Source organism: Columba livia, chromosome 2 (genome assembly GCF_036013475.1).
Source record: "Columba livia isolate bColLiv1 breed racing homer chromosome 2, bColLiv1.pat.W.v2, whole genome shotgun sequence".
In the NCBI taxonomy this organism is placed as follows: domain Eukaryota; kingdom Metazoa; phylum Chordata; class Aves; order Columbiformes; family Columbidae; genus Columba; species Columba livia.
Window position 1 is genome coordinate 74,030,430 of NC_088603.1, and position 68,868 is coordinate 74,099,297.

Genomic DNA, 68,868 nt, shown 5'->3' on the forward strand with positions numbered 1-68,868 from the left:
CTGCTACATTTGGCATTTGCTGTGTTGTTAACCTCCAAGATTTCATCTGACAGAGAGAAGAGCAAGAAGGGAGAAAGAAATACCTGCGTCACATTCACATGATTCATTTTACTTTGAAGCACAGTTGCCACACCTGCTTTCATACGAGTCACCTAAAGGCAGTTAAAAAGATACTGGAAAAGGTAATGCATGTTTCTGAAAGAAATCACCTGCCCTCTTTCCTTTGCTAGCAACAATGTAACTGTCTCATATTGGCTTACAGGGGGCGCCTTCCTCTGGGGTAGGGTACCTGAGTTAGCCTCTTCTCATGAACATCAGCTCCTGTACAAGATGGCCACAGGCTGATTTTGCAGATCAGCCACTGAGATGCATCTGTGACAAAGAAAGAAAAAAACCAGATTTCTTAGTTAGTGTCCTCTGATGTCTAAACAGAACCTTTGCTGGAGCTGGCAACAGCTGATCACCCCGAGCAGGGCTTCTTGCACAGTTTTCTCCCAGCCAGCTCTGGGGATGGCTGGATCCCTTCATAACATAACTCACCAAACCTGCATAAAGCAATACCTGCCAAGAGGGAGGGGGGAGGAAAAAAAAAAAAAGCTTTTCTGGCATATGAGAAAGTTAAATTGCCTCAGCAGACTCCAGTGATGCCAGAACTGCCACAGGAAAGGGCAGGGCTCATGACCAAGGGGTATAGGACAAGGAGCAGGGCCTCCCCTTTTTTGCAGTGGGGAGGGGTTGTGCTGGTTTGGCTGCCCCTGAAAAGCACAGCTCAAGCCTCCTGCCAAATGCATGGATTGCCTGGCTGGAGGTAGGGATCCTGCAGTGCTCCCAGGCCCTTCCTGCTGAAGCTGGCACTGAGCTGGGCACTGCAGGGTGTTCTCAGGCAAATGGCACAGCTGACCAGGCAGTGGGGCATGGGGACACTCACCAAATGAGGCAGAGTTCCAGGGATATCCCCTCACCCAGCTGAGAGAGGCAGGTCTACACCCTGCAACATAGCAGCACCCTCGGCTGGGGAGCCCACGTGATGCACTGGACTAGAAAAGCACTCTTGCTTTTTACTTGAAGCACAACCATGAGAGGGGATGTCCTCTCTCTGGCAGAGAGAAGACCTGAAGTTGTGTGTCTTGCCATCATGGAGGGGCATGGAGGGGTTAGACTGAGGTGAAACCACTATTTCTACCAGCTGTGCTACTCTTTTTTTTTTTTTTTTTTTTTTTTTTTTTTTTTTTTTTGTGGTCAGGGGACAACTGGGGCTTCTCAAAGGATGTCTGTCAGAGCTCTTATTCATGGATGCCATCAGGGGTTAAACATGAACTGAGTGTCTACTTACTGAGCTCAGGAAGGAAAGGAGGAAATAAAAAAAGAAGGAAGAAAAACCAGAGGCAGTCCCAGGCATGCCCAGGAGCAGACCTTTGGGCACCTCGAGAATTTTACTGGCAGAAGTGTAGGCACTTTCAGACTTCAGACGCCTCTAGGGTTAGGCAGTAGCCGAACAGGGGTTTTGAGGATCTAAATATTGGCTGCAAATGCCCAAATGCCTACAGAGGCCGTTAGGCAGAGCTTACATACCTAAACCTTTTTTGTGGCCCTAGCCCTAAACTAATATTATGGAAAATACCAGCAATTATTAGGAACTTCTTATCAGATTGGATACATATTCCCTTTGCATAACTTTACCATAGCCTCATTCATGTCGTGCTTAGAGAGGATGAATACCTGTTCTACATGAGTAATTATGCCGAAGGCTCATGTGAGGGAGGTAGTTTATGACCGCTGAATAAGGCCAGCTATGTTTATCTATACAGCTTCATCACTTAAAATAAAAATTGGTCTTACCACTAAATCTCCCTTGCTGCTTCGTTTGCCTGATTGCAAACAGATCCCAGAATATGCAGTTCCACTAAGATGATTGATGCCAAGATGCTGCACTGAAAGGAAATATTCTTTTAAGTGTTATCACGTCTACAAGAATAAGCAAAGCCATATCATGTGACAAAATGTAAATAGAGCATTTCTTAGAAAAGCCATTTATTTGCCTCCATGATTTATTATTCAGTGACACATAGGCTATTTTTTCTTTGTTATTGGCACTCATGTTCGTAATAACAAGGTACTTGACTTGAAGGTATTTGACCAGCCTTTCCAAAGTGCTATGTAAGCAGTAATCAGAGAGAGCTACGTTCGTGAGTCAACAAATTGCTCTCTCATACTGATCAAAGAGTCTTGGCATCTCTGTTAAAAACAACAACCAAAAAAACCCCAACTAAACAAAACAGATTTTGGACTACTCTACCCAGGTCTTTAAAACTATTTATTGCATTTGCATTTGGCAGAGTCCAGGCTTAAAATAACCAAAGTTGCCAGTTATTTTATTGATAATATTTTACATGTGATTTTCATTTATGTTTAGAAGGATAAATGAGCTGGCCAGTTAGCCTTCACAGTTTTCATTGCCATAAATTGGGTTTCATTTGCTCAACTTAGGGACAGATGCTTCTCTCATTTTATACTATACCTCCAGAGCCTGCAGTAGAAAGCAGTGTAATGCTTGGGTCAAAGCTAGTCAGGTCAGCAGAGCTGAGGAAAGTTTTCATTCCAGCCCACACAGGATTGTTATAATTAGAGCAAGTAACAATCAGATACACTGCAAAAGTTGCAGGTTTTAACAGAAGGAACTCAAATCTAAGTTTCTATCATCTATGTCCATCATATGGGCTCACAAATCCAGGTCCTGAATTTGAAACATATATTCCCATGCTTAGTCTTGCTGCTTCACTCTGTAAATTATTGCATTAAAATGAAATCTATGTATTTGTGTATCCTCTCACTGCTACTGTGTGCAAAGTGAGTAGGGATACATGAATAATTGCATTTATTTTTAGCGTAACTGCTGATTGGAAATATTTTGGAAGCTTAGATTAAACTGAGGGAATGCCTCTTCCCCATGCCCCTCTTCTTCCCCCCCCCCCCCCCCCAATTTTGCATTGAAAACCTCCTTCTGACCCCCAAAATGAAACACTTTGGTTTTGGTCACATGAAGTAAAAGCAAAGGAAATGAAAATGCTAGATTTCACAAAGGAAGATGTGGTGTTCTCTCCCTTTTTATCCAATAGCCAAGATGCAAGAGATAAATCCTTCAGCTTCCTGAGGTGTTTGAAGCTGCTGTCTGTCCTCCCTGGGGATGCCACTCAGCATCCCTTAGGTTGAGAAGGACAATCAGACTGTGATTTCCTCATAGCCCTCCAGCTGTGCAGCTTTCCTCCATGCTCTCTGTTTTGTGCTGTGCCAAACATGGAAGCAACACACAGGTAAATGAGGTGAGGTGCCAGAGCCCGAACCAGCTGGCTCCAAAAGAACAGGTTACCCTGCTGTAGGCGAGATGCTCCCCCAAGGTACAGCAGTGGGAGTGGAGGCACTTCCAAGCCTTTTGGTCTTATTTCAGTTAGTCTGTGTAATTAGATGTTCCTTGAACCAGGGGGTTGCTTATTTTGAGGGAGGGAGTCCTTCCCACCAGACTACACAGTTATACTGCATTTTAACTGAAGGGTTACTTCAGTATTTGGTTTCTACCAAAGTGCTGTGAAAATAGTTTCACTTATTGCAGGACCACAAACATCTGTTAATTATGGGTCCAGGGTTTATTTATTTATTTATTTTAATAGCGGGTCTTATTGACCTTCACTTAGACACTTTTGAATATTTTACAGCATATGAAGACTGCTGTGTTGAAAAGTGCTAACAGTTGCCATCATGGGAGTTTTGGATTCAAAGACAGTTTGCAGACCTCATTAAGCCAATGAGCCTGCCAAATCCACTCTTTTCAGTTCAGGGGAAGCAACACTTCGTATAGTAAACCAGCTGCTAGCAACAGAGGCTGCCTGACACGGGCAGAGAAAGCTAATCTTACCCAGGGAGACATATCTGTTTTGGTACCAGAAAACAGTGGCTCACGTTAGAAACAGAGGCAGCTGTGAGAGGAATGCTGAAAAGCAGCAAGGCAGCATGGCTTCTTCAATATGGGGCTGATCAGTGAAACAGAGTCAGGATCTCTGAGCCAGAAAAAAAGTCTCCTTGTTGTCTTGTATCCCAGTAAATATAACTTCTGTATAGTCTCCATCAAGAAGCATGGTTACAGCTGGAAATCTTAGAATCAGAGAAAGATTTGGGTTGAAAGGGACCTTTAAAAGTCATTTAGTCCAACCCCCCTGCAATGAGCAGGGACATCTTCCAGTAGATTAGGTTGCTCAGAGCCCTGTCCAGCCTGGCCTTGAATGTGTCCATCTTGACCAAAGCAAGGCAAGACTGGCAAAGCCTCTAAAGCCCAGTTAGTGCTACAGGGTCTGCACTGAGTCTTTGAGAAGTCCTGTCTTGTGTGTAGAATAAAAGCATGTTTTTGAGAAGTTTCAAGAAAAAGAAGCAGAACCAACTCTTCAAAGGGTGCTAAGATGCTCCAGGCATTCAACAGATCCAAAAGCTGGACTACATATCTGCATTCTAAATATGGAGGTAGGAAAATCCCTTGGACTGGACAACAGTGTTTCTGTGTATAGAATGCTTTTCAGCTGTTTGCATGAAGGATACACTGCAGGCACCCGGCTACATCAATTTGAGAGGAGTAAATCAATCTTACATGATCACAGTAATATGCACAGAGCAAGACTAGTTCAGAAACTTCCAGTCTAAAAAAGTGAGACACATAGATCATAATAGTGTCACTGGTATTTTATTAGGGAAATCAAAACTAAGAAGGCAACACACAGATTCACGAGAGTTCAGGCTACTGTATTCAGTACTATTTAGGCACTTTGTGAGGTAAAGGAAAAGCTGAGAAAATTCATGACGGGTATCCTGATTCCCAGGCCAGTGCTGTCCACAAAGTCTGTCATTCCCCTTGGTTGTATTATCCTCAGCATAAGATGTTTTCAAATAAGAGTATTTTCAAAGGGCAAGACCCCTTTTCACTTTATTTGCAGTGAAGTTCTGAAGACAATCCCTCATGCTAACGCAGCACCATCCCTCAGGATCTGTTTGGCCAAAACCACTCTATTTGATTCAGGATTCTCTCTATATTTGTATTCAACCACACATCCTTGCAAGCACTAATCCAGTGTAAAAAGCAGAAGCTGCCAAAAAAAATTCCCAAGAAGTGCAATATAAGTTAATATGTCTCTGTGGCATGGCCATTAACAAACATTACAGAAAAAAAGAAAACAAACCAAGATTTGCTCTGGAACATAAATGCATAATAAAATCCATAAGTGAACATTTTGAGACACTGTTTTTACATTTAATTTACAGTTTCTAAGTGTTTATTGCTTTAGGTGGGATTTTACATATTGACCATAGGTAGGACACACCCCGTTTTATAATTCACTTATCTTACTTAAATAGAAGACAGATAGTGACTTCTATATGTGCTCACACCTTGCTAATAGAAATCAGTGATGTATTGAAAATTTCCTTATCAACTTCAGTTCCCACACAGGTGTTCTTGGTGATAAACTACTGAATGATATAAACAGTGATTTCAGGTTAAAAGTAACAATTGGCTAATACAGGCAGGGGGGTGGGGGGGCAGGGGGAAAGACCCACACAAATTAAAACACATTTCCTGAGTAGGTTTTAGAATTCTAAATACTCAAATATAGGAGCATAAGTGTGAATTTTCTCACTGTGACCGTGAAGCACAGGGTCTCTAGGACTTCTCTTAAGTAATGCTTACTCTCACCTCTCACAATCCACAGGCATATTCTCCTGCATTTTGAGATATTGATCTTGAAGGTGACTCACAGATATGATAAGGAAATGTATGAAATTCCCTCTGTTTTTAGCCATTGGTATGAAAATTAAAATAAAACAATAATTTGTCCGCTGACAGGTTTATTTCCAAGGGGTGTTATCATAGAACAGCTGCTCTTCAACTGCTCCTGAATAAGAGTGACAGGCGAGTAATTCTGGAAGAAGAAATTTTTGTTTTGAGTTAAGTCTATTCATTTCTAGTTAGGTCTATTGTGATTATTCTCTAAGATGTAACAGAGAGCATCTAAATGTATTTTAACCAGCTTACAGTCTTACCTGTGTTGCTACTACTGTGCAATGCGTATGTCAAATCACCTCAGATAAGCTGAAAATGGTAAGAATGTATGCTCTAAATCAACTTCCAGTATTTTCATTTTTGTATTCTGAGGAAAACTTGTATCCTCTAACCGTTGCTAGTTTCTTCCAAACAGACTGCTAGAGGTCTAAAAAATAAAGCAAATGCATACCTGCTGTTGCATGACCAAGTTTTTGCTCTTGCAAAGGCCTCAGCTTTCTGGCCAGTGTCATTAGGGACAAAAAAGGAAAGCCCAGCATGTGATGATATTTTTGAAAATCTAGCTGCTGGCAAGCCTTCACCATCCGCTTTTGCTATCCAATAATGGGATCAACTGAGATTAGTAATACATGAAATCTTCTGTGAAATGTAGGGGAATAGAGTATAATTTTAACAGAAGAAGAAATTCAAACTTATGTTTAATTTCACAAGAAATATTTCAAGATCATGTCTTGGGCTTTCCCTGGAACAACACAGTCTCGTGTTCCCTGCCAGGACAGGACTCTGGCTTCGTGTTCATTCGTGTGGCACTAACAGCTTCAGTAGCTGCACTCAGCCAGGTAGGCATCAGCATCACTGGACAGGAGTACCAGACTCCTTAGTCTAAAGGACAACATTGCCATTCTCTTATCAATTTCCTGCAAAGTTTCTGCCAACTTATGAGGAATGAAAGGTACTTCCAAAAAGTGGTCATTTTGCTTGAGGAAAAAAGGGATTTTTTATTTTTTTTTTTCTCAGTGGCTTATAGATCTATCTAGGACTAGCTAGTAATAGAGTCCTATTGAGTAAGGAAATCCACCTTGCTTAGATTTTGGAGGTATATTTTTGTATTTAAAAACATTAACAATATCAGACCTATCATTTTTTCTCTTATTTCTCCCCCACATGCTTTCTGGAATTGCTTTATGCCCCAGTCTCTCTCCATGTAGAAAATGTCATGCCAAGTCTTTCCATAATCACCTATATTCCACATCTAAGTGTCTACCCAACTTCTGAAACCTGGAGTTAGACACTTGGTTAATAAGTGAGAGGATACCTAAAGGAAGAGATTCTTTGCCTTCCTTTTATCAAAGCCTAGCTAACAGTTTTTAAAAGTAATCTTGAATATTTTCCATAAACTCAAGTGTTGTCTGAATAGGTTTCTTTTGTCACCTACAAGAGTACCCAAGTTAAAGGCAGAGGATGCCAAACCCAGAGTGTAGGATTTACTAATGGCAGGATGCAGTGGTCAACACTTCTCAAGAAATCTTTTCCTAGGATCAAGACACCATAGGTATAATTAAAACATGCATTAGCTAAAATGGAATAAAGCTCTTGAAGTGTCTTTGCATTCTTGAGACCTATTGCATTCTTTTTATCTGGAGTAGCTACAAGTAGTCACATAGGTATTTTTTTTATTCTTGATTAGTTCTTTTAACATGAATGTTGGCTGTGGATTTAGCTTCATACTCCAGTACCAACGTTACTGTCTCATGTCATTGACTCTGCCTTACTTTGCTCAGTCAGGGTCCAGTTGGATGCCACCATCTGTCAGAGTCCATAAGGAGGCACGGGGTCTGAGAGTGGATTCTCATGAGAAAGGCAACAATGTGAACAGGAAATATCCCACCAGGAATCCCTCGTTGGGACAGGCTCCTGTGGAAAAGAACAAACCCTTATTGTCACTATTGCAGTTTTAACTCTTTATTCTTGTGCTCATCCTTTGATTCATTCTCTCTCCCCCCACTCTATTCCCATACAACGGGTGGGAAACAGGATATTTTGTGAAATTCTTTCCTTCCTGTGTGGGTCTACATGACATCTTTAATTAGCAACTCTCTGCAATGGAAGTGAAGAAATAAAAAGCACAACTGTCCTGCTGAGGAGATCACAACAAAGTTGCTTTTTGAACAGGTATTTAAGGCATCACTTTCTGTCATTTACAAAGAAAATTTACATTAATATGTAAAAATATCGCGCACACACAAAAAATTTGAAACACACTTCCCTACAGAATGAGTGGTCAGGAAGAGCCTTACAAACATTGTCCCTCTTTGTGTGCCACTGGAGAAGCTGGGATACAAAAGAGGTATGGGAGGGGGAACTCTGCCTGCTTCTCTGAGCAGAGCTCTGGCCAACTGGCACTTGCCATTTCATCTGGAATGAGTAGGAACACATGTTTTCTTAATAACTTTACCTTGGGAGCTGATCAGAACAGAGTGGCCTTCTGCAGACAAACACTGTGTTTGCAAGGACTTTTCTGAGAGTGGGATTTGACATTATGGAGGCACAGATAGCAGCGCTGCCTTGCAAGGAGATCAAAGCAGAGACAAGCCTGGCAAATGCAGAGGACCTGGACCTGGTCCTTCCTTGCCTTGCTCTGTAGGATGAAAGGTGTAAAATACTATAAGTCTTATCTGGCAGGATTGTCCTTAAACACAAGCAGTCGACCTGATAGCCTCCAGCTTCTGGATGTCCCACAGGTTTGGTCTATTCCTCTCTCCCAGACCTACCAAGCTGAAATTTCCTTTTCCTGCTGATACAGCTGTACAGCCCCAGGAGACATTAAGATTGTTCTGTTTTCTGTTTTTCTTTTTTTTCCCTCTTATCATATATATTTTTTTTTTAATTGGTTTGATTCTCTGATGTTTTACCTGGCACCTGGGAAAACTGATTTACATCACTACAGAGCAACACATACTCATTTTGCAAAAACAAACAATAACCACGCAAGAAGACAGACTGGGGAAAAACCAGACTCTGTTCACCAGTATGGCATTCCTTCAGCGCTGAAAGGCAGGGGTAGGAACCAAGAAAACTGTGGAACTGCAGAACAAAATACAGGGTTGTACTATTGACAGAATGTCTGTCACACTCCAAATGTGAACATTAGTGTGCAAAAACATGGAGGATCTCACAAGGCTGTACCTCACATCTGAGAAGAGTATCACAGGAAGAAATAAGAGTTGTTTGGTTTTTTTTTCATGCTGAGATTGTGCACTGAATCTGTTGACTGCTGTTGGGCATTGTCACAGTGACATGTTTGTCCACAGCTACTTCACAATATAAAGCAACCAGAGGCACTGCCTCCTGATTTTCATACAGAGTTAATCATGAAACAAGAATGTGCTTGATCATATTCATACTGGGACTACATGTCCATAGTGAAGTTTTCACACCCTGACAAATCAGCTTGCAGCAGAAAATAACAACTGCTATGGGTAATGACAGACCTATAACTCTGAACAAAGATTACTAGTGCACTAATATTGCTAATGGCATTAAGTGTCTTTATCACATCTTGTAAAGTGTTATCAAACTACAGGTGTTAAGCAGGTAAAAGCTATAGCTTGAGGCAATAGATAAGAACTTTTCACTTGGATCTTAAGCACAGTTCCCAAGTAGAGCTTTCCTTAGAGAAAGTGTAACGATATCAAAAGGAAAAAGAAAGATTTTTTTTTTTAAGGCCTTGGGCAGAAGAGGGAGTGGATTCTGTAGATAGGTCTAGAAAAAGCACTATAAACCTCTCAGGGTGACTTCCAATACCAATCTGCTCCCAAATCACAACCAGATGTTGCTCACATTTACAGAAGAATCTGCCATTAAAAAAAAAAAAAAAAGAAAAAAAAAAGAAAAAAAGAGAAAGAGAGAAATTGATGGTATTATTAACAGCTATGGGTTGTGGAATTGTGAAATATATATGGAAACAGAGGCAAGCATATCTGAGCCATGGGAGCTTACCATATACCATAGGCACCCAAAATAAATGCATAGCAAAACTACACTGAGACTTGTTTGCTGTACTGGGACCTAAAACGCATTGCTTGGCTTGCTCCAGTCCTGTACTACAGCAAGTGTTATGTGTATTTAATACCCAAAAGACAAAGAAGTAAATTTCAAGGCTATAATTGAAAGCCACTATAAAATTCCACTATTACTGCTACACTGTAAATTACATGTGTTATTGATTCCTCCAGCCTCTTTTACAAGTGAGGTGACTCAGCCTTTTATCTGCATTCAGACCCAGCCTGAGGTTGGGAGAGAAAATGAATCTGGTGGCTTTACTCTGAGCCTCCATTTGGGTATGTTACAAACCCACCAGCCTGCTCAGGGCTCCTGCAAAAGTGGGCTCTGCAGAAAGGGCGGAGGTAGCTCCAGAGAGCTGCACAAAGCAACTCTCAGAGCTGGGCCCATGCTCTCTTTTAAAATGTATATATTCTTCTCTGTAAGGGCAGAAACAGCTGCATGTATAGCAATGAAAAAGAAAATACCTATGCCTGGCTTAAGTTTTAACCATGAGTTTTTATTTCTGAGAGCTGAAAATCTATAATTCAGAGCAAATTTCTTTTTTTTCCTGAAACAAACATTTTTTTAAAAAAACAACTTTCTTTATATTTTCTTCTTACTCCAAGAAAAAGAGGATATTACCAAAAAGAAAGATTAGCATAAAAGGGACAGGTCCTAAACAGCCTGAAAACAGGGAAAAGTAAAAGCTGTTTTCACTTCTGTAGTCAGTCAAAGACTTCAACTCACTTTTAAGAAACAAAAGCTTTAACAGTCATTTCACAGCCTGCAAGGAGAGGCAGAGACATACCCAGAGACCTTACTTGAGGCAGACATCAGAAAGCAGAGACCAGAAACTTAGCCTCAGATTTCCAGTTCTAAATTCCAGATGCCCAACCTGAACTCTAAATGATGGGCACTGCAAACAAAACCAATCAAGAAAAGGGGAAAAAAAAAAAAGAATAATAATGCTCTGCTAAGTATAAGCTTTGCAAAATTCTGTATGTATAAACCGATATCAGAACTATCAACCTCACAACACCAACCACTGCAGATGAAACAAAACCAACCTCCTCATACACAGGTGCATTTTCAAATGAGATGCTTTTGTCAGGATTTCAGCCAGCAGCTGACTGTACTGTAGGTTTGGTTAAAAAAATGTTAATCCCTACCTCATATAGCAGTGAACATCTCCTAGGGACTTCCAGCTATCACGAAGAGTGTTACAGTATATTTTTATCTAATGGTATAACCATCCACAAAGGACTGTCAGACCCTGACTGTGAGTCCTTCGGAGCTGGAGACAATAGCCTTGGTCATGTGAGCCTGGGTCATAGCTATGCCATGGTGTGGTCCAGATATGGAGGAGCTAGCTTTCCAGATTTGTAGTCACAGCATTAAGTAATATATTAATTTATCCCATTTATCCCCAGTTAATTTATCCCATTTACTACCCTAAAATAACAGTAGTTGTTCAGCCCCTGATCTGAATAGCCCAGTCTCAGTTACTGAGGTTGACTGATGGGAGTAATTGAAGCAATCTTACTTGATGTTTGCCTTAAATGACCCGGCAATCTGATTCAGATAAGATTTCAATCAGTTTCTGTGCTTTTGATCTCAAATTAGCTTCAAGATTAACACAGGCTCTGTTCAGACACCATAAAAAAGAATCCTTCAAGTATATCCTGCACCATAACCATGCTCAAGCCCTCTTCCTGATTCCACCAACTTAATTAAATCTCAACTCAGTTCATCCCCGTTGCAAAGTGGTGCTAGGAATGGTCTGAGCTGCAGGACAGCACTGGGAAGCTGAGGGGAGCAACAAGGCAACACTTTCAGAAACTCCTGTGGCTGAAAAGGAAAGAGACCTTTCTGCCTCTTTCTTTTAAATGCTGTAACTTGACAGATGCTTTCTTGTCTCTCTGGCATAGAAAGAAAAGCACCTGTGAGCAATAAGATCAAGAGCCAACATGCCCTTCCAGCAAAGACGACACTGAATTACTTAATTAATTTATACAAAACACCATTCAAAAAACATTTCTACTAGAGAAAGCTCAAAGTGAGCCTGAGCCTTTAAGTTTTCCTTCTGTGTTCTGTTCACTTTGCAGGGCTGCTTCAGACAGAAAATCTCCTAACATTTTGAAGGCACACTGCTCAAGACATACCATTTATTTTAACATAAAAAGCCTTGGTTTTGTATAAGTATTGGCTTTTTACAGCTCTGTTCCTTTGTGTATTCCTTTACCAGGTAAAGTACAGGTGCTTCAGGGCAACATCTTTTCAACAATGAATTAGGAGCCAAACTACAGAATGTGGAGTGTTTAGCATGCCGGCTTTCTAAACAACCTGCCAGCTAAGCAGACAGACAAATACCTGTTCAGATATTTCAAGTTACTTCTGTAACTAATCTCATACAATAAACTCTCCCAGGCAGCTTATTTACAACCTGAGGTAACAATATATCTCTGAAAATTGTTTTCTAAAGGTATTCTGGCTCACATTTCTCTTTCATGCTTAGGCTTTGTGGTGTAATTTTCCATTTTTAAAAGTGAGTGAGGTATCAGCCCCAGTTTTCAGAAGTACATAGGTGCAAATAGCTGCAGATGTGTACCCAGGTACCACAGGCTTACTGAAATGAGCACCTATAGTGTGTGGGTCTCCTTTTATCATTTACTCTTTGCTACTGTTGAAAGGAGCAATTCATAAACATTTTGAAAAAAACTAGTCCTAAGTAGCAAAATTCCTTTAGAAGGTGTGTTTGAGGTTCTTAATTCCCTTAGAAATGCTTCACTTTTTTACCTCAGGTCTACAAAAGTGTTTGTATATCACCTAAAATCACAAAGCCTGATTTTGATTATGCTGTGGGTACTACGGGCTAGGTTATTATTTTAAGATAGCATCATGGAAAAACTTCAGTTGTAACTTAATTAATTTAAACATTATCATTATTTTTGAATGGAAGCATTTTATCCAAGCAAAGGATCACCCTTGAATTACTATATTTGTACTGCAGAATAACTGTGGCTCTAGAGTTCAGCTAAGGTCTGCGGTTAAAGCTATTGTGTTAACACTTATGTTATACTGCTGCCTACAGGTCCATATTTAAAATCAGGTTGTTATGGTAACTTATGTTTAAACAAGGGCCCTGTCCCAAAGCTTAGAAAACAGTCAAGATAAGAAACGTATGTGAGAAGGTATCTAGTTGAACCCAATTTAAATTTTCATGGTTATGTTTCTGTATATAATTGAATGTAATTCTTCCACTGTCCTGAAGCCACTACAGAGGGGCTGGGTTTTCAGTAGAGCTGCGTATGGGAAAGCAGTTCAAAAGGAAGAAAGGGATTATGGTGGTGCCTCTGTTAGGGGTGCTGTGGAGGAAAGCAGAGCAACACCTTGTATGTCAGCTCTCCACACAACAGACAGGTATCTGCTGTTCTGTGCTATGGTGTTTGTCACAAACTCTGATTTTCACTGGTGGATGACTGCAAATTTTATAAAGCAAAAGAAGATGTATTTTGAAATTCCCACATGTGTGAGTTGTGCACAGAATATATGCACTGTCTTTTCCTAATTTATAGTTTGCAGATCCCTTACAAACAGCCTGTTGATCTCAAGGGCTTCTCGTGTTGCATCTCACCAGAATATTGGAAACAAACAGTAGCACACGGCTACACATTTTATCGAAACAGAAATGTAATACTGGGCGAGGTTGGGGTGTAGACAGGCAGTTTTACTCTCCAGGTTATGTACACGGTTCTTCTTTAGATTACAAGTTACTATAAACATATTTTAGATTTTAATATATTTTCTGGCTTCAGGAAGAAGAGATTCCAATTAGTTCCTTTAGAGCAGGGGTGTCAAACTCATTTTCAAACTACTCCTACATTTAAATGTAACAGCTGCATTTAAATGTAACTATTACTACATGTAAATGTAACTACTCCTACATTTAAATGTAACAGCTGCATTTAAATGTAACTATTACTACATGTAAATGTAACTATTCCTACATTTAAATGTAACTATTCCTACATTTATACAGTCCTAAAATTACATTTGGCCCTTTGAAGGCAACCGCGAGGCTGATGTGACTCCCGGTGAAAATGAGTTTGACACCCCTGCTGTAGAGGAGCCAGGCACTTCTGCAGGCCTCTCCTCCTTTACAGAACTGATTGATTTTGGCAATTCAGGATGCCGCTGATTTCGGCTAAAACTAGCAGCAGCTGAGACGGTGTCCCTCCATGCACCACAAACCAGTTATTTTTTTTTGCAGAAGAGGATTCCTTTATTTGAACAACTACAGAACTGCCATCCCCTAAAATCATGTAAATTAATAGAAATGCTAGCACTTAGGACTCAACATCCTCTGCACCCTGGAGGCTGGATAAGGTATTAGCCACCTCTAATTAAAGTCGCCTGATGCGAGGCAGTCCCCAGTGACTGCCACAATACAGTTTCCTATGTAATAATTGGTCAATTTGTTGCAATATATCAGGATTACTGAATTACTACTTTTAATTACAACTGAGGAGTCAATAGAAGTGTCATAACAAGGGTAAGTAAACACTACAAAATTATGAGGGATGGGAATACCTTTCTAACAGCTACAGCATGTAAGTAGTATAGAGACCACAAACCGTAACAGCTAGAGTAAATGATAAATTCCTGCTTTGAAAAGGTGGAGTTGAATATTTGCCCTTTATTGGACTGCAGTAATCTTGGTGACATACTCACTGGTTTCTGCACACCAGCTGGGAAGCGTATGTGTTACGTCATAGAATGTTCTGAGTTGGAAGGGACCCACAAGGATCATCGAATCCAACTCCTGTCCCTGTGTATGACATTTAAAGTAAGTAAAAACCATACGTTCTGCCAGACTCAGCTTTACAGCCACCACTGTGAAACCATCTGCAGAGGCCATCCCTGAAGATATACCTTCCAAAGATCTACAAAAGGAACCTCCTAAAGGTCTGCATCCCATTTTCCTATGGTGTTTCAGTGATAGCAATTCCCATTTTCAGAAGTGGTCTGAGGAATCATGAGCCTTCCTCCCACATACAGTCACCAATGCTTCATTCTCCAAGGGCCACCTCCACAATGAGTATTTAGACAATTGATTCCTGATATAATTGGCTGGTTATGACTTCTTGGAGAATTCACCCCTTATATACTTCTGAGAATGGCAACGCAAGATCCTCTATGTAAGAAAAGTTCAATAGAAGTGCCTACTGATTTTCATTGCACTTTTCAAAGAAGAACATAGTATTTGCTGTTAATACTTCTATGAACAGGAAAGCCACTTCTCAAAACTATTCATGATTTCAAATAATGTCATAATTTGGAAAAAAAATTAATTAAAAGTTTTTTTTTTTTCTCTCTAGATAATTTCTAGAACTTTCAGGGAACGCCCCCCCCCCCAAAAAAAATGTTTCAGCAAAGATATTTCAGGTTTTAATCTAAGTTTATAGTGTATTGGGAAATGGTCTGAGACTTCAGTAAGTGGAAACATGACCAATAAATTTCAGCATATACTACAAGAACAAAAACCTGGTTAGGGGATTGATCAGGCTTTTTGCTTATCTACCTAACATCCAACCACGGCCTCATAGGTTGAAAGTATGACTCCATCTCTTTAAACCAAGGAACAGGCCATTAAAATTCAGGCTGTACAATCAACATTACACTCAATTAAGAAAACAAGAGTTATGAATAAAAAAAGTTTAACTCCACATCAGAGAGATTTCTAGAAACCACAGACTTAATGACCTATCTTCCCTCCATAGGTTTCAAATGAAACAGAAGCTGAGACTTTATTTGGCACAGCTTATCCCTGTTCAACAGGGTGTGGATTTCAATTAAGTCACCCTTGTGCAGGAATTTGAAGTCAAACATTTATAAACCTTTTTCTTCCCTTTTTTCTTTCTTTTTTTTTTTTTTAATTGTTTTTTTTTGTTGTTGGTCGTGGTGTTTTGGCTTGTTGGTTTTTTTTGTTTGTTTGCTTTTCCCCGAATGGCCACACTACTGAAACTAGCAGGGATGGCTATGACAGCTTCCCAAGCCAACAAGATGAGGCACAGCTCCAGCTACATGCCACTTGTGGTCTGCCCTGAGAGCTCATAGCTGCCTCAGTGGAAAAGAAAAGTATGTTGAAGGTCAAGCTACAATGAAAGTGACAGGTGACTTCTGAAGAACAAAACTATGGCTGTAGCCCCACACCCTTTTCTGGAAATCTGGCACAGTCATTTGTGGGAGAGATCTTGATCAGAGCTGGCTGGGTTACTGTGGAATAACTCCATTCCAAAACTGCAGGTTTTCCAATTTTTTCATATGGTCTTGAAATGAAAACAAAATCTTTTCAAATGGAAGGGTGTGGAATTGTGTTGAAACATCTATTTCTGAGTTAGAGAGATCAAGTTTTCAGTCAGGCTTTCAGATCAGACATAATCAAAGACCTCATCCTGGGATACAGAAAACTCCTCCTTCATCAACACCAGCCCCCCTGCAAAAAGTTTTGGCATCCAAGAAACAGTATATTTTAGTTAAAATACATTTCATCAAACATGTTCTGACCAATTCCAGTCTTCAGATGACATTATGTCACCAGCTTGTGGAAAGATCACTACTAAAACAAAACATAACAAAAAACAAAAACCCCAAAAATCCCCAAAAAACAGAACTCATACAAATAGAAGACTGAAAAAGAAGCTAAAGAACAGTCAGTTACTCAGAATACATTTGTCAGCAAAATTAAATATAAGTTCAGGCATATTCTGTTTCATCACGTACTGTTCCTTTTAGGGGTGAGGCACTTTCTCAATTTTGGAATGAGACTGCAAGACAAATAGTTTAACTTCAGCTTGGCAAAAGAAAGTTACATTAATGTCCATCAAGATGAAAGCAGCCTGAAACGAAGTTTTACAGTTTAAATAATGACTCTGTTCTTCAGCTGTGTGTAAACTGTTCTTCTCACAGGACACAGTCAAATGCCGGTGCCTTGATACAAGAGTTCCCAGTAACCTGGAAAACACAAACCCATGTACTTGACATTTATATATATATATATACACACATACATACTGACATACATATATATAGTATATAGTACATATATATGTGTTTGCATGGACACACACACTCAGACACAAAACACATCTGGAGTTACATTAAAATATTTCTCCTGCCTCCTCACCTCAATAACCACAGTTAATCAGTTTCCCAAGAAGAAACAGAGCGAGGCTAAAGTCAGCAGTCTCTGACGACCAGTGTTTGTATGAAGCGATTTTATGTTATGTTTCATTTGCTCTGGAGGTGAATATCAAGTTAGAACTTTTCCTCATAAGAATTTTTACAGAAGAAAAAATGTTTGGAAGGTTGAAAGATTTTCCCAAAGGAAGGTTCAGGGAAAGAAAATGGGAGCTTATTTACCTTTTTCAAAATTTTGCAAGTTGAAAAACAGAGAATATTAAACTCGCTTCTCATATCATTGTGTTATTTGGTACAAAAGAGAGTCTGTATTGTATTCTTTCTGCTGAAGTTAAAATAAATTACAAAAAAAAAAAATCAGAGAAAACGTAGTGCATAAAAGTCAATCCCCCCAACCAGGGAAAACATTATCATTTTTCATTTGAAGTGTCTTATCTTTTTATCAGGAAGATGAATTGAAATGTGATGTACATTTTTCCATTGACTCATGAACCAACATTTAAAAAACACCTTTCTTTCATGGAGATTTCATAGTTTGTTTTCTTATTTATTTTTTCACAAAATGTTTTTATTGAAACAAATTTCAACCTATTCTAGTTTGCATTTTGGATTCTATTGAAATCCAAATTCAAAACTTCAAAGCAAACCATCTCCACAAACATTACTTTCGTAAGGTTTTGATCAAAGCCATGGAAATTCCTGGTTCCACCCCGGAATAATGAATTGGTTTGGGTTTCATTTGAAATCCAGCTCTGAGGAGCTGACTTACCTACCTGGTTTGCAAGAATCACGCTGTCTTCACCTGACCTGAGAGCATCCCCTCATAGCAAAGCTCTCCTCCAACTGGAATGCTTCCACACAGCACTGTCCCCATCCCATCTATGTGGGGGGCCACCAACATTTCGTTGTCAACCTCCAGTTTACCAACCTCCTTCAAGTTCAGAAAGCTCCTTCTTTCTGTGTCTGGAAGATCAAGGTATCTTAGCAATTCACCAGCTCACTGTGTTTGCCTGAAGAGACCCTCCCACTGCTCTTTTATCCTCTGAAGGCAGGCCAATTTTCAGCTGCAATCTGCCAGTTGCCTGGGTTAACCTCTGCCTCATTTCATGAGGCATAGAGACTGTAATACACCTTTCAAATAGTGTGTCTGATCACACTCCTCTGGCAGATAGGCAGAAAATTAGGATGAGATTCTCCAGGTAAGTGCCAGTGTGAAGCTATTGTCATATTCCAGGGGGGGACACCCAGTAGGCAGGCAGGAGAGTGAGGAGATCAGTCATGATGGGAACAGAGAAAAGGTAGCCCTGTAATAGCACAGTGACAACAGTGTCGTGATGCCTCTGCAAGGCAAAGCTGTGGCATTGCATAAATGCAGCCTTTACACTCACAGTGACTTCAAGACAAGAATCTTAATGAGCATTTTTTAGCCCTTAAATATTGTGTGTATGACACTTAGGTGTGTGTTCAAAATGAAAACTGCTCCTACCTTTTTCTGCAGAGTTTCTATTCAAGTATTCTAGATTTGAATCTTCATATTTCAGTTCAAGGCATGTTGTCCAATTTTTTGTAGGATAGTTTTGCATAGAGCTGGTAGCCTCCTGGTCTTCTCTCACCAACTCTGACCACATGCCAAAGCCCTATGTAATAACACAGGCAACAAAACTTGATTTACTTCAATTTATTTTCTAGTTTCCATCCTTCCTGTTTGTCCAGATCCAAATGCGCACTTCATTGTGAAGGAAAATTTGAGTCTTGTATTTGGTCTAGATTGCAGTCAACACTAAATTTGGGGGCTGGTAGTTCAGAGAAGCCTGGGGGTACTGACTCCGGGGATCTAATCAGTCCTATAGACAACCAGAAGTCCTGGGGCTTGAGTTATCAAGTGGAATTAAACAAACAAACAAATGAAAACACCAAAAAAACCCACCACAACAACAAAACACACAAATACCCAACAAACAAAACAAAAACCAAAACCCCCACAAAACCCCCAATCTCCAGTGATTTAAGTGTTGTTTTTTTTTTTTTTTTTAATTAGAAAAACACAGAAGTTCAGAACTTGCCACCAAATCACCACTCCTTAGGACGCCATCCTTCCTATGCATTTCACTGCTTTCTTGCAAATCCCAAACATATATTTAACCATCTTCTGCTGAGCTCAATGGGATTTAGGCAGATTCATACCCCTGCAGCACACAGGAACCCAGCTCCTCTGTACTGACAGCTCCTCAGATCTGTTCCACATTGTGACTTGAGAAAAATTGTTTCAAGGTGTGCAGAGCATTTGCTGCTTGCTGCTGTTGGCAGAGTAAAACCACCAGGGAGCTGTTGCCAGGGGAAGGAAAAAATAAAATCCCCCTGAGGGGAAAAGGAACATGCAGGAAGAGGGGCCAGAGGCGCAGGGTCCATGCTCTGACCCAGCCCTAAGAAGCCAAGCTCTCCATGGGTGCAGGGTTCGGTCACACTTGCTTATCTCTCTGCGTGTATCTGTGTGTCCCCGTATGTGGACAGTTTTCACTTGCTGAGGGTTGTCCATTACCTTTCAGTGTGAGACCTTTTGAAGGTCTTTTAAAAGCAGTGGCTTGTACTCTACTTCCTGCCTATTATTTGCCTGATGGTGTGTCAGGTGAGGGCACCCAAAATCGCTGTTCAGCAACACGGGTGCCTGCACAGAAGCACAACCCTCTGCAGACACCTGCATGGCTGAGGGAAGAAGCAGGGGTGTGCTCCTTATTCCCGACTTGAAACAGACCTAAGTGCTTTCTCACCCACATTGATTTGTTGATATCCATGTATGGTGTGAGAAATTGGACTACAGACCTCGAGGCAACAACATTAAAATCTATAAAACCCACCGTGCAGCCAAATCTGCCTGGAGTGTGCTGCAACAGATTTGAAAGAGAGTGAAGCCAGGTAGGCATGGCGGTTCATGAGATGGGGAGCAAAAGCCATGGGAAAGGCCTGGAATATGTTAGCTCTTCCCTTCATCCTGAGTCTTTTCTGTCATACATACTACTTCCTCAGAACATTTTTCTCAAGTTCATGCAGCAGGTATACCTATGCTCTCACATTATATTAACAAGAATCGAATCATGGTCCAACTGTAAGGGCTTTAAAACCTAGAGAAATAACACATCTAGATACGCAATCGTATTTTTCTTCATTCATTTTGGGGCCATGAATGTATGAAACTTCTTCTTCTGTAACTTCTTTCATGGTCTTCAACAGAAACCTCCTCCAGACAAGCACAGTGGTAACAAAACAACATTGTCCTTGCTGAATGACAGCACCAATTTTTGTCACTGCTCAGAAGAGGTGCATAAAACAGGCACTTTGTCTCTTAAGTCAAGGTTTTTTCCATCACTCTCTGAAAACACATTGCACCTTCCAAAGAACAGGACTGAGTATCAATAAGGGATATTCCTTAAAAGGAGATTTTACAATCCACTCCATTATTCACAGAATCACTTTGGTTGGAAGAGACCCTTAAGATCATTTTGAGTCCAACCATAACCTAACTCTAGCACTTAATCATGTCCCTGAGAACCTCACCTATATGATGATTCCATGGATAACAAATGACAGTCCTTCTTATCCATCTTATTTCACAGACTTCCTCAAACTATTTCAATGGAGGTTTTGTCCCAGAACAACTGTTAGACCCAAACCTCAGTTTTATGCAACAAATCTCACCAGAAGACCGAAAAAAATGACATTAAGGTTACTGCTGGTTTACACACTAGACATATTTTACAACTAAGTTCCATTTCACACCGTAATACAACGCTTTTTGTTTTGAAACTAGTTCTACTACTACTACTCAAAAAAAAAAAAAAAAAAATCCCCAATGCCACACAGAGAGCATGTTTTTCAAATATTAATTCACAGCATTTATTTTAAGGGTATGTTTATAGAGGTTGGAAGGAAGTTCAGATAAAGTTGATGCATTGTGGCAATATATGAAATTAATTGTTTTAATACGGAAGAAGTTCGAGATAATCTCTCAGCTCTGTTTCCTTTACTGGTGAAACTCTTTTGGTCACATATGTGAGAGCAATACTGGCCAATTTTGTTTATTTTTCTTTAACTGAAATTCTTTAACCCCAGAAGTAAAGTTGAAAATTAAAAAGCTAGTCCAAGGGGTATCATGCTACATCAGCATGTGCTGTTTTCCACTTGCAGACACCTCAGTAAGCAAATGAAGTAGTGATTTTTGCCTTTCTCCCTGAATTTCTGTGTTCCATTTGTTGTTGCCACGATCTGCAAAGAGCAGTTCGGCACTGTCACGCGCCAACTTTACATATACTAGGGAGCTGCATAAAAAGGGGATCTAACTGTAGCTAACTGGAAAAATTGTAAAGCTGGTGGAAACAGGACAGGCCCTGACAAGCAGAGGGTAAATCCTCAGAGGTGTCTTATTGTCAGAGAGAAAACTAGACAGAAAGAAACTATACAGCACAAATACAATACTACCTTCTTGAACCATAACATAACTCTCCGGTAGTGAAGTTATGGTAGTGAAGTCTAAGTGGAGATATGAAATCCAGAAGCTGCTCTCAACCAGCATTTCTGTGGTCCTATGGTCTTACACAGATTATCAGAGATTTCCCATTCCTGGCTGACTGCCAAAGTTGTCCTTCTCCTTTTTTTTTTTTCTCCCAGCAGAGAGGGCTAGACAATTAGATATAAAGTTACTTATAATCTTTTTCAAACACTCGAAGTTGGAAATATGAGGGAACTAGGCAGACAAAACCAAGTCTCTAGTGCTCCCTCATCTAACAGGCCAGGGACTTTTTCCAGCAATGTTGGGTATTTTTGTCTAGATCTCACCTCTCTCAGGTTCAAGACAGAGGCCTGGATGAAAGGTTCCTGTAACCCACACAAGTGCTCTACAAAGCAGGGCTGATGAGTCCAAAAGCAAGGCTTGCTGATGCAGTCACACTACATCTGGAGTCAGAGGCAGTGCTTTTCTTTACCAGGTAGCTGCATCAGCAGGCTTGGAGCTCACCCAGATGCCTCTAGGTCAGTACTTGGTGCAGACATGTCACCAGCATGCCCCACACAGAAAGGCAACATGTGCGCATCTGTTCTACCTCTTGGCAGGCACAATGGGGTCACCTTCTGATCTGTGAGAGATTCACACCTAGCCTAAAGACTTCGACAAGGCACTTAGACCATGTACAGGCCAAAACCATTCCTCAGAGACTGTTTCTTATCTCAGACATAGCAAAACATTATTAACTCAACTGCAGGTAGACAAACCTGACAGGAAGGTTTTCTGACAGTTTGCCTATAGCTGGCAGCCTCTGCCAGACCACTCACAATGACACCCATCAATCACAAAGCACACAAGTAATGACACACTTGGGCATAACAGAGGCATTACAACACGGATTTAGTTATGTCCATCAGACTCTCAAGGAACACTTGCAGACTTCAATGGTCTTTCAAAACTTGACAGTAATACTAAGCAGCAAACAAGCATACCACACCTCCATTTCCCAGTGTCAAAGGGAGAACTTGCCAAGAGCACAGGAGCAAGCCACGCTGACTACCAGGAAACAAGCTTATTTCTGTATTGCCTGTAAATCAGGTGACTGTTACTGAGTTGTCTAACTTTGATCATTCATGAATGAAAATGTTTTCTGGTAGTTTCTTTTTATTTTGCTTCTGGAAATCCTGCACATTTGAAAATTTGGTAAGTTCAACTGACTAACGCTTTTACTACTGTTAACACCTAGTTCACAGTTATTGCTGACATATAACACAAGTTATTTTTCTCAAGACTGCAGTCACATCCAGTTCTGCAATTTAATTTATTTTAATGTAGATTGAAAGTATTTTGATGTTAGGATAAGTCAGAGAATTAGATGTATTTCTTTGCTGAATAAAAAGACAGTTTTTGTCTCCAGACCTGAGAGTGACTGTTCTGTGGTGCCTGTCCCCAAAATACAAAAGTGCAAAAGAAGACACCTCCATTGTGCTAGCATGCACAAAAAAGCAGCTGCAGGGACATACAGTATCTGTGCTGCTTTAGTTCATTCTTTAATATCTTTGTAGTTCATTTCTGGGAGCACTACAGAAAGAAAACAAGGCAGACAGACTTTCCATGACAGTGGATACTTTTGCAAAAGTCTAACTTCTGCAACTTGTTTAAATTATCTGAGTGGTCGGCTGGTGGAGCACCTTAATGATTTTCTTTTCTCTTTTATTATTGAAATAAAATATCTAAGATATCTGAGGGTGTTGGAAGAGACGTTGCTCTTATTGCATTCCTTTACAGGCGGCACTGCTTTTGCAGGGACACCTGCCTGCACAAAACTCTGTAAACGCTTTCTAACAGGTCCCCAGGTAGCAGAAAGACCACAGCTGCTAAAGAGTGTTAACGGCAGGACAGCTGCTTGGCTGACAGAATTGGAACCAGCACGGTGCATGTGCTGGGACTGTAAACAGGAATGAATTTTCTTAAAAGCTTTATAAGTAAAGATGTTTATTTTTGGAATATTAGCAAAATAAAAGGAGTTACAATGTTCCTTTAATTTTAAGTCAAAACATAACGACATGCAGCTTTTAAGAAGGTTTGTTTTATAGCAAAATCTCAAATTAAAACAAGGTGACTTAGGAATAACTTCAGAAATACCAGGGATTTCTCCAACATGTATATATATAACATACTTTGGCATTTTTTTCCCCTTAATACATAGTAAAATTGGTCATTAAATCCTTCTTTCCATAAACCACACATCAGGTATTGGGGAGCACTTTTCTGACTGCCAAGCCTGCCACTGACAGCAAAAGTTTGGTGTGTGGTGCACGACGGTATTACAAGGCATGTGGAACAGATTATTCACATGCTAAAAAGATGAAATAGAGATCTTAGACTTCAAGGACAGGAACCCAAATGAAGACACCTGATTCCTAGCCTTCAGTCAGCCACAGTCTTCCTCTCTGAATCAGTCATTCAGTGCCAAGACCCTGCTCTCCTTTGGTGGACACAACCCTGGCACAGGCTCAGAACTGGAATTTTAAACCCAGCTGGACACCAGCATCAGACTGGGTGCAAAAAGCTGACATCCTTTTGGGACTTCATGGACCTTTTGCTCAAATGGGTGTTGCCTCCTGTGCTTTAACTTTCTCAGCTGTAAAATGGAGACAGCACTCTTTATGAAGTTTACATCACCTGCTGCTGCAGTGATTAAACCAGGAGTGTTTGGAAAGTCTTTATGGTCATTTAAAGGAAGCCAGAGCATAATTTGTGTTGGTAAGGAACCATATTTTCCTTTGAAAAGTTCACCTAGGGATAGCAGAACACAAACCCCTTGGAGCACTTTCAGTGCAGCACTCCAGCCTCAGTGATGCAAGCGGTACTTGCCTTGTACTCTTGAAATTCCATCAATACCTTTTTAGGATCAACAGAGACCTTTTAAAATCTATCTAGACTTCACCATGTTTCTCAAAAGCATTTTTTGTCATCCCTTCTATACCGCAATGAAACAACCAGTGTGCCGCATCAAGGGATGAAAATAGCTGGCCTGTTACCAGTACATAGCTCTTCACAGCTTCCCATCCTGACCCTGAAGCTGGGCTGCATTTAAAGTTATTAATTGCCTTTTTCACAGCTGGCACTGGCAGCCTCACATGTTGACTGAAAGTGTGATGTGATAATTAGGCAGGGTGAGGAATCTTTGCTAAGTATTGTTCTTTGGCAGCATTTTGCCTTTGATCTTCTCTGCTCTGCTTTCCAGGAGAGCTACAGTGTTCCAGCAGGAGCTGAGGGTGGGCCTTTTATCAGCCTAGAGGGAAAAATTTCATCCTGTGCTCCACAGCACTCTGCTCTCAGTCTTAAACTTCCCATTTGGATGACTGCTATGTGCTAGCTGGACCTCCTCTGAGGTGCCTATGGTCAGAAAAATGCAGATAGTGCATCTTCCACCAAAACACAGATCAAATCAACACATTAAAAGAGAAGCAGGAACAAAGTTCAGTAACAAAATAAACAAATAAGCAGGCTTTTGATAATGCCTTTTCTACATTAACTTAATTGAAACCTTGTATTTTGCTTTGCAGGTTAGGAAGGCTGGTGTCATAATAAACACAACATCCTGCAAAAAAACCTATGGACTTTTCTCACTTGGCCTCCAAAGCTGCCCACATTCCAGAGTTATACAGGCAGTCAACTTACTCATTCTGCTGATTCTGATTGGCAAATTACAAACCACTTAACAGATGGTGTAGAAATAGTTATGTAAACTAAGGAATAAGTCCTAGAGCATTTATACTTTTATGAATGAGTCGTTTTCCCAAAATGTTCATTCCTAGGTTTTTGTCAACACTTCTTCTAGATCTGGCCTTTCTATTTGTGACACCCTATCCATCTTCAGACTTCGGCCAGCATGAAAAACAGAGACCCCAGGCAGGTCCAAATGTAATGAATTGTGTTCCTGTCAAATTGTTTACTACACAGGGCTTTTAGCAACACAGTACTGCAAGTCGAAGAAATATATCTGCCCCAGGAGGCCTAATTGGTGGAAGCTGTGCAATATGAGTGATGAATAAGAGAAGAATTTGTGTAACAATTTGCTTATTCCACTCTGTGAGAGAAATAGAGCTTTATGTTGTTTAGGAAATAAAATATAAAGATATGATTGCCTGTTACATTGGTATGTGTGTTGAACTAAGTCCTAGAGATGTTTTGGTACAAGAAATTAGGAATGGATAAGGTATGTAACTATGAACATGACAATGAAGTTAATGTTCAAGTGTATCTGTGTGAAGAAGTGAACTGTATGATGTGTCATACAGAAGGAATAACTCTTTAAAGCTGCTTTCCCAAGATATTATCCTCACAATCTCTTGTCCTTCCAGACGAGGGAGACTATGACAGCCTGTTAGCAGGTTTCGCTCACTGCCATGATGGTTTTAATTGCGGTAGTCAACAGAGGTCATGCACATCTTCAGATTCTTTTGGGCAAATGTGCAAAAATTCCAGTAGGAGATTTCACACGATTGCTTGGAGTTTGACACTGGTATAGGAAAAGATAAATGGCTGTTCCATCTCTTATCTGATGGCTAGCATATTGCTGCTTTTACTCCAGTTGTGGTCTGAAAGAGTAAGTCCCTTTTGGAGTATTAGACCTCCCTTTAACACCCGATAGGTTGAGCCATGGGACTTCGTGCCCTCTCATACCAGTCTGCCTTCCCCTAATTCCCACTTCCACGCTGGGCCCCTGGCAGCAACCGACCAAGGCTGAAATTCGGGAGCAGGAATGCAAAGTTGCAGCCCATGGGTTGTTGTTAAACAACCACAACAACAGAAGCACACTGGTTGGAAAGGGCCAAAGAAAATCCCTTTCTCCTCCTCTAGTGCCTAAGGATGATGCAGTATACACAATTTACAGGGTGTTTTTTTGTGGATTTGATCAAAGATGTAACCCAGTCCCAAGACGGAAAGAGGGTGACATAGTGCTGTGTCACATTGATACAGGACTGTTCACAGACTGTAACAAGCCAGTCCTTCCTGTTCTTTCATGAGTTAACCTTCTGCAGGCATTTTACTTACATAGTTTCCTTGCAGATTCTTACAGAGCGTCCCCCAGGCAGGCAGGCAGCAGTCATGGGAGCAAGACAAGCAACAAAGTGGGCTAGGTAAGACCCACCTTCACACTATGATAATCACATACATTTCCAAATTACTTACTTCTACTCCATAGGTACCACCAACAGTTGGACTGATTTCCATGCCTGTGGTGAGTGGCACTTAAATAATTCCTTTTGCTGCTGGGGCTTTTGTATTCACACTTTGAGTTTTACAGGAGAGTCTATTTAGGCTTCTCTCAAGCTCCTGTTAAAGGCAGCCAGAAGGAACCAGACACAGGATAAAGGGCTCATCTCTTCCATTCTTAATTTAAGTACCTCATGTTCACTGGTCTTCGAGTGCTATACATATGAAAGTGATAGGACAATTTGCTGGTAGGAAATTGACACACTCAGGAGCTCCACTGGAGCTGATTCTCTCAGATCATGCTAAACTGGAAAAGATATTAAAAAAAACAACAACAACAAAAAAACAACAAAAAATCCCACATTTGTTTTATGTCTGAGAGTCCAGGTTTAAGGGAAAAAAAAATGTAACCAGAATATCTTCCTGTTTCTGGCAACAGTAGGTTTCCAAAGCAGTCGGTAGATTTTTACAGTCTTTAATTAATCCAGACAGAAAGGAGAAAAAACAAAATCACATTACAAAAATACAAAGCCTGCTATACTCAAGGGGAAAAATGAAATGTGAGAGATGACAGTTCCTGAATAGAGAATACAAATAGAAGAAAAAGATATATAATGCATGTCTGCAACTGAATCCAGCCTGCAGAGCCTTACAGTGTTTGGGAAGAGAAAAACTGGATGCTGGGCAAGAGACTCTTTGACTCTTGGACCAAAGAGTACTAATGCAGAACACCGGAAGACACATAAACAGACCTTGCCAATGTACTCATATTTATCCAAATAAGGAAACCCAGTGGACCTACCTGAGAAAAACCAATAGATGACAAAAGACTGGGTGTAAAAGGCAGTAAGGTAGTTTAAGTTGGAACCCAGCAAAAGGTGTCCCAATAACTCATGACATTGTGCCAGCTACTGCTTACCATGATGTAAGTCTGGGCAGATGCAGCACTTCATATGACAGTATTTCCTCAAACTGTATTAGGTTAATTTTGGGAAACAAGAGTTACATCAGAACATGCAAGGGTCTAGATTTCCTAGATCGACAACAGGCATCAAGTTCAATAGAGGTGGCATTTTCTGACTGTGGGGAAACCAGTGGAAGAACACAATTAGAGCCTTGAGGAAACTTTGGAAAAAAACAACAGAGGTGCTGTGCTACAGCTAGATTAACAATAACATGAAAAAGTCTGTGCAAGGAAGTGAAAGCATCTATGACAAAAAAGGCAACACAGCAATAGAGGCTTCAGTTGAGTTCTTCCCCTGACAGACAAGGAAGATGTACAAATATTGCTCAGAATAACAAAATACATGCTGGGAAATCTGTGGTTCATTGGCCTAATGGAACAGGGACAGTGTAAAAAGTCAAGAGTACTGGAGGAATTAAAGATGTCCCAGGACTGCTTATATATCAGAAAGCATAAATTTAACTTGTCCAAGGAAGTCATAGTTCAGCTTCTGACAGCAAAATACAGTCATTACTGATCGTTTGGGACATCAGGAGCACTAACAATTAAAGAGGAGAGCTGTAATTTTGAGTTATGGATTGAAAAGTTTTTATATCTTTACTGATAGGAGCCTGTATTAACTTCAATTTGACTGTAAACTCTTTCCTGTCTTTGCCAGTAAGAGCCTGGCAACTATTTTTTAAAAAGTGTAATCATATTTATTTTTTTCCACAGCTACAAAATATATGATCTGCAAGGCAAATTTAAGTGAGGCTGATGGGACAGACATATGCATTTCAGCCTTCTAAGAAAGTCTTGGAAAACAAGCTAAATTGGGTAGGATGCAAACTATTTTTAAAAGCCTTGTCTAGATGAAATATGGACCATGAAATACATCCTTGCTGGAACAACTGCTCAGGATGTGACCCCATGGAGACAGTGCCACAGTCTGTAGTTTGTGTTACAGCTATTGGGTTGCTGGGTTTTTAAGTGTTATTACTCCGTTGAAAAGAAATTATGGTACTGAGAACGGTGCGCTAAAGTCTTAAGCTACTCAGAGACTGGGGCCAGGCAGGGACTCCAAAGCTGTTGTCAGCATTAGGCACAGCCATTTGGAAATGCATACAGGAAAAAGTAGTTATTTTATAAATGCCTTCAGAGCAGGAGGTGATCCCTAAGGCTGTGCTGCTCCCTCTGAAGCTGTGCATTATTGCTCAACACGCGTGGTTTCCTACTAACTGCAGCAGTAGTAAGCCTTGCCCTGGACTTTATTAGTCCACTCGCACTTAACATGTTCTAAACCTGTACTCACTATTGCAATCACAAATGAATGAAAACCTTCAACATTAAGATTATTACTACTGTCCTGGTCTATATTTTCTGTCTTTCTGTGCTCTGAAGGTTAAAGTCTAGTGATGAGGTGCTGTTGCTGTTCAGGATCTCACTATTGTCCCACAGCATGTCCTTGAGCAAGTCCCTTCACCTTTGGTATGCTTCAGGTTCAACATCTGGAAAACTAAGAAAGTTCACCAAGCTCCACAGAGATGTGACATGAGGCTGCTAATATTTGTCAATGGCTTTGATTTTTCCAGCTATGAAGTCCATTAAATGCAAAGAGTGGCTGACTACAATAGGGTTTGGATCAGGCTTTAGATAAAACCTGTATTCCTACTGACTGAGTAGTGAAATTGAAGTTTATACAGCAGCTCTCTAATGCGTCACTATTCTGAACTGGTAAGCCTGTAGGTGAGTCATTCAGGAATTTCTTGATACAACTTTTCCAGTCAGAGAGCACCCATCTCTCAAAAATAAATATTAATGAGTTATTATTTTTGCAGGAAACAATCACTTTAGATAAATTTTTACAGTTTGAAAAATGTTAATGAAAAAAAGTTTCCAGAGAAAAAAATGGGGTTTTGTGTTTAAAAAAAAACTAACACAAGTGTCAATTTAAGTTCAAAGAGACTTTTGTTTGAAAAATCTTCCTAGCTACCTAGTAGTTATACTGAAAACCAAGTGCAAACTCCAAGAGAAAAATTTCCAACTGATTGCAATTGGGATGAAAGTCATGATTTCAAAACCAACCTGTGGGATTGGAAAGCTGTCTCTTGTCCAGTTCCAGTCATGGCAATATCAGGCACCCCACTGTACAAGCATAGAAGCAGCACTTTTGACTCTCAAACTGCTGTGGTCAGACAAGGCAGGAATATTCATGTTGGGAAACTGAAGATGTGTGTTGAGCACCTCTGGCATGGCACAGATAAGCCAGGGTAAGTGTTTATTCTCGTAAAGTTAAAGAATCTGCATGTGAGATAATAAAAAAGAAGGAAAGCAGAAAATTTAAGAAATCATGAACCCATAACTGCTTTCTGAATTGATTCCTTTCTTAAGAGTTTGAATGGGACAAAGGAAGGAAAGTTACATACTGCTGTGGGTAACAAAGCCAGCAGGAAACATGGCTTAGCAGTCAAAAGAACACACACGATAGCATTTACTCAAGTTCACACACAAGAACAATATTTGTCTCCTCTTCCCACCACTGTCAGAAAAATACAGGGTCCAATAGAGTGTCTGCATCATCAAAGTGCTTAGGCTGGAAGGCATTAGGAAAAGGCAGGAAATAAAAATCTGAAGGAGCAGAGGCAGAGGCATGTGGTATCATGACTCAAGAAGAGAAGGTGGCAAACTTGAGATGAACAAGAAAGGAGAACTACTTTGTGACAGTCAAACAGAGAAGGTTACAACCTCAACATCAAAATCCATGTTTCAGACACCTACACTGAACTACAGGCTCTGCTCAGTAGTTATAAATGCAAAGGCTGGGTTATACACTTCATGTTTTAGGGCATCATATTTGTATCTAAGTAGAGGTAGTCTCTGAGCTTTGGTTTCACCAAGAAGATGCTCTCCTATGTTGTTTTTCTAAGGTACTCCTGTGTTTCCAAATTCTGGTGTTAGCTTTGACTTTAGATGAACTGTCTCATCTCCTTATACAGAAAACATATTGCAGATGGAGATTCCAAACAGACTTAAACTTTAAAAGTATTTAGGGGCAGGGATCTGTTTTGGACCCTTGTGTATTGAATGAAGATGAGCCATGGTTTAGAGAGAAGGAGTGACCTGCTTGAGTCTCTATTCATATCATAGGTTGTCTGAAACCTCCATTACTATTTTTTTTAATAAAAAAATCTGCTTAGCACATTTCTCTTTTGTCAGTTACTGTAGCTTTACAATTACGTTTCAGTCTCTTTCTTTTTAAAAATTATTATCCCTGCACTTACTGGCTTTGACAGGACGAAAAAGTGCTGAAATAGCACGAAAAAGTACTTCTTTCAAAATGTCTCCAACCCACCCAAAAGCTGTCTGCATGATAAATCTTGCAAGAAAATCTGTTCTCATCTTATTTCCAGCTGGGTTACATCCAGTTCCAAAAGTACTTGCTGTTGATGTGAGAAAAGTGTCTGGACGTGGACATTTATTTGATGTGAGTGTCTGAATTTTGGATTTTGAACACAATCAACACTAAAAACACCAGAGAGATGTGTCAAGAAGCCACACTAAGGACAATAACAGAAAGGAGAGGTGATTTGAGGTAGCTTCCCCCCCTGAGGAAAGGCCATCCAGTCTCACCGGTTCTGCTGTTACTGCCGTTACTGCTTCACAGGTGCTTCTCTGCACTTCCCAGCCTTGGTCTTCCTTCATCTCTGTTCTTCTCTTGGCTACCAAAGTCAACAGCTCATAACTCCAGCCCCCACCCCCCCAGCTTTCTTGGTGTTTCACACACCTTTCTCTTTTCTTCCTGTTTTGAAAGAACTATTTGCCAAAGCAAATAGTATTCCTCAAAATGCCTCCAAAGCTCTCCTCTGCCATCACACCTAGAGAAGCACTGAGAAGAGGCTCCCAGGGTGCTGATGTGCAGCCTAATGAACCGATCAGTGTATTCACAGTGTTTTCCCATGTTTTTTCATCTCTCGGTAAGCACTTATTTGGCAAGCCTTAAGGAGGCTGTCTTTTCTTTCTCTGTTTATACAACATTGAGGTTCTTATCTGTGGCTAGGACTCCTTGATCCTATCATCACACAAATAACAACAGGTAATGATTTAAAAGAAAAAGAAAAGCCAAGCAAAACATAAGGCTCAGTTGTTTGAATTGCTTTCACACAGTTTGAAAAAGTCATTATTTGATAGTAGGAGAAGTGACTGAATCATGCTTTAAAAACAAAACAAAACCAAAACCAACAACAACAAAAAAAAAAACACCCACAAAACCCAAAAAACCTGTGCTGTTCCAGGGTATTTGTCAACAATCACTGTCAGTTCTAATTCTCTAAACAGGCAAAAATCTGGGTGGAAATTCTGGCTCTGCTGAAGCCAAGTGCCAGATTTCCATTGGCCTCAATGGGCATGGAATTCACCCAGGCACAACCTAGAGGAAGAATATTTGTAATAGCAAACCAAATAAATAAATCCATGTTTTTCTATGAAAAAAAAAAATCAATTTGAGACCCTTTTTTCCTGGCAAGAGTTACGCACAGTGATATAAGGAGAGATATGGCTGTAGTTGGAACAGGAAATTACTGGAAACATATTGTCAGGGCAGTACTATGCTATGCCAATGGCTGAAGCAGAGAAAACTCATAAGAACTTGCTAAAATGCTCCAGGAAATAATTTTTTTAAAAAACAAACCCTGAAATAAAACAGTGCACAATGAAAATAGCACAATTGAAGTTTCTCTGAGGTTGAGAGGAAAAAAAGAGATGACAAACTGTATTGAAAGAAATAATATTACATACTGCTTGCCAATAACGTGCCAGATGTTGCCCTTTGCCAGAGAGAGAAGGCATCTTGACAGAGGTTTTCAAGAACTAGAGTACCTACTACACAGCAGAGTACCTTAGGGAACAATAACCCTCCAAAATATCTCAATGTAGAAATTGATTGTGATGTGAAACAGCTTTGTTAGACATCCAAAGAGTGATTTTCCTATTGTGTGAAATTAATATTAACTGAAACATATGTGTGTGTACTCAAGAGACCACATGAGACAGAACAGGACTCTTTCATGGACTCTTTATTATGTATGTGCTATCTAAACAGGTGCAACCAATCCTTAATAGCTAGAATGCCTATGCCAGAAATACTGGAAGCAGAACGTCACTGTGAATATCAAAGGACATAAAAGATGTTCTCTATATCAGATATTAAGGATACTTCCAGGTATTTAAAACTTTTGCTTAAAGAAACAATTACTCATTAAGTCAAAATATTTTACAGGAGTGGGTACTGTTAATCAGTGAAGTAAGAAATAGCCCAGAAATTTGAAAAGTCTGTGTACAAAACCAGTAACTTGGTGCCTGAATGTGAGTAGAGGCACGCTGCTTGGATCCATCTGCAACAGACACACCAGCACAGTATTTTTGGGGAGGCAACTGATCACTTTATTTCCTGCTCACTGATCACTTCGTTGAAACATTTCATCTCACTTTCTTTATTGTTTTAATCAGGAGATTAATATGTTGGGTTTGTTTTTTTTTCCCCACTGAAAATGCAAACTTTTTGCAGCAGTTCTGGCATTATATAGGCAAAGGTATTTCAGGTGAATAATCTTACATTGCATGTGAGAAAGTTACTACTGGAACACCAACTTCCAAAAGAACTGGTGAATTCCCATAGTGATTTATAGACATTACTGGAACATGAGACAAATTTTGGAATATGAGCTACAGCAATGCGTAGTTTATATCATATAATAGGGGATATTTTTTCACAGCGTAAGAACAACATCAGAATAAAGTGTTTCATCAAAAGTACAATTGGCAAAGCTCCAAACTGCACCAAAGCTGATGATCATTTATGTCATATCAGCCATATTCTACTTGTAACATGCTTCCTCACTGCAGTCCATGTTGCACAACTCAAAAATGTTACTTATGCCACCATACTGTATAACAAATTCTCATTTTTTTCAATATTTCCTTACTCTTCTGGATGACATACTGCTAAATAATATCTTAGAAGTTAGAAACAGAAAATTTTTTGTGTATTTGATATGAACACTCCAGCAGAGGTGTTTTGCTGGCAGCAATTGCATCTCAGGGCACAGAGTCAATGGACAGAGGTGTGTTCTAAGTGCTCACAGGCCAGACCCATGAGGGAAGCAAGCAGCACACAAGTGCACTCCACTCACCCACAATAGTCCACAACATCAGCCCAAAATTTACTTAAAGGACAAATGGATGTACCATACCTAGGGACCAAAAGAGTGTCCTTTTTAGCCCAACAGCAATCTTTTCACTGAAGTTTTGCTCCATTTCTTAAGCTGTGGCTCATACACTTAGATCTTCAAAGGTGTTCAAAATCCAGAAGATGCAAGTTTTCTTGCTATTCAAAGAATGACTTTTATTTTCTTTACTTTTTGATTTATATTTTGGTATAAGAACATTTTTTCTTCAAAATATTTCATAATAATACAAAAGAGTTTGTGAAAGTGAGTCACTTCTGACTCACAGATCCAGGAAAATAGTTGCAATGCACTATTGTGATGTGAGACTCTATCTCCTTTCTTGTTCATGTGAACTCTCTCCTGCAGCTCCCTCCCACAGTTCTCCGCTCTCAAAATTGTATAAGAATATGGCTAGACCTTACAATATTGTACATACGTAACTTCCACATTATAGATGGATATGCATTGCCCATTTCATCCCAGTTTTTTACACTTTACATAATGTTTCTAATTTTATTTTCCAAGTATTGTCCTTTTTTCTCTTCTTAACCACACCAAAGGAAAAAAAAAAAAAAACAACAATGTTGACATTTTTAATGTTAATACTAGGAAAAATTATTTTGAAATTAAATAGAAGAACTAAATAATGAACATTTCCCTTCCCTCCTTCCCTGCAGACCTTTTTATCTTCACAGTTTTCCTTGATTCAGACCAGCATTATATGACAAGCTTAGCTGACATCCTGGTAGCAATGAGGGTTGTGAAGAGGTACAACCAATGACAAAGACAACTGTGCTATCACCTTTGTGATACAGAAGCAGCTTTATTTGCAAACTGAGGGTTTTGTGTTCTTTTAATTTATGAAAGGAAACAGGAGCAAAAATAAATGATACAAATAAAAATGCCACTTCGCTACTATGTACTGTAGTCATATCAGAAGGAAAGGCTCCTTTGGCAATGAACTTTCCAGGGTTACTTCATACCAGTCAAGGCACGAAGATGACCTTAGACAGCAAATGTAATTTCTTTTTATTAAGTACATCCGTGGCTCATTTCCTATGTAAAAATTTAATGTTATACATCAGCTATACTGCTTGCAGTAGGAGGAGGGGTGTAATCAAGAATTAGTACCACATCCAGAAATTTTAAGTGCATGCTCCCATCTCCTACATTACAATTCTGCAGCGCATGGAATGGGCGGTTACTTTATCAGCTAAAGCAATAAAGCTGAACCAGGTTCTTAGAGCAATGATCTGCATTATATTAATTGAGCATGCAGCACCAGCACTGCTTGTATTAAAATGAAGACAGACAGAAGACTACGTTCAAGCTGCAAGACCAAACCAACAGAGGTGGAAGTGAGATAATTTCACAACAATAAACCTCACAATGTTGATACATTTTTCTGCATTTGGTGTAAAACTAGCAGAGGGCCCAAGGAAGTTATCTGAGGAATCATGCCAGCTATGTGGTAGAAACAGGACAAATGTCAAAATAGCTTTGTTGGAGCAAACAATGTACATTGTGCAAGTGTGTAAAGGCAGATGTGAGTGTGCAGGTCTATAAAACACAACAAAGAAGCCCACAATAGTGGGTACAGTGATTAGAAACCAGATTTCTCCCAAACAAGAGACTTTGTTTTAGTTGAAGGAAAGAAGAGTATGAAAGCATTTTCAATTTGAAGTGCCTGAGTACACAACTTCATGGACACTCAGCTACAGAAATAAACTGTTCCTCTACAGAACAGAGAGGGAAAACATAAATGAAATGTCAGCTAAAAGGTAATAGCTGAATTAAAAAAACCCACAATCTAAAAAACAATATAATAGTCTAACGTAGGAAGAGACATTCTGGTCAAAGTTGTTTCTGTTCCTTTGTCCTTCACTATTTGCTTAAATATTTTACACTTGGTTTAAATGTTTTCTTTTCCTCTATTATTCCTCAAGGAGCAATGAAAACACATCACTAGCAATTGAATTTTTTTGCTGAATGAATAGATGCAGAAATTTGTGTCCTTAGGCAATCCTAACTACCCTTTGTGTGGGCTTTCTCAGATGCTGTTCATTAGAAACTGTATTTACAACAGAGGCAAATTCCCAACTGACAAGAAAGCAAAGATTATCAGTCCTTATGCCAAAGCAATGTTATCAGTCCTTATGCCAAAATCCCCCAGCCCTATGCACACCATCAAAACTTCTATAATCATCATGCTAACTATTCTAATTTACATACCAGCTATTTAAGCTTTTTTTATCAGTGAAGAAGAAGAAACTTACAAAACACAGCGAATCAGAACCCCTTCCACATCATGAGAGCAGCATCAGACTTGGTCTAGCGAAGTTTGGCCATGTATGAAGTCTGCGTTACAAAGTGTAAAAGAAATCATCCTAAGAAATCATTCTTGAATGGAGCTCAAGAAGCATGTTAAAAATATACCCAGCAGTTTTCTCATATGGTCTCCATAAATTCAAAATGGTAAGTCATTTTCAACAGTGACCATGCTGTGATTGCATGCAAAGAATAAAATATCATAATACATGAGTACATGAATCTGTAACACACAAGATAATGAAAAAAAAAAAAAACCAACAACCAAAAACAGAGGGCTGCTGACCAAACAGTGTTTTGAGAACATTTTTTGATATCAGATACAATAATGACAGGCAACTTAACAATATGTTATGAGAAGATAATAAATGTCTTAGAAGCATAAATATTTTATTAAGCTGTAGATTAGATAACAGCTTGTTTTCAACTGGTTTGTTAGCAAAACCTGGTGGTTTGCCCCAGTATCATCACCTGCAAGCCATGGCAGAGAGAGCATGAAGACCTTATAAAGAACCTGGTTACCCAAATATTCCATAGCTCCACTCCAAGGAATATGGTCTAGGTTTTTGTTTGTTGGTTGTTTTTTTTGGTTTTTTTTTAGATTGATAAAAATGCCACACAGCAGCACGGCTACAATAGAGCTTTTAAAAGAGAGAGAAGTACTTTGCACAGCCTTTTTTTGTGGAATACCTTTGAGTTTAGGAGAAAGGATTACCTGGCAACACATTCCAATTTCTAATGAGATTCAAGGTAATTTCTTAACTGCAGAATGCTGAGAAGATGAAAGAGTAAAAGTGGAAGAAGAAATACAAGAGATGACCTCTTTTGGATATTTTGAATGGGAATCCTCTAGCCAACACAAATCAATGTCTAAGTCCCAAATACAGCTGTTAGTATTTTTCGTAGGCACAACAGAAATTCACCTCATCTGTAGACATGGAGGGAAAACAGATGCTAATTTTCTAAATAAGAGGAGAAAGTAGCCCAAACCCCTCACTTTTCTCCTCAGTCTGCAGACTACAGAGCTACAAATGTCCCTGTGTCATCCTGTCTATACTGATCACAGTATCACAGTATGTTTGGGATTGGAAGGGACCTCAAAAGATCATCTAGTCCAATCCCCCTGCTGGAGCAGGAACGCCTAGGTGAGGTCGCACAGGAACATGTCCAGGCAGGTTTTGAATGTCTCCAGAGAAGGAGACTCCACAACCCCCCTGGGCAGCCTGTTCCAGTGTTCTGTCACCCTCACTGAGAAGAATTTTTTTCTCAAATTTAAGTGGAACCTCTTGTGTTCCAGCTTGATCCCATTGCCCCTTGTCCTATCATTGTTCGCCACCAAGAAGAGCCTGGCTCCATCCTCATGGCACTCACCCTTTATATATTTATAAACATTAATGAGGTCCCCCCTTAGTCTCCTCTTCTCCAAACTAAAGAGACGCAGCTCCCTCAGCCTTTCTTCGTAAGGGAGGTGCTCCACTCCCTTAATCATCTTCGTTGCCCTACGCTGGACCCTCTCCAGCAGTTCCCTGTCCTTCTTGAACTGAGGGGCCCAGAACTGGACACAATATTCCAGACGTGGTCTCACCAGGGCGGAGTAGAGGGGAAGGAGGACCTCTCTCGATCTACTAACCACCCCCCTTCTAATACACCCCAGGATGCCATTGGCCTTCCTGGCCACAAGGGCACAGTGCTGGCTCATGACCATCCTGTTGTCCACCAGGACCCCCAGGTCCCTTTCCCCTACACTGCTCTCTAATATGTAATTTCCCAACCTATACTGGAACCTGGGGTTGTTCCTGCCCAGATGCAGGACTCTACACTTTCCCTTGTTAAATTTCATTAGGTTATTCCGCGCCCAACTCTCCAGCCTGTCCAGGTCCCGCTGGATGGCAGCACAGCCTTCTGGCGTGTCAGCCACCCCTCCCAGCTTAGTGTCATCAGCAAACTTGCTGATAGTACACTCTATTCCCTCGTCTAAATCGTTAATGAATATATTGAATAATATTGGCCCCAGTACTGACCCCTGAGGCACTCCACTAGATACTGGCCTCCAACTAGACTCCGCACCATTGACTACCACTCTCTGGCTTCTCTCCTTAAGCCAGTTTGCAACCCATTTCCTGATGTCAATGTGTACGCAAACACACCTGTCTTCTTTATTTTTCAGTCATCAAAATTTCAAGTCTTCAAGCTAGTCATAATTATGCCTTACAAAGAGGGAGGCACCTGCCATTTAGCCTACCCTTTTCAATTACATCTAATTGAAGACTTGAGCTTAAACAGGGGAAGGGAGACAAGAGTTCTTCAAAATGTCTAAACACTTTCTATTGAATAGAAAAAGAGAGATTTCCTACCACAGCTCAAAATAAGCCCTCCAACATGATTGGCATAATTAAGAACTAGAATATGAGATGCATTTCCTTCCTCTAAACACCATACACCATGAGGATGCTTTTTACACAGATGATGGCTCACAGCCAGAAGAAAAGCCCCCTCAGACACATCCCCCCATCACTGCTAAAACTAAGCTATGAGTGCATTTTTTGAGTATGAGAACTTGTCCTGGGTGCTGCAGTAACTGCCTCCTTGCAAGAACACCCAGCTGATGGAAGGCAACATGTCAAAAATAGTAAAAAATTAAAATAAGCCCCAAAACAACCAAAACCCACAACAGTCCTCAAGAAACTGAGTTTACCTGTGATCTTGCAGATGAGATGGCTGATAGATTATCCTCTCTGAGTACAGCTGTATACTCCTTGGCAGCAGTAACCTGACAGGCACTGAGGTAGAGTAACCTTCTAGGAATTGAAGAAGCTGGAAAAAAAACCCAAACAGCTGTCTCCATTTATAAGGGATGTAATTAGGCCTAAAAGAGAGGATGTTTTCAGCTTGTGTGATCTGCATTAAGAATAAGTCCATGAAAGCTTTTTTGAGAAGGTACTTCTGGTACTTGTGTGTGTACACATATGTGTGTTGGGATTTTCCCTTCCCTTAGACAGCATTACAGAAGTTTCCATCAAGGGATAATAGTAGGTTATCATTTGGAGAGAAGACGGGAAGAATTGAAGAAAGGAATCCTTGTACCAAGTGATGTGGTGGAAGAAGTTGACCACATTCTTGGTACCTAAAATTCATAGGCAAGAAACATCAGCTAACATATTTTTAGAAAATTAGACTAATTATGCTAAAAACAAAATGGCCAAATGGAAAATGTCTCACAGCTATTACAGAGGGAATCTGTGGTAAGTTATGTAACATATGCATAGGAAAAGCAGAGTAGTTAAAAATATAATGAACCATCATTACATTAGTGATACATCCATGAAGATGCACCAGTATAATCCTTCAGTTCCTTTATAATCAAAGCTAAGATGATATTTGTAATCTGAACAGAGGATATTACTAAACCAGCACTTCCTAGTCCCATTACTAGCTTCCTAAGAAACGGAACGTATAGTGATTATAAGACTAATTTTAAGATAATGGATGATCAGTACTATTTAACCACTGAGAACATTGTACATAAAAATCTAAGCTAGAATAATTAAATGTAAATGCTATAATGGAGTTGATCTTGTTGTTTGAAAGCCTGAAGTATTTAATGCTTTTGAGTGAAAGCAAGCAAGAACTTGGCTATTTTTCGTCATTTGTATTGTCACCTGGAAAACGCAAACAACTGTGTCAAAGGCAGAAGAATGTGAGATTCCCTTTGCTGCCTTTCCACCTGTTTTATGCTTTCTATAGAGAAACGTGGTCTCATCATCAAACAGTTTAGCAAAACCACAGTGATTCTTCCAGATTTCCCTGGGCAGAACTGTTCCCTCAATGGTATTTGTGGAAAACACAAGGGCATGAGTGCTACCTCATTGGGGAACAAGCTGCACTGTCAACACCAGCCTTTACCTAGCTAAGCTGTGTGCATCTGCTCCATTTATATCCTGGGGTGAGAAACTAGAGCAAAAAACACGTAATTTTATTTCCTGTCCAGGTGCTATAGTAGAAGAGAGATCTGTCAGGACACAAGAGCATAGTGGAAAAACAAGGTACATTCTGTGGGTTGTAATAAATGCGTACTTTTTATGCTATTATGTGTCCTTTTTGTAATCTATAAAGAGGATGAAAACAACCTGATTTTTCAGTCTTTATCATTGAGTAGCTCTCCTTCTGTTCATCATTCTAATTTTTCGTAGCACTACATGTTTCTGATGCTTGTTTATTTTTCCTGTTCTCTCCATTTTCCAATAGTATTTCCAATCAGTTCCTGAGCGGATGACACTGCTCCTCTCAGAGAAGAGCACTGATATTCAAGTCATTTTTTTCATACATGGATACATGTTGACAGTGATGGCAGGATGCCAGATCTTATGACATAAATCATGCAGAAATTTGAGTATGTAAAGAATCACACTGAATTTCTTAGGATTACTTACACGTTTAACCAGAAACAGGTGTGTCAATCTTTGCAAGACCAAGGTCTTACTTTTTATAAATAACATAGTAGGACAAATTAACTCCAGAGATCACTCCACTGGCTAAAAAAAATACAAAACTGGTGACCTTACTGGAGTGACTTGAAAGATTCATTTGACTTCCTAACTTCTCTATTCATTTATTCATTCAGCAATGGACCTGGTAAACTGTTGTGATTTTACTAAATATGTGCCATAGTTTGTGTGCAGCTGTAAAGGGATACATGCACACAATATACATGTGCATTATTCTTTACCTAGGTAGCATTGCCTTCCCTTTCTCTTTCAGTTTATAAGCCTGACATTAGCAATAAAAGGCATGCACTTCACTTTTCTTCCAATGACATGAACAGAAAGCCTTGATGTTTGGCAGCACAGATTAACCATGTTCACAATGACCTCCAAGTTCAGAGACAGACTGAGAAACTATACTCACACCCTTCTTTCTTCACCAAAGGTCTGAGCACTTATCCATTCTAAGATTTGGGCAGGGTAGAAACAAAACCAAACCAAGCCAAAGTGTGCTTAAGTAGGTTACAAGTGATCCAGGTGAGGAAATCAAGCCAAAGTGGCACATCACTTGTGCACTGACTGAGAAATATGAGATTACCGTAGCAGGTTCAGGACTCTGTAGGTGTATTCCTCTCATGACCCTGAAATAGTTTTTGGAACTGTATATACAAATGCACAGATGTTATGCAAAGCAAATTCTTACGTTTGCAAAGAGAAACATTGAGGGTAAATTACCTGTTATGACCATGACCATTATTAGACCCTGTTTCATCAATGCACAGCAAACGTAGTCCCTAACAACACACAATGAGCAGTAATGAAACACAGAACTCTCTTTATACCTTTTGTATTAATACACTGAACACACTGCTGCTTACTGCACCTTACCCTAAATTGGTATTCACTTCCTGACTATTCCTTTTATTTTGTAGTCACTGTTATTTCAATATCCATATAGTTCCTTGTTCATGTGTTTCAAACAATTAGGATGATGAACAACTTTTGTGGTTTGCCTTCTGTCCTGCTTGACTTTTTCATTGCTTATTCACCAGAGAGCTACCCCGTTAGTTCTTTATACATATATATAAATGACAGCTCCGATTTTCTTATTCAACCTATCAAAAGTAACAGAGATTTTTAAAAGGCCCAACAGCCACACTGGCTATCTAAATGGAGAGACTGTGGATGAGACTACATTTACTATAGTGCAAGCAGAAGAAATAAAAGGGTAAACTGAACTTTAGTTTCCAAACTGTGTTTCTACTCCCAGAACTGAACAAGCCCCTTTCATACATATGGAAAGTGGGGTATGTTCCTCAGTGCAACATGATGGGGCTTGGGACCTGCAGGCTGCCCTTAAGGTCAGTGGGAACTCCTGCCATGGGCTGCCCTAAGAGGAAGCTGGGAGCTAGGTCACCTGCTTCTCTTGGACATGAGAACCTGGTTTCACAGGCAGCCTGAACATGTCCCATCCCATCAAAAATAACCATGAGCAATTGAAACACAGTTCAATGATCTAACAGCAAGATGTGGCAGGGTAACCCCAGAGCAAGCACCGAGTGAGACAGACAGAACTGCCCTGACAATGCCAAGCTGCATTGCCACCAAGGTCTGACAAGCAAGCATCAGTAGTACAGAGGTAGTTTAAGAAGTTACCTAATGTAGCTACATCCAACTGTACAGTTTTGCATTAGAATACTAATGTGTTGGCTCTGTGCAGCACTGTACTATGTTGCCATAACCCTAGTTTTCCCATGCTAGATAGATTCTCCCTTCCCTTTCATCACCCTTTTAGCCTGTCCTCACATTGCTTCAGATTTAATTTGCTTCCTTGAGCATTTGTTTCAAGAGTTGCATGGAACAGGGCAGCACAAACTTTCCCAAGCTGGTATTGACATTCCAATTGTGGTGAAATGGTTCAACACACAAGAGAAAAGACTGCAGATATTCACTACAGCAAAAGGCAGGTTTGTTTTTTCTAGAAATGTTTCATTTGTTCTAGCAGGTGTGTCTGATACCTTTTGCATAATGATAAACCCACACACATTCTTCATGCAAATAGTGACCCAACAGTTGCTCTTAGTTGCTTCAAGTTGTAAGTGCATGTAACAACCTGCACTTACGTGTACACATATGTTGACAGAGCATTCATATAGTGCAAGGTAAATAGACCCCATTGCGCCAAGGGAGGGACACACAGTGCTGCTGGAACAGAGGTGCCCTACCATGGTCAACACAGTCAGAGTTGGCTGAAATTGTCAGAGAAGCTCTTCAGAGATACTGGGAGACTCTGATAAATCTTATCTTTCTTCTCCCATCTTCAACCAGATAATATTTTTCTCTCATGTGTGTTATTTGAAATGCCTCACCTTTGTCAACTATTCCTGTTCCACAAAGGGTTTGGGAGCAGTGTACGGGAGTGATTACTGAAGCCCACCTGTTCAGACTTTACCTTCCTATGGGCCATGGCCACTGCTTACTTGGGTACTGACATGTGCTCCACTTACCTGCCTTGGAAACTCAGGCCTGGTCAGCAGAGGGCTTCTCTTGTCCTGTATGTATTGCACATTCTGCCAGCTTTAGCTTTCCTTAAATCTTTCAAGTGCTGTGCCTCAAAGGTCAACAGAGGTTTTCTTATACCAGCCCTCACCATTAATTAGGTCAAATTATTACTAAGAGCTTCTTTTTTCTTCCTAGTGATTTCACTTCACAACTGAATTCAGTCTTGATAGATTGCTGAACTTTTACTTAATAGAAAAAATAAATAAGAATATTTGTCAAAATGGTTGTTCTGGCAAACGTGTCTGCAAGCTAGCTTGTTGGTGATTCTTCAAGTTGTATGTAAAAAAAAAAAACCACATTTCTGTGCACGGCAATGTCAAAATACACCTAAGTCTGCTTTATTAACACAGAACTACCACTCCAGGGTGCAACTCTGATACACTAACATTATATTCAAGCAGTTAATGTATCATCCAGTAGGTCAAACCCTTGCTTGAGGTAGGACATTCACAACATTGCAGCACGCGTCTCTGAGTTTAGAGGTTGTGAATTACAGCAGATGAGAGATAGACATTTGCTTGCAACTCTGTTCTGTCAGCTTGTGTGGGCACTCTTGGTTGTCTACAAACTATCTTTAGTAGCAAACAGTTTAACTTCACCCATTTGATTTTGCACAAAAATGGACTAAAGTGCTGTCACCACCCACCACCAAGCATTAACCGGAGCTGTAACTACCTGAGGACCAAGTTCCTGATTTGTTTTTCAGACATCATGTCCCACCTGAATTTTTTTTAATGTTTTCATGATAGTCAAACACAAAGCTTTACACCATGTAAGCCACCTACAGCAGCAGTTTAAGTTTCCAGGATTGACTTTGCACTGGAACATACTGGGAGCACCCAGTCAGCAGAAATATTTTTGCAGGAGCTGGCACCTCTGCACAGGGACTTGGTGCCTGTGTGAGCACTCACAGTAGCAGCAACAGCCTTGGTCCTCCCTGCCCATGCTGTGCTCTGCTCCTGTGCTGCCAGGAGCCAGGGAAAATGTGAGAAACAGGCTGTAACTCAAATATTTCAGGAGACTATAAATTGAAGGCATGTATGTTCCCCACCAGGACTGGGATACTGTCCCTTGGGAGTTTTACTTTGATTTTAGTGGGGACAGGATTTCATTTCTTAATATATTTATCACTCTAAAACCTACAAAACTGCACAGACATTGATAGCCAGATGACTGACTGTGGTTCATGCGGAGAGTTCTTGTGAAACATTTGACTCCCATTACATGACAGTAAATATTTTATGTCCACTTGGGTATAACTACAACATGCCATAGTAAGAATAAAACATGAAAATTCAGACAGGTTTCTGACACCGCCTGGGACAGATTCTGAACTCCACATCTTCTAATCTCTCAAACGTACAATGAGTTTTGTCTTTCCCTGTGATTATTAATAGTTTCATTCAATTCATAGTATTCAGTTTTAGAAAAAAACAATAGAATCTGTCTCAATGTGACTAAGAAAATATGTAATAACTGTCATCATGCTTATCTGATTGGCATTTTAGCTCGAGTTCCTACTAATAAAGAACTATTTGAGATTTTAACAGAAATGTAAATGTTGAAGTTTCACAGGTCATTGAGTTTTATAATATTGAGTCATTGGGCTATTATACATTGATCAAGCAAACAGCAAATAGTGTGACTTGCCAAAGAGCATTATTCAAATATTGACCAGGAATTGATGACAGTCGGCTACTCTCCAAGGACTGCAAAAGTTAACAGAAAATTTTTACCCAGGGCAACTGCAAGCTTCTACCTTAAGGCAGACAGTTTTGTTGGTTAATTTTTGTTACCATGTTTTCTGGGCTCCTCTGCTAAATCCAAGCAATCTTATCATAAACAGATATGCAGCTGGAATAAATGCTTCCATTTATGTTAGTTAGCTAGCTTATCACTCAGTCATCTCTTAATTCCAACAATCTGTATTGCTCTCTTTAATTAATCATATGCATTAAACAGGAATGCAAATATATGCAGCATATTGCTCCATTTTAAAATGCAATCTGTATAGAGTGTAATGCATTTTACCTTGAACAAAGAATATTAAACTACAACCTCCTAGCATGTTTCTTTTTGATTTGACTTCTCCATCTCCAAAGTCACGAGTTTGATCCCAAAGAGCATTTCAGCTCAGAAAGGAGAAAAATTCCCTCCCCTCACATAGCCCTCTTTGGCGGATGCGCTCAACCCCCCCCCAGCCAAACCAACAGCAGTTTGGTCCAGGCTCCAGAGGAGGGAAGGGCCTGAGCCACAGCCAGGCCAAGAACTCCTTCCAGGAGACCCACAGGGAAGCAGAACAACATACTGAATGCCGGTGGCCTGTGGGTGCAAGAAGCCTTATGCAGACTTTTCCTACTGTATGCAATTTCACTACGAGTCAACCGCTTCATTCTATAAATATGACAGCCTGGACACTTTGAGCTCTCCCTGCTAAATAAGTGAGCTGTATGGCAATGGTTTTACTACTCACAGGTCAGTGGATGAGCCCAATTCAAGTTCAATATTAATCATTTAGCTTAAGTAGATGCACACCAAATGTAATGGATTATTTAGAGATATAAGGTTGTATGATTTTTAGTGTACTTTTTGATTCATGTTACTTGGTAGACTAGATTTGCTAGAATTTTAAACTGTAAGGTCCTGCCTGTGTTTACTCAAAGCAACTGCAGACTACACGAAATGCCTGCAAGATAAAGTGTAGCTTGCATTTTGCTGGAAAAAAAAAGGGAACTGACTGGGAAAGCAATGACCCAAGGCTAACGCAGAGACATTACAGATATCTGCATAGTGGGGTCTATTTTGCATTCCACTGAGAAGAAAGGATTTATCCAGACGAAACAGTACCTTCAAGTATATGGACCAAAACCAATGTCTACAACAGAACAAAGGCCCCACGTGGAGTCAGAGAAAAGGGGTCCAATGGGGAGCAAAGGACCTGGTGGTGAAATTTTGCTATTGGACTGGATCTTGGTGTGAATGGTCTGTAAAGATATAAAAGTTGGTAGTTTTCTGTGCTTCGATGGACCTCTGCACAGGTACCCGTCTTGAGCCAGCCCTTCGGCTATTCTACTCCATCACATTTTTTATTTTCTGAGAATCTTGTCTCCTGAAAGTCTGCTCTGCATATGGTCATAAGGCCTCACCTGAAAGTTTGCTGCTGGAGTTCTAAAATACAGACTCCGGAGGGAACGGTTATCAGGGAAAGAGGAATCCTGAGAGTTCGCACCGCAATGGATATGGCCTTGCCTGAAAGTTTGTCTCCAGAGCTCCAAGACACAGCCCCTGGAGCGGACGGTTATCAGGGAGGGAGGACACCTGCAAGTTTGCTTTGTGAACGGGTATGGGCACCTGGAGAGAAGTTAAGCAGCATCTGGCTTGGCATATTTCCCCCATCCAGTAAATAATAGAGTGAAACTACCACCAAAATGTTTTAAGTCGTGCTTCTCTTCAAGAAATCTAAGCATTGTTCTGCAACAAGCAGAACCCTTTAAATTACTCCCCCGCTCTGACACCCTCTCAGAGCACCTCCTTGAGCAAAGACCTTTTCTGGTTTGAGATTGTCCAAACATACTCTTATCAAGACTACGGTTTCTACAGAAATGAAATTGCTATTGAGAAGACCTTGTCTGAAACCCTTACTTTCTCCTAGGACACAGGACTCCCTGCAGGGATCTCAAAACCCAGTGCTACAGTCAAACTCTGGTACAATTGGAGGTAGGAGAATACTCTCTTTTTCTCAGTGAGCAGCTACAAGATGTTACCCCTGGTTTGTCCACCTGGCTCAGAATCAGAGTCCTCAGCCACATCCACAAAGGAAATTCATTCCCCTCCTCACCACAAAAGAATTTGAATGAATTCTCCCGAAGAGCAGGTAAGGCAGTTCGGGATCAATGTCCTTTCCTGTGGAAGCTATTCCACACTACTTGGAATAACTGGATATTTTCTTGGCCAGAAAGAGTGCAAAGGCTCTTGGACATTCAGGTGGATGGAGGAAACCAGAGTGTCAGTTCTTGTTCTACTGCCTATTTCACACTTTTGTGCTGTATGTTTAATGAAACAGGAACTGACATCAAACTATCTTCTCTCCCAAGCGCATGGTTGACATGAGATCACAGAATCACACTCAGTCTCCTTATACCTTTTAATCTCCCTCCTTTTCAATCTAATGGATGTTGAACTAGCCCCTAAACATCAGCCCAATTTCAGCAGAACAGCAAATCAAGTCCTGCCACTGCTGACAGAATGAGATGCATCTTCAATGTCCTGTGCAGCAGAGGAGGAGCCTGAGCCCAAGCATCCACTTTTGCACCATGGAGCTCTGCACTGAACACACGCATGTTAAACGATCTTTCCACATGAAGCTGTGTGCAGACCCTAGCCAATTAGGCATTTTGATAGCAAGCCACTGGATCAGGTCCTGCAGACAGTGAGATGAAGAGAGCAGCGTATTTGTAAAGCACCCACAAGTGGCTTAAGCACAAGTAACAAGCTGCCAAGTACTCTGTGCTGGAGGCCCTCAGTCAAAACCAGCACAACTGCAGCTACATAGCTTCATTTTCATGTCCACGCTACAACTGAAGGTACTAGGGCAGCACAACACATCTACCCATCCAGCTTTTAGCAAGCTTGCACAAGAACTGGCTGCAGTCATGATGGCATAGTATGGTCTTCAGCACAGGCTGGTAACCAAACTGTCTCTGGACTTCCCCTGACACTAAAAGAGGTCTTGCCAGCTACTGTTACACCATCCAGTAAAAAAAAGGAGCACCTCCAGAGCCAGCTATGCTGACATACCTCAAGAAGCCATCAGTCACCACCTAACACACAGAGACACAGAGCAATTGCAAATAAATACCTGTCAACACCAGAGCTGTGAATGTTGCACTGCTATCCTTTGTGTAAAATGCAAAACAGCTTTTATTTGTATTTCTAGCGCTTTGCACTCACATCATTATTTTCCAGCCTTCCCTCCAGCTGTAAGCCACCAGCTAGAAGGGGATCATATTCAGATTCTTGTTTAGGAACAGAAGTGTTTCAGGAACAGCTTTTGCAGTTTTCTACCAGCAGAGGATACCCAGGACCAAACCTTCCCATAGCTTTAATGCAGATTCTGCTTTGAGGCTACAAGCACTCACTTCCACTGTCTGTGTGCTAGGAGCAGAAAAGATCTGACACCTCACTTCAGTCATCTCTGTGATTTGGGGAAAATACATAAAGCTACTTTTGAAACATTACCATTTTCTTTCAGGCTTGTGAGGTTTTCCAACAGTGGGAACTTTTGCACTGCTGATCTTTGAGCAGCAGTGGTTTTAAGAACTACTGAACCTCGCCAAGAACATTTGTCATGGCACAGGCTCATGATGGATAGATCAATAGCTTCTTGAATCCTCATATCCTTTTCAAATTACTACCTTAGAGATATACCTGAATAGACCATCTTATCTGATAATTTAAACAAGCAACCTGTCTACACTTTAATTGTTATTGAGGATTAATGTTGTTTATAAAATGAAATCAATACAATCTCTATTGCTTATTAACTGAAACATTCTAGGCTCTGCTCTGTTTGCTTTGCTTTTCAATTAGTTTCTATTATTTTCCCTATTAGCTTTTAACAAATAGCTGTAGAAATAAACTTAATGGTTGTGAAACTGTTATCAGAGTCAACAAAGACCCTTAATGGAAGGTCTTGTATATTTAAATGTAAAAAAGAATCCACTGTTTAATCATTTGACATTATGAGATAAGTTTATTACTATACATCTGTTCTGTGCTAGGCCTCGATTTTATTTTTTTTTTTTTAAACTGAACAATTAAGAGATCTTAAGGGTTCCCTAAAGTTCAGATGTCAGAACTGTTAAGTCGTTTGCTACATTTAAGATTAACGAACTCCACAGTCGAATACCCTTTGTTAAAAAATACCAAAACTGAGAATGGGCAGAAAACAATGGGATTGCTAGGAACCTAATAAATATCTTCCAGTTGCACTGTAAAAGTATTCTCAACGCTATGCAGCAACTAAGTATCTGAAACATCTTACAGACACTGCCCATGCTTTCTCTGTAATCCTGATATGCATCAGTTAAGTGGACCACTGCAGTTGTGAGGGTTTGTTCTTCCCTGGCAGGACAGAAGAAGAGCAAGAAGTGCTGAAGGATGGTTTCTCAACTCCAGCTGCACTCCTTATTCTCAAGTAAGGTCCAGGAGTTGACCAGGTGATTGTGAAAGAGGATGGCTGTGTGGAATAGCTATGATTGTACTGAGAGGCAACAATGCAGGCAACATTTCTCAATATATAGTGTGATAGTAGCATATCCCACTCCAGCCAGCATCAAGGTAGTATAAATCTGTTTTGTCAGCCACTACTTTTTGCTCTTTCAATGAAGAAAACTTTTCTTCCACATTACTCATTGTACAGGTGAAAGAAGTGTGTGTGCTGATGGGCCTTTCAGTGGAAACTTTCTGTCTATGGAAATAGATCCATACCATCCTCACTGAAAGCTGATCCTTTATGTATCTTTCCTGCACTGAATCTTTACATGTCACTACTCAAAAGCCAGAGACGTCTGCAACCCGAACTCTCTTGGCAGACCATTTGTGTGCTCTTAGTAGTTTAGCTGGACTTGGTCATGAAGCAAACAAATTTACAATAGACAGTTATATAATGAAGTGATGAGTTTGCACAGGCAAAGAGCTTTGACTGCTGCCACTCAAATCACAGGCACCGAAAACCAAGTGGTGCAATTCCTGCACTTCTGTACAAAACGATTCTCATTTAGCAGCATCGCCTCCACCTTGTGTTCATTGGCGTGAGCAGATAGGTGCTAAAAATGCAAGACACGGTTGAATCAGACCCAGAAAACAGAGAAACTTTTGGATGCAAGTGTATAATCCTCATACAGACTACCATTTTGCTCCTGTGAGCAGATTCAGAGCTGCACATAAGTAAACAGTTCTAAAAACCATTACAAGCAGTGTGTGAGCTAGCTAGTTGAGCTGATCTCGGGAAAACTCCGCGCTCTCCTGGGTTCAAATAATTCTGTTTGCAGTCGCCAAACTGTTCCTAGCCTTCACACAGCACAGATGCATTCCAGGGTAGGGCGAGGCAAAAGGTTATGAAACTTACTCAGGTGTCATTTATTTCACGAAAGTTTACAGGTTACTATAATCAAATGTCAATTGTCTGTAATTGTGGCATGGAATGGAAAATCCCTACCTAAGACATGTTCCACCACTTGCTGGTGAAGTACACTAACCCTCAACAATGAAGTAATATTGTAAAAATAGTTTTGACATGTAAGCAGGTCCAGGAGTATAACTAACACCTGTTTATATTGATTTTTTTTTTTTCTCTTATGGCTTTGCTGTGAGGAAACCATCCCTTATTTTTAAGAAAGGTTCAATGCGGAGTTAAACAATTCTTCATACTCAGTTCATTTAGTAATCTAATTACTAATTAATATCACTATCTGCTTCAATGGCCCTGTCTTGACTTAGCTTCACAAACATAGATGAATCTTGGAGTAATCTTACAATACACAAGTGCATTAGTAGCTTGCAGAGTAAGAATCAGATTATAGAGCATAATTTTGAGTTCACCCCAGATGCTCTTGTAAGACAATATTACCTGGTAGGGAGCTAGCATTCAGAACTTCAAAATTAAGTAACAATTTCTTTAATCCAGAGGGGGTTATTGTTCTACTTGAGAAGAGAGGAATAAAATTGGTGTAAGAACTCTGAGCAGATGTTGGGCTGCATAGGGCAGGGAAGATCACTCAGTATTTAAATACTTTTTTTCTTTCCTTTTAAATTAAGTAAATTATTTTATTAGATGTACATGTAATGTCTAGGTTATTCTGGGGCGTTACAGAAGTGTAGAAATGGCTTGACAATGCTAAAACTGAGGAAGTGAAAACTTAGAAAAATTTCCAGTAGCAGATATTGTTTTAGCATAGCAGGCTGTTGAAAATAGAAGCATGATGACAATTTACATTTGGAAGCTGAGGATAAAGAAATCCAAGTCAGAATCTAACTTCTGAGTCAGCTTGTATATGGATGCAGTAGACTTGCCAACCCTTGCAGCTTAAAGTTGTGGCTTTCTTTCTGAATAGAGCATGATACAGTTCAAATAGTTACCTTGGGCTTGATGCAGAAATCACACTATGTGGTTCTGTAGCTTGTTTTATGCATATGCAAATTTTGACCCATATCTGCCTTAAAAATCTTGGAATCTCATGGAAAGAAAATAAATTCACACTGTCTCTGTAGCCAAGCAATCCAGGTAGTTTATGAGAAATGGTACTTGAAAAATTAAGAGGGGAATGGAAAAGGAGGAATTTCAGCAGGGATTTCATTAGCATGCTGAGTTTGTCTAATATTTCTCATTACTGTTTGTATTCTCTTTGCATTATATATTTATCAATATGTATATATATATTATAGCTGGCCTACTATAGATGCAAATGTAAGCAAAGAAAATGAGCAAAACTTCCCTGAGCTTGTGCCTGAAGAATTCTTACAATGAAATTATCTGTACTGATTTTAACAGGCACACACATGATAAATACCCAGATTTTATGCAGGTTTTTAGAAAAGCTTAATTACAGTGATCTGTAATAGTCATTCTAGTGATCACATCAGCACTTTTAAACACATACATTGTCACCTTCCATAATGAGAAATGACATGAATATGAGACCCAGCGGGGCTTCTAGTTTTTTTTACAACCACTGACTACATGATTTCACATATATTCATGTGGGAAGAATGAAAATCGTGGAACAAACCTGAATAAAGGCACTCTTAAAGAAAATGCATGTGAGTATGCACATATATAAAAATACAATTATAGATGCTGGTGATTTTGAGAAATGACTTATCTTGCAAAATGACTTAATTCTGGCTATTCAGATTGTATGCACAAAATAACTTATTATTACGTTTGTTGGTATAATATACTTTTTTAATATTTGCTATAGAACTGTACAATAATACAAACACTATTCCTTGAGTTAACATTTTCACAGCTTCAACTATCATAATTCTAGCTCTTATATTATAGCTCTCTACCATCTGCATCTATTCATTTCTTTTCACTCCTATGACTTCATTTTAAACAACCCTGACCTTCATTAAATACTTGGTTAGGGCTGATTTAGGGGCACAACTTTATTCTTATTAATATGCATGCCCGTAGGAAAATTGGAGAAATGCTCTGCAAACACAGCATTCAATATAGTACAGAGAAGAACAAAGTATTATGGTTTTGGCACAAATATACAACTCTACAGTAATAGGATGGAGAATAATTGGTTAGCAGCTCTTCAAAAAAGAATTGCAGAGTTATAATAAACTGCAAGCCCAACTTGAAATAACAGTGCTGAAGCTCTGAGCAAGATTAAACACAGGCTGAAAATTTCAGAGAAGACATTTTAAGAAAGCGTCTTAGAATGATATATTTCATACACAGAACACAAAAGTGGTTGAAATTCAGCACCCAATTGGCAAACTGAAAATTATTTGCAGAGGATCATAATGGCTAATGTTAAGTTACTGCACGTATATAGGAATAACATCAGAACTCAAGAGAATATACACCTAAGTAAAGAGAGAGACACTAAGTGACCACAAATGTTTGGTATACTACCAAACTTACAGGCAAAATGTATTTTACTACAAAATGCCCCAAGTTATTGAGATAGGAGCACATGTATTATCTTGCACACAACTATAAGGATCCCATCCCTGTTGGTGTCATAGAATCATAGACTGCTAGGGATTGGAAGGGACCTCAAAAGATCATCTAGTCCAATCCCCCTGCTGGAGCAGGAACACCTAGATGAGGCTACACAGGAACGTGTCCAGGCAAGTTTTGAATGTCTCCAGAGAAGGAGATTCCACAACCTCCCTGGGCAGCCTGTTCCAGTGCTCTGTTACCCTCACTGAGAAGAAGTTTCTTCTCAAGTTTAAGTGGAACCTCTTATGTTCCAGCTTAAACCCATTACCCCTTGTCCTACCATTATCTGTCACCAAGAAGAGCCTGGCTCCATCCTCGTGACACTCACCCTTGGTATATTTGTAAACATTAATAAGGTCATGCCTCAGTCTCCTCTTCTCCAAACTAAAGAGACCCAGCTCCCTCAGCCTTTCCTCATAAGGGAGATGCTCCACTCCCTTAATCATCTTGGTTGCCCTACGCTGGACTCTCTCCAGCAGTTCTCTGTCCTTCTTGAACTGAGGGCCCAGAACTGGACACAATATTCCAGGTGTGGTCCCACCAGAGCAGAGTAGAGAAGAAGGAGAACATGTCTCGACCTCCTAACCATCCCCCTTCTAATACACCCCAGGATGCCATTGGCCTTCTTGGCCACAAGGGCACAGTGCTGGCTCACGATCATCCGGTTGTCCACCAGGATCCCCAGGTCCCTCTCCCCTACACTGCTCTCTAATGGATCATTCCCCAACTTATACTGGAACCTGGGGTTGTTCCTGCCCAGATGCAATACTCTACATTTGCCCTTGTTATATTTCATTAAATTTTTTCCCTGCCCAGCTCTCTAGCCTGTCCAGGTCACACTGGATGGCAGCACAGCCTTCTGGCGTGTCAGCCACTCCTCCCAGCTTGGTGCCATTAGCAAACTTGCTGGTAGTACACTCTGTTCCCTCATCCAAGTCATTGATGAATATATTGAACAGTACTGGCCCCAGCACCAATCCTTGAGGCACTCCACTAGATACAGGCCTCCAACCGGACTCTGCCCCATTGACCACGACTCTCTGGCTTCTTTCCTTCAGTCAGTTTGCAGTCCACCTCACTACCTGATCGTCCAGACCACACTTCCTCAGTTTAGGGAGTGGGGAGACTGTGTCAAATGCTTTACTGAAGTCAAGGTAGACTACATCCACCACCCTGCCATCATCTATCCACCTCGTTATATCTTCATAAAAGGCTATGAGGTTGGTCAAGCAAGGTGTCCTTGCAGGGCAGACACCTACCTCTCTAAGCAGCTTGCTGGGTCTTTGTAAACACAAAGAACCCATTATAGTCACATATCCTAAAGAGGAGAGGCACAGAGCACAGCATGTTCATGGAATGCAGAGAATAGAAAGCACCTGGTAGATGTCAAGAGAAGATGTAAAGACAAGCAAATATGAACTTTATAGGCTTCTTCTCTTGAATGATATGTGTCTCTATGCTTAAAATAGGTTATGTATTTCAATTATTGTTTTTATGTTATGTGAATTGTTGTGTATGATATAATTTTTAATGCAAAAAGAAGCCAACGAAGCTTAAAAAAAGATCAGTTGGCCCACGGTTAGACTGACAATGCAAATTTCACATGCTCCCTCTGTTGCTCAAACATTGTCAGTATTGTTTTGTTTGAGTTTGATTTCTGTCTCATTCTCCTAAGGAAAAACAAGTAAAATGGCATGCCACAACACACACTCACAGACAGCAAGATTAGTTGCATTAAGTCAGCATCCATCCCTTTGAAATATCAGAAATGCCTGCTAGTAGTTAACAAAAAAAAAAAAGCATAACATTCCAGTATGTATAATTAAAAGCTTTACCAAATACTTGGCAAAACAGTGGCTGTTTCTCACAAAAAGCTATAAATAGAAGTAATATTGAAAAAAAAAAAAAAAAACAGAAACAAAAAACTACCCAGAGGTTCATTACAAATGCCTAATTTGTACTTGGACCTTTATTTATTTATTTGAAACAGTAGGATGCAAAATGTACCTTCCAAAGCTGATTAAACTTCACCATGGGTCACATACCCAGCTGAAGGTTGTTTTGTTTGTTGTTTTGTAGGGTTTTTTTGTTGTTCTTGTTTGTTTGTTTTGTTTTGTTTTCCTCTTATATCTGTTCATATGAATATTACTTCACAATAACAACTCTGGAAACGATCTAGCAATACATGGGAGCCAAAGAGCCCTACAGCAAAAATGGAAACAGTGATATCCTCTCCAAGCACGCCTGAGAATTGCCTGGTTAGATGCCAGCTTTCTGGTGGAAAGTACCCACATTTTTCTGGATCGACCCACATCTCCAACGCCTTCTCTCTTCCTGCCCTCTGGCTCAGCAACCCACCCTCTTCCTGGTCCTCCTTCCACAATACCGCCTGCATCAACATGACTTCAGAGCCTCCTGGGGAGGCCTTTTGGCTGAGGTCCTGGAGGCTCAGTGCTGAGCCATGGAGAAAGCAGCTCAGGAATCACTTTTTGGGGAGTAACTACAGCACGCTTAGGATTATCAGGGCGCTTTAAGGTTCTCTGAAGGGGAAAACTGTCTTCCGCATGGGAACAGTGCAGAGTCAGTGCCCTGCTCCCAACCCTCAAGCTCGGCAATCACTGATCAGTTGAGGCCTCTCCTGCCAGATCAGAAGGTGAGGGACCCATGCAGGTGTCTGGTTTCCTCATGCAAAGAGCCTTGTAGAAACTAACGCAACACTTTCTTACAGCATGCTCCCTCATGGCCTCCTGAATCTGTTGAGGACACTACAGGCCTGAATCCTAAAAGAGAGAGGATGCAATTTATGACTCTACCAGAGGAAATAATCAATGTATTATACACATTATTGGCACTATCCTCGAAGGAACATTAAAAAAGAGAAGACTCACAGAACAAAACCATGAGAACACTAGGAAGCTACAAAAGCCTTGAAGAAAAATGGCAATCATCGATGGTAATAGAGAACTTGAAGTAGAAGAGGACAACAAACTACACACATTTGTGATGTGCTGTGGCTCAGTGTAAAAAAACAAAACAAAACAAAACAAAACAAAACACAAAGATAGCCCAGTACAGTTTTGTGGTGTGCATAATGAAATGTTGCTTCACGGAACAGACAAACAGTCTAGGCATGAGAAAATCTCGCTTGTGTATTGCATTTATCTGGGAATTGCTGCCTTGGAAAAAGTGTGGACAAATAAGAAGTTAAAAAGAAACAATCTGATACAGGTTTGCCTGACAAGCAGTTTTGAAAACTGAATCCAAAGTCTAATACTGGGACCTGCCTAGCTCCAAATCCATCCAAAATACATACAATGTAAACTTGCTTTCAAGTGCATCTTTGATCTCACTAGAACTTATCCAATCGTTGAGGTGAAACATGTTGCTGTGCTGTGCTAGGACTGGTCCTGAAATGACAAGGAAGTTTTCTGAAGACTATGTATGAAACCATTACTGTGACTGAAGAAATTCTTTCCACCCCCTGGATTTCTTTTCCAATGTCTCCAGCTAAATTAAAAGCAGAAAGCAGATGCATTTTCATCAACTCTTTCAGCACATTATAATTAGAACCCATTTCATCATGTTAAACATCCTTTAATCAAATAAATGCTGATTCGATCTGCAGCATCAACAACAGCAATGAACTGGAGTTGTATAGCGATCCTCACGCACTTTGCTTCTAGTTAATATTGTATATATTCCTATGGTCAGGGCCAAATCTGTGACAGGGGTTCAGACTGCCACTCCAGCACTCACAGCGCCTGCTGACTGGGTCACTGCACTACCCACAGGTTTTACTTATTAACATTCTCACCCTTCTGCACCAGGTAAGTCCCACACAAGTCCACAAGTGCTGAAAATGAATTACTGTACCTCCTCAACATTTTTTTTTTTACTTCTATTTGACACTCTGTAATAATGTTTGCTTAGTAAGCTATTAAAGGTACATAATTTCCAATTTGCTGACATAGTATGCAACTTATAGATACTGAGATCAGAGCTAATAACATTCCTCAACTTTTAAGTCCCTCCATATTGTATGCTTTTAAAATAAAGTTGGATAGGCCAACCCTTGCTGCCTTTGTGTAGGGAATTATTACTGCACTGAGGAACACACTGGTACAATAGCTAGCTTGATAAACTACTTATGTCAAACGTGATCCTGTAAAGGATTTGTACAATAAACTCCTCCCAAATACCTTGAAAGTTCACATAGGGAACGCCTGCAGGATTTGAGCTCGTAGGATCTTACTGTTTAAAACTAGAGAAGATATAGATTAACAGAATTATAAGGCTGGTAAGGAGCTGGCAAAAGGGGAAGTAACAGTGTGCAGTGCTGAAAGGGAAAACTGAGACCAACCTGAAATAAATTTGAGAGGTTATGCAGAGAAAATAAGACAGTCTTGAGGACTGGAATAAAAGAGTAATATTTAGTAGTCCAAAGCAGAATAATCTCTTCTTGACAGCTGACAACAAAGATTTCTGCTGTAAAAGCAGGCAGCTGGTAAAAAAGAAAGAAAAAAAAAAAAGGGTAGATTGTTTTGAGTTTGTACTTGTGCTGTGGGACAGGGAATTTGCTTGGAGCATCCCACATCATATGCTGCTCCTTTCTGGCCTAAACGCAGCTGAATTTCTACCCCAAAGAGTAGAGTGCGCTGTAGGAGTAAAAGGATGCACACTTGGGTGTCTCCGGACACAAAAGTGGAACATGTGTTTGGATAAAGCAGCTGAGAAGCACATTGCTTCACTTTATATTTATGTATGCAGAATGGTGGTGAGCTGCCAGCATGAACAACCACAAGTGCCACTGCCAGAACACAAATATGACTTTCTGGTCAATCTGCTTCAAAACTAATTATTGTCTTCACAGTAATTTGCGTTTTTAAGTCCATCTAGAAATTACATACATGAAAGTCTGTGGTGTCAGAGATCAAAGTAAATTGGAAACACCCCAGATTTTCAAGTGTATGTGGTAAGGAATGGTGTTAGCACTGGTTCCAAAGGGCCGCTGCAGCAGCTCATCGGCATACCCCGCTCCAGGAGGACTCTTCAGGCCTTCAGTCTGGCTCCTTGCAGACTCCTTACTGGGGCTCAAGTCTGCATTTCAATGGACTTTTTTGGACCAGCTCTAACACTGAACTTCAATATTAATGATTCTCTACATAACTGGTTGCTATACGAACAAACTGAGATTAAGTTACCTATGCGTGCAGCTGTGAGTTGTACTATGGGCATGTGCATTTGGCTGTGCAAATGTAGACATTTTATGGGGTTCATCTGAACACAGGCAGCTCTGTTTTCCAAGTCCTAGAAAAGACATACAGGTTAGTAAAGCGCAACCCTTGATTAGAACAGGACTATTCCTTTCCTTCCACTGACTGAACTACACCTTCAGTTAATACAGGAATAATTAAATGTAAGAAAACAAAACAAAACAAACAAAACCAAACAATAAGCAAAAAAACGAAAAGAGACTGCATAAAATTTCCTCATCTCTTTCTTCCCAAGCTCTTCTCTGATAGATATCTACGTGTTGGCCACATGCCAGACTGAGCTACATTGTGAAAGACAAGAGCATATTCTGCATACGTTGCATTGCTACCTATGGAAAACAAGTTTCCTGCCCTGACTGCTGGAGTCCAGGAAAAGTATTTTCGTTTTCCTAAAAATTCATGAAAGTTAAGAAAAGTTATCTTGTTTCATCATGAGTGAAAAGCAACCTCCACAATTTTCTGAATTGGAAAGTCAAAGAAAAAAACAAAACAAACAAACACCACTTCCAGTTCAAGTCAATCAAAATATTTGTGTTTCCTCATTTTAGTTTTGATTTTTTTTGTTTTGTTGTTGGTTTAGGTAGGAAATAAATCACAAATTATTTCCTGAAAATGTTCTAATGGATAATTTTGACAAACTCAAAACTTTTCCAAAACATTCTTTGAATAAGAAACATATCAAATCTGAAGATTTCACAAAAGTTACTCTTGTTTTGACAAACCAGATCTTATCTGTCCCCTCTTACCTCAAGGAAGAGGCAGTTTGCTGAAGAAATTCCAGCCCACATTATAAATTATGCAAGTCCAGTGATTTTGCAATACCCCTCTCAGTAGACTGCATCTAGGTGGAGAATAACTAGTGACATGCAATCTTGACCTAATGAGCTTATCTCCATAGGAAACTATACATCCAGCTACACATGTAAACCTCACTTCAGTCTATTAATATAATCTGAAACATTCCATTGGATAAATCTGACAAATTGACATCATTATCTTTTTGTAAAAAACAAAGTGAAATTACTGGATGAAACACATCCAATTCCATCTTTCTATTCTAATCTGTCTCTGTGATTAAGGTAATGCTTGCCCACTAAGGTGAGCCTTGGGCTCTGTTGTACAGTCACCTCTTCCATGTTTCAACGTGTGTTTGAGGTTGTTTTTAAGCTGAAATATATATGTATATATATAAATATAAATATATATATATATAGGTAGACAAAGAGACAAAGTTATCAGGGTTACTGTTTATTAACTACTGTTGATTATGGGGAAAAAAAAAAAAAAGTAATACAGTAACAGATTAATCCTTCCTCTGTATGAGAGTGTGCTAGTCTTCATTAATGTTTTGTGCTGGGCTTACCCTGAGTGATAAGGGTTAAATAATGGTGCCAACCAAAGTACAAAGAAGAGGTGAGTTAAGCATGCCAGAATCAGTTCATTCTAGGGATACACATAGAATAAAAGATGTTTCTCAGAAAATTAATGTGTCTTGAAATTATAGTTGACGGTCAGAACTAGAAAGGCTTTTTCAATAATCAGAGCTACAGAAGAACTTTCAGATGTCCTTGGTCTTTTCACTGTTTTTCCATCTTGTCCTTTTTACCCAGTCCTCTCAATCCTTCAATCTCCCTCCTGCTCCTTCCTAATATTTTTTTCTAATATGTATTGTACTCTCACCTGAATTCCTAGATGAACTTTCTCTTTTTGATCATTCCTTTCTTTACATTCCCTCTACAGTGAAAGTTTGTTTCCTGTGAAAAAAATAAACAATTCTGGTTATTTATGAGTCCTGGAGTTTCAAATCTTCTCTAAATGGTGGCTGGGAGGTACCTAAAGCAATATTCATTAGCAGGATATTATTCCAAATACTGAGAGCTAGACATCTTTCTAGTATTAAATATTGTTTGGCAGATATTCAGAGTTGGTTTTGATAAAAGGCAGAAAGAGTTAGATGGCATGGTCAAAATGGTTGAATTACGTGAAGTGGATACTTTACCTCTTCACAGCTGACTCTAAAGTGATGTCCTCAGCAAAAACTCATATCAGGAATTCACTGAAACTAGCCACCAATGGTTTGGTTTTGAATGTTTTCCAGTTATCTGTGATAGTCTTGGAGCATCTCAATAAATTCAGTGGTCTGATGGGCTGAAGTTTTCCTGGGCAAAAATCTACGAAAAAGCTTTCCTGGGCAGAAATCAAGTCAGTCTTCAGCACCATTCAGTACAATGAAATAACATTTTTCAAAAGGGTATTTGTTCCTGTTTTTTAGGTTAAACTTTAGTGAGGGGTGTAGATAATGATGAACATACAGGAGAAGAAGCCCAAGGCCAGACTGGATTAAGGATATTTTATCTTTATTAGAATCAGGTGATGGAATTATAATCCTGCTCAGTGAGAGCTAAAAACACAGCTCTGAGCTAATTCTGCCTCTCTTAGTTGGCAACTGTAATATCGCTTTTATCGTCTACCTAAATCAGCTGCTTGAGAGCAGCATCTCACATGCATTTGCGTCAATACAGAAACTTCAAAATCATGGGTGTCTAGAAGTCCTTAAATAAATGGTGACCCCCTAAAGATGCTGAGGAAGACTAACGTACTTAATTGCATCAGGAGTACTGGATATTAATCTGCAATTCTTACCTGTTCTGAGCACTGTTGGGTATTTTTTTTGCATTTGAAGAAGCTCCTGTAGCAGTGTTACAGCAAGCTTCTGCCATAGTCTTCATCTCTCATGATTTTTAGTGAACCCTGCACTAGCTGCTGCTTCTTGTGCAGTTTTACTAAAAACAAAGATTAGGAGTTTTGTGCACCTTGGTGTTTATGGTGCTGTTCATTAGCACAGAACAGACACTCTCACAGAAATGGAAATCAAACACAGACCTTTCCTTTTTTTCATTATGCTTCATGCAGACCATTCTATATAGGCTGGTATCCATGACTTCTTACCTCTTTAACAACAGGAGTAGGAAACTAGTCTCTATCTGTATTTGATACAAACTATTGCAAAGATTGCATAGTAGAAGAGATTATATATAATCCAGGTCAGTGTTTGGTTTGTATTCACTTCTTGTATGCCACTTCTACCACGGATGTAATGTGTACTTGTTTTACTTCACTGTGTCTTGCAAAAGCTGTGAGTTAAGAATCCTACCTAAGATTGTTTGCTGAAAGTCCTACAGATTTGAGAATATGCTTTAAGCTAAAAGTACAAAATAAACATGCAAGGTGGGCAGACTTGTTAGAAAGCAAAACCAGCTATGGCTGTCACTTTAGCAGCATGGTACAACATAAATGTTCCCAATGATATAACATAGTACCAGCTACCAGTTGTGCATCCCTTCCTAATACAGCATAGCTTCTCACTGGTGTAGACAAGAAAGGATGCCTTTGTTACCCAAGCAAACATTTGCATTTTGTCTGTAGGACACAACCTGTTTATATACATCCTACAGGAAAGGAAGAGTTTGCAGGCATGGGAAACCACTGAACAACAACTTAACCACATTTTGCTTATGAGAGCACCCATTTCCAGTTAATCCATCCACTTGCACAAAGCCAACAAACACCAACATCTCAAGAAAAGACTGAAGGGGTGTTTTTGCCAAAGGGTTAGGAAGGATAACCGAGTAAGTCTGTAGGAGTAAAATATTTGCTGGCCACTTCCACACTCTCAGTACCATTCCAAAGAGGCAAGCACATTTTCAGCTTTTATCATGGGCTTCAGTGAAAACTCATACGATTTTGTCAGTCATAGATTCTTAATGTACAAACAAGGGGATGAATGCGTCAAATATTCTGGTCACATTCATGCTGATCTTGCTAGCTGCTGGTGAATACATAATGATATTAAGATGTCCTATATTTAAGTGTATGTGCACTTAGCAAACATGCACTGTAGTGATAACAAGTGATGCCAAAATATCCTTTATACTCCAGTCCAGTCCACAGACTTCCCTCTGTATCTGGTTCTCTGTGTGGCTACTTTTTAGTAAAAGTGGTCTGGGGAGCAGGAACTTTCTTTACTTTTGGCAAATAATTTTATAATAATATTTCAGTAATTAAGGACAGAATTCAGTTAGGAGCTGTAGCAAGCATTTTAATTTTTTCAATCTGCTTTTAAATGACAACAGTGACTACACATTTGAAGTTCTGTTGGACAACTAGTTTCATAATCCCCCACAATAATTAACCTGCAATCAGGATAAGACAAATCAAGTAACCTACTAAGGTGGATCTCAATATATGATTAGAAACACAAAACAAAAAACTAATGCTGTCTACTAACAGCATCTCAAGACCTCAGCACTGAAATGACCTTTAAAACAAATAGGAGCTGACTAGTTCCATCACAGCTTTGCTCTTTTATATTTAGCTTTTACTAGGCAGAATCTATTGGAAGGGTCATTTTGGCTCAACATGAGCTTAGAAGCAGGAGCCAGATCTCAGAATTTTGCTACTGGGATTTTGAAACGAAAAGTAGCAACAGGCAGAAAACAAGAATTTCAACTCCTTTGTCTGGAATGGGCAAAAATATTCCTTCCAGAAAACAAACAAACAAACAAAGCCACAAAACAAAAACCAAAAACCAACCAACCAAAAAACACAACTGAAAAAACAGTCACAATGTTCTGCAGATGATCTTCAGCTGCCATTTGCAGTGGAGGAGACAACTGAAGGGAAGAAGAGAAGCAGTAATTTTCATGTGCTTTTTTCTGGATAATCAGTGTTATCTCCACTCTTAGTAAATAATGCCTATTTCATCTTCATGCCATGCAAGATGTCTAGAGCCCTTTGAAAGTCTGAGAGATAAGTCACAACTGAAGGGCACTCCACTGTTAGTTGTATCTAGACATATTTAAACATTGGAACTTCTTTTTCTTCCAAGGGGAGAATAATGAAACGGCTTGTTGAAAACTAACTCAAAGGGGAGAGCCACTATTTCAATCAGTGCTACCACCCTTTGGCAATACCCACCTCTTTCTGGCAAGTGCTGCATCTCTGTAACCATTTGGGTGCCCCAGCCCCAAGTCACACACCAAACATTTCTGAGCAGGGAGGATCACTAAGGAACAATGATTTGAAAAAGGCAAGAAGCAGGGAAAAAGAAAAATCACAGTTCATAATAAAGACACATCAAAGTAAAATGTTTCTGTGTGTTTGGGAATACTGTGTCTGAACAATTTCAAATTCAGAAAGCAGAGAATGGGAACAAGAAATTTTCCAAAATGACATAAGAATCTGGCAAGTTTACCTGTGCTCTGCTCCCTTCAGTGATTAACATATGGAATTTTCCATCAAAGCGGGGAAAGTAATCTCCTTTATTTTACTGCTTTTTGTTCCCTCCCTTATATCCTGCTGTTGGAAGTAAAAATCACCCTTTCAAGCTCTATGGAATGGATAGCATTTTCATAAAATTTTAGCTGTCACAATACTTGAGTACACCACCTAACTGTTGAAGGGAGCCAGCTGGAAAGTGCCGAAGTTTCCAGCTTAAATATTGAACAAAAAACCTCACAAAAACTGGCTTAGATTGGTATCCATTTTAATTATAACAATCTATGTCTGCTCCACGTTATGTATCCAATTTCAACTTTAAAACTGGAAAACTTCAAAAGAAAAAATATATTTTGTGAAAATTTTCATTCATTTTAGTAATGGCCAATATAACTGATTAGAAAGGGGGATAAATATTTAGCAAGTGATTGCAACATTAATTGTCACGAAGTGCCAAACCCTCTGATAAAGGTACATGGGATCCTAAATTCTGTTTAGGCACCTAACTACCAATAAAATCTAGAGGTACAAAGCCCTTCTTGGGGTCTGTTGCTCATGCCCTTCAGGAGAGCTGAGAGGAAAAGGTTAGATGCCATGATGTCCCTGTGGCTGTGATGTGGCTGTGCATGTCAGTGCACGAAAGCCAAGAGATATTTTACCTTTTCAAAGATTAGGGATTTTTGATTCCTATGGCTTGGTAAGCCAGAGACTAGAATGGAAGATCAAATTCAAATTTTGTATCTACAGAGTTATCTAAACAGTGTTTTAGAGAAAGACTGTTATACAACCACAAATTAGTGAACCACCAGCAGGAAGTCCTCAGGTGGCACTTTATTTTATGCTGGAGTTCACACTAGAAAGTCACAAAGTTCACTTCTAGCCTCCCTATATATAGTAATCTGTGAATCCAGGGCTGGCCCTATTCACTAAGCTTTGCTCATTATTTCCTGTTGAATCAGGCTTCCAAATGTGGTTTGCAAACCACTCCTGCTAAATCTTCTCCTTACACTTTCAGCAGAGAACCCAGATGTAGAAATGAATGTTTTCACTCAGGCGGGTTTCATTCAAGGAGGATTAATTTACAGGAATGAATTGTGAAAACGACAGTTGCTGATCTAGTTTATCATAACAGTGTAAGTCTGTATACTGTTGGGGCAGGCATTACCAGTATAAACTGGGTTACTTTTTTTTTTTTTGAGGTTGGCCCTGGGGTGATTACCTGCCTTGCCAGGTTGTAGTTTTGATAACCACCTTGTGATCATCACTGACACAAGTTTCTCAGGGCATCCTGCACGGAGAACTCATACAAACATTTGATAGGCCAGAGAGGCAGGTGTTAAGAAGAAGCCAAAGGATGCAAGACACTCTGGAAATGCCACATAATTTGGCAATGGAAGAGCAGCAGAAAAAGAATGGAAAAGTTAATTTGTATAATCATTAAAGTTCATTTACCTAAACGTAATATATACTATCACATCCATTTGTTTTCTCTGTTTTCTTCCAGCCTTTTACTCTCCTCTTATAAACAAGAAAACACCACCGCTATCATCTTCTCTAACACACTTCATCATAGTCCTATATATTCTAAGATACACGTAAATACAGAGGTAATATTTGTTGTTTCTTTTTTGTGGGCAGAATCCATGTTTCCATCTGTTTCCATATCTGTTACTTTGAACTTTTTTCTGCACGATCTGTTTCTCTCTGATATGATAGTTTCTTGCACAACCATGTCATCCTTTAGAAATATACCCTTATTTGTAGACATTCTTACTCACACTTTTTCTGCAATTACCCCTCTCATAGTCAAGATCTGCAAGATGTTTCTTCCCTCTGGGCTAGGTATCTATTTATCCTTTCTCAGAGGTAGAAATTACTTCATCATCCCTGAATGCAGGACACCAGGCACATATAGACTTGAGTATAGACTTGAGAGCTATGCTGTTTCTTATGGGAAAGTATTCCCAGATTGCTGAGTTATTCTCCTGGTTCTCTCTAACAGAGATTAATGCAGCCAACATGCTAAAATCATAATGATTTTTCAATTATTCTCATCTATTTTGAATTATCCTGAGAGATAACACTCCTAATGTAATGTAACAAAAGGCAATCCCAAAGATAAGAAGCAGGAGAATTTCCCTCAACTCCAGACTCCATCCCAAAATTCAGAAGGAGTTTTCCTGCTACTGCAGATGTTTTGTGCTTTTATATAAAATAGCACTTTTTTAATGAAGAACCTTGTCCTCATACCTTTACTTTTGTGAACCTTGAACAAGATGCTTTCTGCAAGAATCAGCCAAGCTTTACAAGCCCCACTGTCAGGACAGTAATACAAGATCATGGGAACATAGATTTGCAAGAAGAGCTCATGTTACTCAAGCAAGTCCGGCAGGGATCAGCCTTTGATTTTCCCTCTCTGCTGTCAGTAAAATTCCCAAGCTCAGTCATTAAGGCTGGTGTAATTTCTTAACATTATGGAACTGTTACAGCAGCCAAAAAGCTGTTCATCCATTGAGCTGCTTAATATGTCTTTTACTTTATTTTAAGAACACGCCACGGAGGCAGAGGAATTGAGAAAATTAGAATTTCTTTATGTGAGACACTTGAATCTGAAGGAAAAGAAAACAAAAACCAAAACTGTAGAAACCAATTACCTCTGTTTTAAGGCAATGAAATACTCAGATCTGTAGATCACATTTTTCTCACTTCTCTGTGCCTGCTCTTAAACTCTGTAATATCAGTAAAATGGGGTAAAGTAGATTTAAAAAAACCAAACCAAACCAAAGCAAAACAAAAAAAAACAAACCCAAACAACACACACGCACAAACCAACTCCAAACAAAAGCCAAAACAAACCACAGCAACAAACACCACCATGGCTTTAGTCACATTTTAATCATAAGTCAATCTTAAAACATTTATATTTTCTACCCTCTACCAATCACATAGGAGAATAATCTCCATATGATTGAAACAATAGCTCCTTTATTTTTAACATGTTTTGATACCACCTTCATCTGAGAGGGAACTGTTAGGGATTTAATTTTTCAGAGATTCATCCATAGTGGGGTTGAGGGTGGTGATGCAGTCTGAAGAAGAGTCTGATTCTACTTTACTCTCCAGTTTATGGCTTACATACGCTGCTGGAGGACTACACAGCATTGAAGGATAAACAACACTCTCCCAGAGTCTGGTTCACTGCTGGACATCTCATCCATGAATGCTACATAAAAAACACTGTGAAACGCAAGCAGGCTGCAATATGCCCATCTACTCAATTACAGCAAAATCCAGAGGACACTCCACCCACATTCTGCCAGAGATATTAACTAGATGTAACATGCTGTCCTGCAATTTTAAGTCAGGATATCTGGGAAGATGTCTGGACAACTCTTCCATGTTGACTAAATAGTTTATTTCAAGAGCAGAGAGTTAGGTTATTTTTCCCCTGGGCAATTATGCTTCGTGATACCCTCCTACGCAGAAGCTATATGGTAGCCTAACCCAGTGCTGGTTACAGAAAGCCAGTACTATGGAGCAGAATTTCAGATGAGCTCATGAAATACTTCTGGCAAATACTTTCCAACTATGCTGCACATGGACAACCTCATCAAATTCAATCAATGAGCCTTGCAGTAGCAACCAGGGCAGAGACCTCTTCTATTGGAATTCGCACAGGTGGGATTTGTACTGTGTCTTCCTCCAGTCAAGTGCAGGATTCAGATTCAACAGCTTTCACAAGCAGCACATGCATGCACCACAAGATACAAGAGACCAAGTCATGAGTTGTATTACTCCTTTTTTTTTTTTGTTTTAAGAAAGTTCACCTGATGGGCCCTACTTTTCCCAATGAAGTTACACCTTGCAGATGTGCTGACTTTGGTAGGCCTAGAAAAGCAGAGCTGGGTAGAAATGCAAATGGAGCAGCAGAGAATGGAACCGTTATTCACATCTGATAGCAATGAAAAGGCATAGCTGCCTCTGAAAGTGCTCACCTAGCCACATAAGCATTCTACAGTTGCTTCTTAACGTAAAGCATAAAGCCTTTTACCTCCTTTCAGCCTTTTCCCATGGCCCAGCGTTACTGTTCTGTCATAACTCATCTCTGAGTAACAAAGTAAACAACATTACAAAATAATTTCTGAAGCCAAATATCTGATAAAGGTGATTAATGCCTCATGAAATACTCAAGTCATATTTGCAATAATTGCAATATTTGAGATGGATAAGAGGAGAGAATTATAGGATTTGCTGTAAGGCTGAATTATCTACAGGAAGTTCATGTGAATGTCACGTTACCATCTAACTTGTGGGTACCTGCCAGGCACACTCATTAACAGTTGGTTTATTTATTTTCAGGATTTTAGAAACAGAATATTTAGAGTTTTGAGATTTTGTAAACCAAAAACATCCTCATTATCGAGAGAAACTATACCTGTCTAGAAACTACTTCTCAAATATAGTAATGACCCCCTTATGAACAGAGTTTTGGGGTATTCTTGAATTGTTGCTCAAAACAAAATTTCACAATGTTTGTTCAAGACAGACTTTGCCAGCAAGTACTGGTTCAATCCAAAGAAAAATGACGTATTTCCTATTCTGAATAAGCTACATGGGTATGTTCTATTGTTTCCCAACACAACAAAAACCTAAATGCTTGACACATGCTTTGGGAGAAAGAAGACTTGAAGTTACCATCTTAAAGGTCTTAAACCATTTTCCATTATATAGTCCACAGAATACAAATATAACTATGGATAACTTCCTTTTTTTCCTATGATTGGCTAAAGAAGCTCTCCTCCTATTTGTAATCTTAGACAGTCTCAGTAGCTAGTTAATGCACAATGTGATAACATTTGATGAAAGGAAAATAGGAAAGAAAAGTTATTACTGTTGGCATCCACCTGCTCCGGAGTTCTTATATTTATTCATGTAAAATTATCTGTTACATCACTTTGTTAATAATGACTGAACACTTTGTAAGTATTGTTATAAGCTAAATTCACAAGTGGAGCTGTTCTGACTGGACACAACTTAACTGTTTTGTTTTGCTTTCATGATGCCTTAAGGTTCTCTCTTATAATCAGTCACTTCTCTGGTGCTAATGAAAAGCCTTGCCACAAATACTCCAACTTAATTATTATTATATGACCACTCCTATACCCTCTAGCCCCAAATTGCACAAACACGAACAGTGGTGGCAAACAAGCACAAACAGGGCATGAAAAAGGTCAAAGAAAATTTGTTTTCAACTTCAA

At 39.8% G+C, this 68,868-nt stretch overlaps 1 long non-coding RNA gene across 5 annotated transcripts; it reads right to left on the reverse strand.

Annotated features, from left to right (window-relative positions):
• Positions 1 to 4,710: 4,710 nt before the first annotated feature.
• Positions 4,711 to 39,780, reverse strand: LOC110361885 (uncharacterized). 5 transcript variants are annotated; one of them, XR_010470307.1, is made up of 7 exons: positions 38,974 to 39,780; positions 36,227 to 36,308; positions 18,549 to 18,699; positions 17,836 to 18,025; positions 8,274 to 16,876; positions 7,591 to 7,732; positions 4,711 to 5,957 (listed from the first exon to the last, which is right to left on the reverse strand). It is a non-coding gene; the product is annotated as an uncharacterized LOC110361885 (long non-coding RNA). The 5 variants fall into 5 exon arrangements; XR_010470306.1 differs by lacking the exons at positions 36,227 to 36,308; positions 38,974 to 39,780 and adding exons at positions 29,812 to 30,027; positions 31,357 to 31,660; XR_010470305.1 differs by lacking the exons at positions 36,227 to 36,308; positions 38,974 to 39,780 and adding an exon at positions 31,357 to 31,659.
• Between the last annotated feature and the right edge of the window lie 29,088 nt (positions 39,781 to 68,868).